The sequence below is a fragment of the Amphiura filiformis genome, chromosome 12, assembly GCF_039555335.1.
Source record: "Amphiura filiformis chromosome 12, Afil_fr2py, whole genome shotgun sequence".
NCBI lineage: Eukaryota > Metazoa > Echinodermata > Ophiuroidea > Amphilepidida > Amphiuridae > Amphiura > Amphiura filiformis.
Window position 1 is genome coordinate 53,423,590 of NC_092639.1, and position 71,426 is coordinate 53,495,015.

Below are 71,426 nucleotides of genomic sequence, written 5' to 3' on the forward strand. Positions count from 1 at the left end.
TGATCATTACCAACACAGATAACCATAGTAGATTTTACAACCAATTCACAACCATAGGCTTGAATTAAAGTTTTAACTTCAACACTACACTATTTTTCGCTCACCTGGAACGTTTTCACTAGTCCGACTATCGTCTTCAGCAGATGGTAATGCTGTGAAGATATCTTATCTACAATCGGGATATCTCTCATTGATGACGTCATATGATTGACAGAATGACGTCATAGGATGTTACGATGATATCCCGATTGTAGACGAGAGGTGAGCGAAAAATAGTGTAGCGTTGAAGTTAAAACTTTAATTCATTTTATCTACCACTACGTATGAATATCCACTCGTATAAGATAATAGGCTTGTTTGTACTCATTTTAATGCATTTTTCATGCTGATTCCAAATATTGTCATAAAAATTTACATTTCTGAATTTTTAGAATTTTTAAAGAAATTTGAAGCAACTTGTCGTTTGCAGTCGACGCCCGCGTGGAGATAGGTTAACATGATTATAATTTTCCAATTTCTATTTATCATTGCCGGCACAGATAACCTCAGTAGATGTCACAACCAATCTTTGGAGAAATCGTGATGAGCATCACACGTATGAATACGATTCACAAGAACTCATCTTACGAAGAGGACAGAGGATGATTTAAGCACTTCCCAGCAAGTCTTGCGGTTAGCACAGCTGTGTGAGTGAACACACACCACTGCCCGCCCACTGCATACACACGTGCATGGTTAAATTTGAATTTGGACAGATATATTTACAATAAAAACACCTTCTAAAGGTTGGTCGATTTCACATGTTATGTTATCTACAGAAGGTGTGGATTATCCTTCATGCATACATCACTTTAGATCTGAAATCGACCAACTAATAATGACACACGGGCAATTCTAAAACAACATCTTTTGCACAGAGTTCAATGGGATTTGAAAAGTCAAGTGGCAGTTGAAACTCTAGTGATAACACTTTTACAGTGCATGATGGGGCTTCCTTAAATCATCCTCTGCGAAGAGGACAACCATTCTTGTTTTCGTTTACATTGGAGCGTCCATACGATGGAGAAAAAGATGAGATTGCTCTTGAATTTAGCACAGGTATATTAATAATCTACCTTTGCTACATGTAGTTCTTTTTTTTTTTTTTTTACTCTTTGCTCCATAAGGGACACACCTTGGGACACGAAAAATCCACGGTCCAGACCAAATGCGTAAGCCAGGCTAGTCTAGCATATAAAAAGCATGATGATGTCTATCAAATATTGAAAGGATCAAAAGTATTAAAACATCTTAATGCATATAAGATATTCTGATGTGTTATTACATCAAATTGAATTGTGATGTAATTTGTACATGAGACTATTTTTATCCAAAGCAAATGTGTTTTTTTCCTGCCAATAGCGACGAGTTCAGCTTAAATACAAAGCTTAATTCTTGGGGAACGTCAGGGAAATATGACATGACATCGCACGGTTAGGCATACAGGCTGATTTGTTCCCAGCAAACACAAAAATGTTCTTAAAACCGAATTCAAAACGTTTTAATAACATTTAAATGTCGGGTTATATCATGAATTTGAATACGTTTTTAAAATGTTATTGTAAAACAATTTTGGCAAACTTTTTGGCAAAATTGTTTGTCAACAGTTAACGTTTTGCATCTCGTTTTCAAAAATGTTTTATGAATGACATAAATCGTTGTGGGATTTCTGGGGTACTTATACCATCATTGTTTTCTTACCTTACTTTCAGGAAAGAAACCATCACTTACAAAAGGAACTCGAATTATATTTACCATTACACAAGAAATGGAAGAAGGAAAGTGGTGTGCAACCATCGATAAAATCGAAGGAAATCAGGTCGTCCTGAAAGCGCAAACCTCACATAATTGTCCGGTTGGTCGCTACAGTATGTCTGTCATCATCAAATCAAAGGAATCGAAAGAAAAACAAACCCTCAATTGCGACAAGTCAATATACATGTTATTCAATCCATGGTTAGAAAAAGATACAGTATACATGGAGAAAGAAGACGAGAGAGAAGAGTTTGTCTTAGAGGACACTGGATACCTTTGGTACGGTAGCTATAAGCAGATAGGGAAACGACGATGGAATTTTGGACAGTTTGAAGATTCCGCGTTTGAGGCAGCAATATATCTGCTTCAAGATCATAACGAAGCTCTTTCAGATGCAGATCGCGGTAATCCAATCTTAGTGTCACGGTCAATGTCTGCTGCTATCAATGTCCAAGATGACGGTGGTGTTCTGGTTGGTAGATGGGATGGCGAGTATGGTGATGGAACAAGACCGACAGCTTGGAACGGTAGCGTTGCCATTCTTGAGCAGTACATGAAGGATAAAGACCCCGTTCATTACGGCCAATGTTGGGTATTTTCGGGTGTGCTTACAACCATCTTAAGAAGCCTTGGAATACCGGCAAGAAGTGTGACCAACTATGCCTCAGCTCATGATACAGACTCGAGTATGACAATAGACAAGCACTTTGACGAAAGAGGGAGTCAATTGAGTGGATGGATAGTGATTCAGTATGGAATTTCCACGTGTGGAATGACTGCTGGATGGCAAGACCGGATTTGCCTCCTGGATACGGTGGATGGCAAGCCGTTGATGCCACGCCACAGGAAACTAGTGAAGGTAAGCTTAAGAGAAAGAAGAGGTGGTATTTGGCATGGAGGAGTCTGGCCCAATCGCCAATGAAAGAGAGATGGGCACTCCGATCACTGTTATACAGGATCGTTTCCTTTATCTATTTGGCTTCTTTTGGGATTCAAATTTAGTGAGAATAAGGAAATTGATTCTTGTTGTGATCCTTGCAAAAACAGATTTGCCAAAATCAATGTTGTTCCTAACCTGCGCCTTCCATGCGCAATATTCACCCAAATCCGCTGATTCTTTTTGAGTGTTATTGTAAGAATCATATCCGATTCTCGAAAAGGTAGATGATTAGCCCTTGAATTTTCAACGTAAGCCTGCATTTATACTACGCGCTTTTCCCAACGCATCACAAAATGCGCTCTATTTTCTAAAAAGCTATCGCTCTTCACTTAAGCGATGTTGTATGAATTCAGCTTAAAATATCAAATATTTTGGATAATGAAATAAATGCATTATACTCTCGATTACGTCATGGTTATAGCTAATTACCAAACCATCAGATGCAAAATTTTAAACGTATATTATTTCCCATTTCCCAAAGGTATTTTCCAAGCGGGACCTGCTTCTCTTAACGCCATCAGACAAGGGCATGTGTACCTACCCTACGATACTCGTTTCATCTTTGCTGAGATTAATGGCGATATGGTTTACTGGGAAGCCTCCGATGGTGACTATAACCTGGATAAACTTCGCTGTGAGTCGTCTTCTGTTGGACGAGGTCTTTATACGAAATCTGTTCGACAGAATACAGGGGAAGACATCAAAACACAATATAAGCACGCAGAAGGTGAGAACTGGAATGCTTTGCCAATAAAAGCGCGCCAATTAGTTAATATGTAGGCCTACTAGTTCTGTCCATATTGATTAGGAGATTGAATAAGAGTATGAAAGTATGAAACTCTCCGTAATGTCAAATTAATGTCAGAATCGGAATCCCTGTAATCCCTGCACTCGACTAAGCCGAAAAATTGTCTTTGTACATAATATATAGGTGCTCTGGTTCCAAATTTAATTTTTCAAAATGGCGCCGGCGGCCATCTTGGATTTTGGCCTCTAGCGAAAAAATGCCGGGATCTGTGCGAGGGACATGGGGCTATTTTTTTTTCTAAATTGTCCATAGAAGTCAAATCAATTGTCAAACCTTACTAGCAAGAGAATGTCACAAAATTGATGTTTTGGACCTATCTAGAATGTAATTAGCCTCTCGCCAGCTTACGCAGCCTCGTGGCACATATGCGTGTTTTTTTTTGGTTATGTGCATGATATCAAGGATCTTTGATGATATTGAGATTGGGTGATGGAATGTAGGTACATATTGTTGTTTAACAAAAAGAAACAAAAACCGAGATAATAACACATTTTGAAGTAAAATGTCAATTGACCTTAAAGGATCCTAGCATCCTCTTTTGATGACATTTTTCAGTAGATATCCACGAAAAAAGCTTATTTCCAAAATTTGAGTTGATTCTGATTTTGCATTTGTGAGTTATGCATGATTATGTGTATTACACTGCTCCATAGGCCACTGTTGTAATTTCGTTCTGGTATGTATACCAGAACTGGTATGTATACCAGAACGAAATTTAAATTTGACGATATGTTTGTTAAACGAATTAATCTGTAAGAAATGTTTGGTACATAAACATTTATGTAGCCAGAGGTTTCTAGTGGTATAAAAATCTCAACATTGTTTTTGAAAAAAGTGGGGGATGAGGCTGTGGATCACGAAATGCCCTTTTAAATACCAACTTTATTATTATTTTGGTTGTACGATTATATTGTTTATGTTGCAGAATCTTTTCATTCTTTGCACTGACCCACGAGGATTGTTGTGATCCCTTTAAAGGAATAAACAGTTCTAAATTATGACCATTATACCGTAAATAATATATTATCATATCCATGTGATTTCAATTAGGTTCTAAAGAGGAACGTTTGGCCGTTGAGTGCGCTGTACAACACGGTACCAAACCAGATATCTATCGCCCTGATGGTCCCATATTTGACGATGTGATGTTTGAAATCGATACCGAAGATAGAGTCTACGTAGGGAGCGATTTTAATGTCAAAATCAAACTGACCAATCAGAGTAGGGAGGAAAGGAACGTTACGTTGTCTGTTATTGTGCAAGTCTGTTTTTATACTGGTAAGTCGGAATGCTCTGTGAACTTTATGAATATATTAAGGGAAATCAAGGGGAAATGAGCTGAAATGGAGGGGAGTTGTCAAAGATCCGAATATGATTGCAATTTACACAAATAGCACTAATTTGGTCGTAATCAAGCTGAAAAATTACGAAACCTTTTGTTCAAAAGTCCCGATTGTCGGTGTTATGTCAAGCCAATGCCTCAGAAAGCCGGAAATACCGAAAAGGCTTCACAAGGTAGACGCACAGAGGAAAGTAGCTGTATAGGCTACATGGTATAAGGGCTAATAGGATATAGGTCCTCGTTTACGCTGTTTTCAGACTGAACGTACGGTTTGAAGAACTCCAGGTCCTCGTCACCCGGGCCTCGTCGTCGTACACGATGCCCTCTTTGTGTCGATGTAACTCACACCACCCACACAGCCTCAGCTGCCCCACACCCCACCCATCCAGCAATTAACGTTAGCTATAGAGGGGCTGGTGTAGGACCCCCGTTTCGAAGAACCGTGTCTAGGTCTTTATCGCCCCGGGCCTCGTGGTGCATGTATAACGATATCATCCTCTTTGTGTTGTCATTATGCAAGTAATAGCAATGCGTCCGCACCCATGCATAGCAACACAGCCCACCCACACAGCCCCAGCTGCCGATCACACCCCATCCAGCCAGCCAATCAACGTAACTAATTACCCATCCGCAGATACACCAACACCCCACACAAAACAGTGTTCTATGATTATGTGAAGTAAGAAGAAACAGGCATCACGTATTCTAGAACAAACTGGACATTGAATTACAAACTCACATACCATGCTAACATGCAGAAGTTAATAGACTCTGAAAATATATCCTTTAGATATCCGGGACTTAAACCTGGGACCTTATATGTGCAGGGCACATGCTCTAACTGCCGAGCCACAGGATAACCCTGATCTCATACACTGGGATGTGCGTTGTGTGTTCTGTTAACCTGACCGTTCAATCATTTGGTTCGAAGCCATGTTTATCAGGGATCCCCCAGCTGTAGCTCAATGTTTCTTCCTCCACTTTAGTTCGTAGGATATTAAGAAATGTGAATGCCCAGAGTGTACTGTGTAAGTTTTCCAGTGTATACTGTAACTGTGAGTCTCTTACTCAGTGTTCTATTTTGTATTCTGTAAAAGGTGTTCTTGCTCAGAAAGTCAAGATCGAGAAAAAAGAAGTAACCCTTAAAGAAAACAGCACAGTAGAGAGCATTGTTCACGTCACAGTGGAGGAATATGTGGATAAACTGGTCGACCAATCCGCCATGAAGATATTCTTTATGGGCAAAGTCAAGGTAATCTCTAAACACACCATAAAAAGTAATTATTCCCCTTAATTTCGAGACAATATCTAAAAATCTATGCATCAAATTTTAAAATAGAAATTTGATAAATAAATAGAAACCCATTTTAGTTCTGCAAATTTTGATGATACCTCATTGTATGGATAGCTCGTAGCCATGATAACTTTTGGAAGTCGGAATTGAAAAATGGTGCAATCAAAACCGAAATTCTGACAAAATTATGACATATAGCCCGATATGATGTGCTTAAAGTTGGTAAATATCTTTCGTCAGCGAATTTGAAAAGCATGAAAAGCAAAAACGTTGACCCCCAAAATCTTACACTAGAAGCCTAAATGTCACACTTTAGTTTAACACCAGGGTTTGAAAAAAATACAGTACCAAGCATTACAGTTGACCGAGAAAATTAATTGTGAAGTGAAAAGGTGTAACTAAACATTTTGTTTATTTCAACACCTAATTCGATCGTTTCAAGCGCCTAATTAAGTGACTGCCCAGCAAACACAAAAACATTTTTAAAACCTTTTAAACAGGTTATATTTTGGGTTTTGGTTTAGATAAAAACGTTTTAATAACATTAAGGGGGTAATACACCCCTGCCCAATTTTGTGCATATTTTTGCATTTTTCTCAAATATTATAGCGCATTGGGGACAAATAAGATATGTATATTATAGGGGCAAGGACTACAACTAACAAATTTTATTTCAGCACAGACAACAGTTGTGGAGTTGCAGTCAAAAATGAGGGGAAACCAATTTTTGATCAATAAATCAATAACTACTTGCTTTGAGTTGCTGAATTTTCAGTACAGTAGTGCACTGTAATATACATATCTTACCTGTCACCAATGTGCTATAATTTTTGAGAAAAATTCAAAAATAGGCACAAAATTGGCCAAAATTGGTGTAGTACCCCCTTAAATGTTGGATAAAAGTTAAGAAAATGTTTTAAAACGTTTGTATGAAAAGACAATACAACAATATTTTTAAAATGTTTTCTAAATGTTATTGTAAAATATTTTTTACAAACATTTTTGCCAAATATTTTGTCAACACTTAAATAACGTTATGTTAGAATATTTGCAGTACGTTATCAACCGGGTTATCAACAAATGTTTTTGAATGTTATGAAAACATTTTATACCCTTTATATGCCCTTTATATAACCCGACATTTAAACGTTTTCTGGCAACCTTTTCTAACCTTTTGCGAATGATGTCCAAAATGTTTTGTGTTTGCTGGGTGAGTGGGTCTCGTTTAACAATAGGCATCGACTGACTAGCGTTCAGCCTGCAATGGGTTAGGGACAACTTTTCCATCGGCATCTTGTTTATTCAAAGGGTCACCATGGCAACACATTTTGGGCTATTAAGACACATGAGGCATCAACGTTTGCGGAACAAAAACTGGGTTTCTTTCTGCTATTTCAGTTCTAAAGTATAATGCATAGATTTTGATTTATTTTATGTGATGTGTTTATCTACGCATTCCTCGCCGGCGAAGTGACGTAATAATGGTTAACTACCATAGCAATAGGTTAAAACAATGTTTGAATATACCGCGCTGCACGTTCACGCGGTATCTCTGCATTGAACCATATCATACTGATCACTCGCACCTGTAAGTTTAGTATCTTTGAAAAGAGCGATATTATATTCAATACTATGATTGCAGACATACACAGGTGATGAGTGCAACCTGCTTGCAGTGCAGCGCGATATATTCAAAATTGTTTTCTCCTATTACTGTGGTAGTTAATCCGATTTATTACGTCACTTCGCCGGCGAATATAGATGAGTTGACATGTGTTTACATTTGATACGCCCTCGGTGTATGTTGGTCAGAAATTTAAAAACAAATACCAGGCAAAAACACTATAGTTTGCATGGAAAAGTTGAAATAATACTAAAAATTTTATCAAACTTCTTTAATACAACTAAGGTTTTAAAAGTTGGGTTTTGGAAAGATTGTGACATGTGACATCATAGGTCAACTCAACAACTCATCTATACAAATGGTGTCATTTCTATTGGCACAATTTAATATTGCTGAAAATTTGCCTCAATTTGTGGAATATGATATCTATACAATGTACAAGCATATTGGGGTTATTGTGTCCTGAACATGTTTGCTCTAAATTCCCAAGATTACAAAGTTTATCTAGGCTGACGAGGGTCAAATCCAAGGTCAGATTAAAAATTCTTAATTTAAAAGATTAAAATTGAGCTGTTTGAATTAGATTACCATTTTTAATCTTATAGATTGATTTTAATCTTATTAATTCAAATCCATAAGATTGACATTTAAAAGCTGAGCATGGATTAATCTGGGATTTAAATAAATACTAATCTAAGACTAAGGGGGCGGGAGAAGCAACTATCAGGGGGGGGCAAAAGTTGATGAAAGTGGTCAAAAATGGGCTAAAAGTACAAAAAAGGGCATAACCTAAATAGCACGGCGGCAAGCATCTCACACAGGGGGGACAAAACTTCTCACAGGGAGGGAGGAAACACCACTGTATCAACAAGAAGCCTGTTTAAAATAATTACTGATTACTGGTGCACTTATTTGTCATTAGGAAACTAAACAAGTTATGGCTAGCCAAGACGATTTCCGACTCCGTACTCCAGACGTTGATCTCACTGTATCAGAAACCAAGGTTACTATCGGTCAGGAATTCACTGCTAAAATGGCGCTGAAAAATCCACTCCCACGGACACTCACAAATTGCTCATTCAGCGTGGAAGGCGCTGGAGTTCAACGTGCGCGGACCATTTATCTCAAGTAAGTGCATGCAATCATACAATAAGCCCGTTTGAAATATGGCGGGCACAAAAGAAGAGGGCGTATTTTGATTTGGGCAATCTTTTGTCTGCTGAGAAGCATACAAAAGATTACCCAAACCAAAGTACGCCCTCTCCTTTTCTGCCCGCCATACTTCCAAAAAGAAGGTTTATTACTGACTTGATTTATGCCCGGTTCAAACTTCTTATTCGACGTGGAATATTCGATGCAATTCGTTATCATTTTATTTATATCATGAGTTCTATTTCCAGGTTTACCATTTTACTTGTAACAAAATGTTTTTTGACGTAAAATCGGTGATAGGTTTCGGAGAAGACATATGTGGACACGTTTTCACTAAAACCGCCACTGAAGTTGGATAATTTTGCAAAATTGGGGTCCAATTGAAGCCATTTGGTGTATCATTTTACACATTTATACCGGGGGCGCGCGCCTCCTCCGCCCCCTCCCCCTGGATCATACCGGGGGGCTCGCACCCCCCTTAGCCCCCCGGATCTGCCGGTGTCATTTGTTGAAATCGGTTGAGAAATAAAGAAACGGTGACCTAAAACCCAAAGAGGAACGAAATCAAAAATTTTTATTTTAAGGTTCTAATCAACTTTTAAATTTGTATCTTCCTTAGGATGGAATTCGGATCATCATATCTTTATTTCTTGACCGATTTCAATGAATAATGTCTTAATTCTGAGCTAAAGATGCAGCCATATTGGCTGCTACTTCTAAAATTGTAACACATCTGTCGTTGTGTAGGATTTTTTGCTGTCTGCATTCTTCTTGAATTGAAAATGTATTTTAGAATAGGAATGTTGGGGTGGTTGCAATTTTGATCGAATTTCCCATTAAAAGTTATTCTACGATGGCCAATTTATCATAAAAAAGGATACGGCAGTAACATACCTATGAGTAACCTACTATTAACTTTTAATGCAATTGTTTTCAGTGATGTTCCACCTAATGGTGAAGTGAAGGAAGAGGTGACCCTCAAGGCACGGAAACCAGGAAAGAGAACACTGGTGGTGGATTTCGATTCAGATCAACTCTCACAAGTCCATAGCGATATCCACTTTGAAGTTAGCAAAGGATAGAGGCGGTAGATACGGCCACGGTTTGAAAGAAATCAATTCGCTGTGAAGCATTTTATTTTTAAGTTAATAAATGCGAATCACTTGTTAGGAGTGAAATTGTACAAAATAATGCACGCATACTGAGATTTTGATGCGTCTAATGTACAAGCCCCGAAGAGGGGAGTGCATTACACGCATCAACATCTCAGTACAAGTGCATTAGACCCATCAACGTCTGAGTACAAGTGCATTATTTTGTACAATTTATCGAGCAACACGTAATGCACATTTATTAACCTATTTCATATACTAGAACATAGCACGTAATATTTGCTGCTTTTATAACAAAATTATCACTAAGTATGGTGGGATATAGAACCAAAATATAAATATAAATGCATCAACCCGCCCGAAAAATGAATTAATCCTACGCAACGTGAACGCCGGCAGGGAGCACTGCGCGTAGTACACAGAGTGCACATTATACACGATTCATACACTCCTAAATTACTAGCCGTGCATAAATATTGTACAATTGCACGGGCGCGCATTCTGCGTAGTACGCGCAGTGCTTTCGGACGCGTTTATTCTACTTGTGGGTTGTTGCATTTATATTTGCCTGCATTTTCCAAATTTTTAGTGACAATTTTGTTATAAATTTTTTCCTCGTGTATGAAATATGTTAATAAATGCGTATCACTTGTTGCTCGAGAAATTGTACAAAATAATGCACTTGTACTGAGATGTTGATGCGTCTAATGCACTTGCATTAAAACGTCTCAGTACAAGTGCATTATTTTGTACAATTTCACTCCCAGCAAGTGATACGCATGTATTAACCTATAATCAATGCACTCCGCCTACTTTTCTAACCGCATTTCTGATTGGCTGCTTTGATAAAGTAGTGTATGAGAGCACGGTGGCCGAGCGGAACGGGCTCCGAATCATAATCGGAAGGTTGCGGGTTCGAGCCCCGGCGACGCAATCGTCTCCTTTCCTTTACCTTTTTATGAAAATACTTGAATGCTGTCTTAGTTAACAACAAAAGAATACTTTTGTAACTACAGTGATATCTAACATGTCTAAGACCCACGGACTTGCTTTGAATATAAATAGTAACTTTTAAACGAAACTGTTGTTTTTAAAATCATGACCATGATGACATTTATTCTCTTCATTCAGTTTGCTATAAGATCATCAACCAAGACATTTATAGCTAAACGCTTATAAAATTTTAAACCCATATTAATCTAATTAAAAGGCCATTCATTTGCTATACAACGCCTCGTGGGCTATTCCATTTGAAATCCATACACATCCTTTGGATGACATGACCTTAATCTGCAATATAGGGAGTGTATATTTCAAATCGAGTCACCCACTCAGGTAGCCCGATAGGCCATGTCTGCCATCATATCCATAAGGGGTGTATGGATTTTAACTGGAATAGCCCATTGGCTCATCTGGAAATAAGGGAAAGGAATAGACAACATAATTAAAATTAAGCTGAAACATTATTGTTGGCATTAGCCCTGTTTATATTAATCTTGTGACAATTAGACCGATTGAACAAGCAAAGTGAATATTGCTTTGTGACACTACTGTGACATAGTCATTCTACTGATGGTTGGTTTCAGCGGATTCACCGATTAGTGCAAATTAGCTATTATAATACACATTTTATTGCTAATGATATGTCTGGTGTGCTCTCAGGTCCCACACAAAAATACTGTGCAAACGTTGTTATCCGAGCCCTTAAGATAATTTTGGAATGGTGCTACGATTTTAAAGCAAATAGAGGTTTATAGATTCTTTGACAACATTAGCGTACTAATTATCTCAAAATAATAGAGTTTTAAGTTGTAATATATAATTATTGGACGTTTTACAAAATTTCAACGTTGGCGCATGCATAGAACTGCTCTGGTGTGTCAGAGCATCCGTTCATACTGGTACCATTTGGACAGGTTCCCCAGTCGTTACCTGTTTTAGCAAAACAAGAAAATGTAAAAAAAAATGTGAAAAAAGGCTACATTTTTAATAAATCGAACAAAACACGTTATCATTTTGTCGTGTGTGTATTAAAAAAGATTTAATTGACGATTGAGACATAGTTTACCATGCAATTTACAAAATATTTAATCAAAATAAATCAAAATTGGTCAATAAATTTCCCTACAAGACAAATCTTTATGGAAACAAGTTGGAACTTTCAGTGTAGGAGCAAAATCAAATCAGTGCAATAAACCATTTCGGCATTTTACCGAAGACTACGTCATCACCGCGCCAATGCACACGCACGTTTTTACGTTACAATTCTCGAGTGTGCGCAATGAATATACATTTCGGTTTTGTTAACTATGAAATAAGAAACTCTTAAACACGAAATATTCTTCTTTAAAAGGGGAATTAAGATAAAACAACAAAGACCACACAGGAACGACTTCTGATTGGCTAAAATCAAGAGTAACAGTGTCATAGGTTTGGACCCTGAGGTCGTCACATTTTTGTACCATCGAACTGGCGTGTAGCCATGGCAACAGCTTCATAAACGCACCAGTTTAAATTCAACACATGTAAATCCACATAAAAATTAGCAAGGACACAAAATATGTAATCAAAATAATAAAATACAAATCAAATACAAATAGTCATACGTTTTATTAACTAAAAGCAATGATGTGTGATTTGCTCACAAGGACGCCCTTGATGTTTTTCGATTTTCTACTTCTGCATGATTGTAATACCCAATGTATTTAAATACCCTGTGAAAAATTAAGCCTGATGTGCTTTAATTACATAAATTTTGTTCGCAATTTCCCCCATAGTGCCAGCCCCCAATTGGTTTTCTTTCATTTACCTCATTGTTTCAGCTTGAAATGATAAAAAAAACTTCAACAGTTGTTACTAATAATATATTATGATTTTGTCAAAGTGAATAACTAATTAAAATTGGACAGAAATCACAAATTATGGCTTCAAATTGAAAAGATATTTTCATGGTATTAGGCTGATCAAAATTGCGTCATTAGTGTTGGGCGGTAGTTGTCCTCCGAATAGCAATTGGAGTATCGCGGGCCTACTCTCCATTCCAGAAAAATACAGCACTAATTTTTTGGGATTAAACATAATTATTGTCAACTTCTGCCAAATGAAACACAGCTCAATCCTAATCATTCACTTAGTTCTAACTGGCAATAAAAGTTGAATTTCACTATTTAGCCAAATTTATGAATAAGGGCCAAAACATTTTAGGGTTTTTTTACATGTTGTGTAAAGACCTGCACGAAGTCTAATTTCAATTTATGCATTCTAATTTTTGGAAAAGGCATGTTTCATTCTTATAATCAATCATTTAATTAGAAGTAACACAAAAAAGTGAAAATTAGAGCAAAATTACGACATATAATCAAGATTTTGAATGCGTAGACTTTGATTTTTGGGACTCGATTGTCAGAAAACATGCCGAAAATGCTTATTGTTGGCTCTTTTTTCAAGACATTAGTAAAATAGTGAACTTTTTCTTTTATCTTCAGTACTAAATGAATGATTGAGCTATATTTCACTTTGCAGAACTTGCTAATATTTTTTCATCCCCCAAAAATAATACTGTATTTTTCTGGAATGGAGAATCAGTATAACGATGTAGTTGCGCAGTAACGATGTATGCCCAACGTCGTGACTTGTACTGTTTAAGGGTTGAATCACAAAGGCTTTAGGAAATTTTCGTAATAAACTATTGCCAACAGGCCACCTACCTGTGTTATACTTCCATTGGATGACGCAATGTTTACACGTGACACCAGCTGGTAGCTGGATCTGGAATTTAATCTTTCCTTTTTGAGAGCCAATATTAAACCGGGTCTCTGACTTGATGTTCTTTAAGAGATGTTCATCTAAACATGCGTGAGTCAGTTTAGTGTCACGGCTGTCTCTGGCGCAGAGACGGAATTCAATCCAACCGTAGTGGTTGGCTGTAACTTCGGGCTGCAGAATTAGAAACATAGCATTTTCAATATGGCCAAAACGAAAATGATTTTTAACAACGATATCATTGCAGTAGAGCAAAGATCCTGGGGGAAGTATGCAATTATATGGGGGAAAAAGGTACATCAAAAGCAAACGGATTTTATAATTAATAAAAATTCCCTTTAAAAGGGAAAGCCAGCCTCAATGTAGAAGAGGTCTTGTAATTAGTTTTGGTCAATGTGAAAGGCATTTTTAGGATCACGCTTACATCTACATGACAGTCCACCAAACCATCAACGATGAGAACATGCACACTGAAACAGCAGAAAACATTAATTCCTAATCTCATGTCAACTCTTTTAATTCATTACATGTACTCCAAATTGTTCTGGTCTGTTTGTTTTGTTGTTGTTGTTGTTGTTGTTGTCGTTGGTTTTTTTGTCTTTTCAGCTTTTTACCCACGATATCTCAATTTCCAATTTTGTAATACCAGAACTTACGAACTCAATATCTTCGCTTAAGAATGTCCGATTTCACTGCTTTCGATATATACACTGCCGGTTTGAGTTAACTTACATGTACATTTTATTTTAAAATAACTTAATTAATTCGCAATGTATAGTTTAAGCCTACTATATTATAATAGATAGTGGCCAGCACATTTATAAAGGACTGGTTACTCACTACAATCTTCACTCTTAAACTGTGTTTTTCTGAATGTGCTGATCATGTTGATTGCTAGTCGGAAACTCCTGCGAAGCTATGGACATGGCATCTTACATACTCCATTCTATAACAGTCTGCCTAGTGCCTTGTGTGTTTTCTCTTCAATCATTTTGTTGAATGTAATTTTATGAATCAAATAGTTATGTGTCATTTTATTTATAATAAAGAAGTTATTAAATTAATGAAGTAAGACAATTTATTTATCTATAAGTGCATGTCAAATGGGGTACATTGTTCAATACTATATGCATAAATTATGCCCATATTATAGCTAGGCCCTAAAAACTTTATTTTGCATCGGATTTTTCCCGTTGAAAAGACAAAACTGATGTTTATGATAGCAACCATTTCATCAATAACATTTTGAGTCATTTTTATCCATAAAACGACACAGGATATGATAGATAACTACTTTCACATCAATATGGTCCATATGATCACAGATTGTTGAGAATCTGTGATATGATCCGGGGATATGATGAAGATTTTGATTCTATAGATCTGTTATCAACATGATATCACGCTGTTCAGTGGTCAAGGAGTAAGGACCCCCGGTCAAGGACACTGATATGACATCATAGGTGATGTCAGATTTTCTTCTGCTGACCATATGATGCTATATATATTAACTATTATTGTTACATTTAGGCCTTTAAACTTTTAAAGTCATAATTAATTAGTTCAAACATAACTTTGGTAATACTCACTCGTTTTCGTTCGTTGAAACGGCAAAACATACTTACTTTTCCTAACAAATCGAATTAAAATATTTAAAAAAAATTTAACCACAAAAGTTAAAAAAAAAATCATTCCAATACCACTAAAATATAATCTCTTGAGTAAACTGACCCCAAACCTGAAACAGGTACCAGCCCCGAATGGGCTGGCGAAAAGACTAGACTGTACACTTCATGATAAAACGACAGTGTCCATTTAGCCTCCTCGAGATAAAAACGTCCGCGTGTGATAGACGCGCGATTGAAAGGCGTTGTGGTTGTAGGGTGCAGTCGCTTCTCTTCACATCGCGATATTTTTCATTGCCTTTGATCACGGTAGTCTCACAGGAGGACGCTAGGGGAGACCGGGGATGGTTGTTACAAAATTTACATTTTATGCTACATCAACTAGCGAAATGCTTCGTTTTTTCTTATGTTGCATCTGATGATACACTAGTTTGTTATCTATAAACTTATGCTGTAAAAACTTGTAAATCTAGAACAGGTAATTAATTACAGATTAATTAATGAAGTCAAAAAAATGTAACAATTTACCCCATATACGGGTACATTGTTACACCATGCAGGGTAAGTCGTTACAGTATTATAAACATGTAATATATCCATAATGTAGAACACCCAACAGACACAATAATGTTTTTATAATGGAACAACATGAGCTGTAACAATTGTTAATAAACATGATGTATCCATTAAGTGACCTTTTACCTTTAACTTTAATTCTTAAACATGTACTAGCACAACTATTCTAATCACTGTCATATCATATGAAAAGGTTTGACTACAAAAACGATTCTCTTTAATGCATCTATACAGTTTCCAACTCGATACACCCAAATACACAGACATTTCCAAACACAGCGAGTCTAGCCTCTACGCAGTCTATGTTATACTACACGGTTGTGTGCATAGCATCATAAGAGCTATGTGAGATCTAGTGGAAAATAGGCATCTGTGATTGATTTTTGTCAAAACCTCAAATGTTCCCCTCATCCCATCAGATTTTTTCTATTACGAACGAAAGCTAACACTTTCCCCTAAAAACATCTTTTTTTCATTTAGTCTGATAAAAACTACCAATCCAAGCACAATATTTTGACCAAAATGTAGGTTTTAACAGTCAAAACATTAAGTGTTACTTATGTTGTCTATTATACTAGCTTAATTTTCAATGAGCAATGGCCAATTCTCTTTAAATTGCAAATCTTGTGCAAAAAGTTACTATTTTCGCTTGTTTTTTTATCATATGGTTGTAAATTCAATAAACTATAACTTTGCTAAAGAGCGGTTACAAATTGATATGGACCAATAAGTTTAATCAGAACCTGTGTCCATTTCGTCAAGTTGACACTCATCACAAAAGTATAGCTTGCTCCTCCCTCTGTCATGTCTGTGCAATGGGCTATTACAGAAATTAACGGCACCTACCCTATAGAAGACTTGGGATTCCCAAAATAAATTTTTTTTGATTTACGAGGTTAGATGTGTCAAATTTGTCTTCTATAGGGTATGTACCTTTTATTTCTGGAAAAGCCCATACAGAGCAGGGTCACGTGACACAAAACTTCGGACGCTGTGAGAGGTTGCATATCAATCTTCTGTCACAGTTCAATAACAGAGATGCAAGAGTGAAGCTAAAGCAGCAGGCAGAGTTGGGGGTATGAGGCTATTATTGAGTTAGTTTCCAATATTCTAATAAAGTTTGGTTATTTCTTCATCATGTAGGCCTTAATTTACACGAAATTAGGATTAGGGTTAGGGTAAGGGTTATTAGAAGGATAATGGTTACGTTTGGGTTCGGATTAGCGTATACGAAATCATTTACGTGGAGTATCAACTTAAGATTTTTTTTCGGTTTTTTTTTTTTTTTTTTTTTATTAAGCATATATAAAGATTTTAAAAAACGAGTTTGAAGAAAATTTATCTTCGAGTCCCAATTTTTTTTCTTGAGAAAAAGGCTGTTTTGTGATTTTTCTTCCATAGATGACAATGTTAAAACTATTTTTGTTTTTATCCGTTTGTCAAAATGGAGACTCGGATGGCTTTCAAAATAGAGTACCACGTGCCCACGGATATGATGATTGATATAAAAAAGTTTGAAATTGACAACCAAAATCCGAAATATTTTTCATTTTATACCAAGAGAGATTTTCCAATTCAGAACAAAATATTTGATGTGCATTTTACGAAAAATGTCAATTTTAAGCTGTTGAAATCCAAAACGGAAACAAATTTCGTTCCTTCAGGTTGCAAGAGATACGATGTGCATAGAAATGGTCAAAGAGTGTGCTTTTCTAGCACTTTGGAGAAAATCATATTTTCAAATTAATGCAGATATCCCGTTTTGTCGGTTGCGTAGGTCTATACATTTTTAAACATTGGATATTGATAAACTAATGATTGATGATCGATAATTGTTTATAGATAATTGATTATCGATAATCGATAATTGATTATCGATAATCGATAATTAATTAGCCATAATTAATTCCACGCACAACCCCCCCATACCCAGAAGGAAATCATCCTTAGCGATTCCCAGTTTTGTCGGTTGCGTAGGCCTATACATTGAATAATTGTTAAATGATTGATTATCGATTATTGATGATCTATAATCGATAATTGATTATCGATAATCAATACCCCTCCCCCCCCCCCCACCCCCAGTATCCACAAGGATATCATCCTTAGCCATTTGAACATGAGAGTCTGTTTCATCATTTGCGTGTTAGGATTTAGAATTTAACTGAACGTTGATAACTGATTGATCATTGATTATCGGTTATCGACTATCTATAATTATATCTCCTCCCCCACCCACACAAACTCAAACACTACTTAACTATGGCATCTACTAGCGTGGTCGGAAATGGTTCTGCATTATGAAATATTTTTTTTGGGGGGGGATAAATTTTGGGCTATTACAGAAATTAACGGCACCTACCCTATAGAAGACTTGGGATTCCCAAAATAAATTTTTTTTTATTTACGAGGTTAGATGTGTCAAATTTGTCTTCTATAGGGTATGTACCTTTTATTTCTGGAAAAGCCCAATGTATGTGAGACCACCCTTTGCAGTCCATGTATTGGACCTACTCTTCCCTTGGAGCAGAATTTGAGAACCGGGGGAAGTGTAACAACTTACCCACATGGCATTTTATGAATAAAAACACATGTACTTCGCCCGTAGGGTAGAACGACAAGTCATGACCTCAGGCTATTTTAGACACATGTTTACTCTATATTCACACAAATTTATATCTGATATGAAAATTTACTAGGATGATCGGAAAAAAGTTGTTGACTTAATTTTCTAGGGATAAAACATATCTAATTCTCGAAGTGCAGTATCAGCAGGATATCTGTAAGCTTTAATATGATGACAATGAGAGAGCCCCCCGTGTTCCATCTGAACAAACGGAGCACTTTCATAGGCGTAGATCCCGGGAGATGGGGGGATTTATCCCCCCAATATTTTACCAGGGGGGGATGCTCCATACAATCATCCCCCAATGTTGACGCCTGAATATGGGTTTCTGACCAAATTAACCTCATATTTACCCATTTTAGGCCCAAAAGTGCAAATTTTCGCGCCCATTTATTCCACTTTTGCACCTTATTTCATCAGTTTAGCTTCAAAATAGCAAAATTTTTATACCATGAACTTATTCTGTCTCCAAAAGGTGCTGCATTCACCATACTTGAAAGATTTTTTTCCAACCCCATCCCCCCAATGTCAAAAAGAAATCTACGCCACTGAGCACTTACCCGTGTAACAACTATCCCCGGTCTCCCCTACTGTATTCTGGATGAACCCACATGGACAATACATACAGTAGGTATGAACAGAGATTTTAATTATCTACCGCGGGGTTTCTTCTTCTCTTTTGTTTTCTTCTTCCTCTTCTTGTCCTTTTACTTTTCTTTACGTTATCGTATTTCTGCTTTTCGTCGTTTCATTTTCTTCCTTTCTTTTCCCATGTTTCGCTTGTTTCTTCTCTTCCTTTTCTGCATCTCCTTTTTTCTTCCACTTCTCATCTTCCTATTTCTTTTCAACTTCTCTTCTTTTCGGATGCTTCTTTTTCTTCTCCTTTGTCTTCTGTATTCAGCTCCTTTGTTGTCTGTTCACGGTTGTTTGATGTGACCCTTTATTGGTTTTTTTCAAACAAAATATCATGTACTACCTCAATAAAAGCGGTGTCATGCTAATGTGTACAGATGCTTTTGAGTCAACTTCAACTGTAATGTCCCGTTATTTACAACATTATTCACTTTCAAAGCATTTTTGAAGCTTTTTCGGATATAAAATATATCTATTTATGACAAGATTTAGTTACTGAAAATTACTCTTTCAAGCTTTTAATACAAATATTTCCTATCATTTTTTGATGAAATATGTTCATAAAATTTCTTTGTTCCTTGTTTCATCTATTCCATCTGTTTTAATAGCAGTAATGATTACCTACCCCTTGCAAATTACGAAATATTATTTAGGATAAATAGCGCCACCTATAGTTTGCATTTGCTTAATAATGAAGCCAATTCAATATACATCAAACAAACGTGTGTTACCAGCTACATATTTCATTCTCCTCCTTCTTTTACATCTTTAGGTTTATAATAATACAACCTTTTTTAATCACATCATACCTACCACTAATTCAACCACCTGACCAGCGAAGTAAGTCCGTGAGATAATTTCAGTATCATATCTGCCACCATCTTCATGTTCACGAGGTTCAGCATCGGCCCAGTTGTCACCACATACACCGCATTTACCACCGTTTGAACCCCATTGAACCTAAAAGAGAAGAGGAAGAGCATCATTCAACAGGCTTAAAACTGTAGTCTTACTCGTCCTATAGACGAATCCAACGAGCCAAGTCATGGTCAGGATTTGGTCGGCCATTATTGGGTCCCCGCAGCACCAAACTGGTGTTGTGACTGCCCAATTGGGTGGATTGAAGCCGCTTAAAATTCTTTTGTGTTGTAAACTGTCATCATTCTTTTAACTAACACGGGTGATAGAATGCAGTTTAAAATACCCTCCAAGGCCGCATCATTTCACATTTTAGGTGTGATGGAGCCGACGGGGACCCAGCTTTGGCTGCCATTGAGGTGTAGGAATGCGTGAAATTGGATTCGTCTATACTTTAGCCTGTAATATAGGCTATACATTACATAATGAGTTAAGGACGCTCAGTGATTCGCTTAATCCGAAATTCTAAAAAAAAAAAGTCAAAAATCAGATTTGTGCAGATGTTGTCCTGTCATGATGGGGCAGAATAGTTATAAAACAGTCATATTCATAAATCTACTATAATATGCTTACTCTGTCCTGCCAGGACATAAGGAAGTAATGACCAATTTAAAAAAAAGATAAATTTGTTTGATTTGTTAAATATAGAAGAAAATGTTAAGATTACTTGACGATTTATTAAGTTTATTAGTTGTAATTTATCAAATACAAGCAACTTTCTTTAAAGATGATGGCCAATTTGCCTGAAATTATCAAAACAATAGGCAATTATTTGGTCATTGCTTCCTTTTGTTATGGTTTTTCAGAGATTGTCCTATACTTTCTATGTACAAATTTAAGGAAGCAAGTATTCAACATGATATTTTTCAACTTTTTGGAGACATAACCAAGGTATACTTTTATTCAGGTGGAAGATACTTGTATATAGGTGTAATATAAGCAATAAAACACATTTTGAAAACAATGGTCATTAGTTCCTTTTGTCATCCAGCGCTAGCGTCATTATTCCTATATCTTCTTGTCAGAAATTGCCATTATAGCAATGTGAAGCCACTAGTTCTTCAACAGCATTATGGCGATATTGTTTCGCCGTGTTTAATAGTTTCGAGATAAAGGCCGAGCACTCAGGCTAAATATAGCATACCATCTACGATAGATGGATACGTTTCTTTAACACTACGCATACGCATGTGCCGCTGCCATTCATCAGCTGAAATGACTCATTTTACGATATGTGCATGCTCATTACACTCTTTAACGTTACCTACTCAAGAAAATTCGATTTTTTTTTTGGTTTTGTTTTCAATACGCAGGCTGGGTTTTCAATACGCAGACTGAAGCTTATCATATTCTTTCAGCACATATATTCAACTGCAAGTCTTACTAAAGTTGATTACAAATACACAAAATAACAAAATATTATTTCGAAATTATGTCATCATCTCGAAATTATCTCATAATCTCGAAATTATGTCGTCACTTATGTTGTCATTTATCTCATCATCTCGAAATTATGTTGTCATTTATGTCGTCATTTATCTCGTCATCTCGAAATTATGTCGTCGTCTCGAAATTATCTCATCGTCTTGAAATTATGGTTGTCACTTATGTTGTTATTTATCTCATCTCGAAATTATGTTGTCATTTATGTCGTCATTTATCTCGTCATCTCGAAATGATGTCGTCACCTCGAAATTATCTCATCATCTCGAAATTATGTCGTCACTTATGTTGTCATTTATCTCATCATCTCGAAATTATGTTGTCATTTATGTCGTCATTTATCTCGTCATCTCGAAATTATGTCATCTCGAAATTATCTCATCATCTCGAAATTATGTTGTCACTTATGTTGTCATTTATGTCGTCATCTCGTCATGTCCCTTCATCCCCTGCATAAGTGGCCATTTTGGATGAATGCAGATTAGGCACTGTTCCACTACTTGGATTTTCCGGGGATTTTGATATGTTTTGTGTGAGCTTTTGTTAATGGATTCCATTGCAATTAATGGTGCGTGATCTCATAATTTGACTGGGGCTATATGGTCAAAGATTGATGCCTATATTATTATTCTATAACTATGCATATTAAAGCAGAAGCCTTTGAACTCATCTTGTTAACGGGTTGAAATTTTCTGTAGAAAAAAATCTACCTAAAGTGTCACAACCGATTATCTAAACACAATAATGTTCTACGGTCAACGCTTGATGTCAGATGTCCTATATTATTGTTCAGAAGTGCGTGGGAAAATAACACGACATAACCAGGCGATACAAGTTAAGAATATCAATATGTAAATATCTTATCACATTAGAAACGAGTCCATATTGTATTGATGGATAAAGCAACAAACAGAAACAAAAACTTATATGAACTGCTCAACTTTGCAGTACCCGATAATATTTATGATATTGCACAAAATGGCCAAAATGGTGTTATTTTTAGCCCCTGTCGCCGAGGAACTATAGGCCCACTCATAACACGCGATTGCGGTAATATACAGGGTGCCCAGAATGATCTATACCGGGAAAGTTGAATTTGTAAGGTATGAAGAGCATTGCATGCTATTGGTCGTATTGTCATTACGTTTCACTACCTGGAGAGAATTGATCAAAAATTGAATTCCCTCCTGAGGTTGGTACATGTCAATGAGTTGACCAGATCACAAGGATATCATATAGCTATTGGCAGTATATATAACACAAATGGTCAATGAGTTACATTAAAATAACCTTGTGTGGTATTTAGTTCCCAGGAAGTGAATTTTGCATGAGGCAATTTGTGGTTAAATGTTGATCCCTCACTACAAGAGTTATTACCGTCGATTTGGTTGAAAAAGGAGGTGAGACATGATCAAACCTCTCCAGGTAGCAAAACGTAATGTTTCAGATTTTAAAATTGGCCATTTATAATAGAAGTTACAGAACTATGGGTAAAAATGGTGAATTCCAACTGTTGACAAAATATTTTGCCGAACTGTTTGCCCAAAATATTTGACAATAACGTTTAAAAAACGTATTCATGATCTTTATATAACCCGACATTTAAATGTTATTAAAAAGTTTTGAAAAAACATTTTAAGAACATTTTTGTGTTTGCTGGGATGAGGCATTTTTATTGTATTTGTTTGTTATTTTATTTCTTCTTTAAGGTGGTACTACACCCCTGGCCAATTTTGTGCCCATTTTTGCATTTTTCTCAAAAATTATAGCCCGTTGGAGACAAATAAGATGTGTATATTATATAGGGGCAAGGACTACAACTACTGCACTGGAAATTCAGCAACTCAAGGCAAGTAGTTATTGATTTATTGATCAAATATTGGTTTTCCTTATTTTTGACTGTAACTCCACAACTGTTGTCTGTGCTGAAATAAAATTTCCAGTGCAGTAGTTGTATTCCTTGCCCCCTATAATATATATATCTAGCTTGTCACCAATACGCTATAATTTTTGAGAAAAATGCAAAAATAGGCACAAAATTGGGCAGGTGTAGTACCACCTTGACCTGTTCTTACTTTCACAAAATAGTTGATATCTATCGATTATTTATGATTTTAGGAAGCAATTCTTGTAATGAATAAAGGATTTGTTACGCTTGAGTGACCTAATACTATTCTTCCTTTTACGGCACTTTTGAAGATAATTATTTAGGGCTGTTGTCGAGTAGAATTTTCATTCTTAAATCTTAAGATCCGACATCGGCAAGTTGTCGACAACTAATAATAAGTTCAGAGACCACGTTATGTGTCGTTTATTTACATCAAAATATAACTGTCAATTACTCGTAATTATATCGGTAACTTACCACTACGTAATGAAGTCTATTTATACACCCATCATTGTCATCTCTTGCTCAATTAACACTTTTTATAACTAGAAGTTATTTCATGATAAATAATTGTGATCTTAAGCTTAATCTGTAATATTTGTAATGACTAGTCTTTGTCGACAATTAGTCCGAACAACTGCTTTGTCGACAACAGCCCTATAAATTTGCGGTGTGTGAGTTTCATCATTTGAATTGCAGGCAGAGGTTGATCTGTCATAAAAGTATAGAGACGATTCGTCATGCAGTAGTGCCGCAGCATGTAGTTATATCCACAGTATTGGCAAACCCGAGCTACTTTATAAAGGTGAAGATTAAATTTGCAGCAAAACCTGTGAGAATAATTACATAAAAGTACGTTTTTAAACCGAAATATCTGAACTCGCCCCTTCCATATAATATCAATGTCATGCCAAAGCAAATCAAGCTATTTCAATGAAATTAACAGAATAAGTTGGTGACATATATTTCATTGCATTTCACGTATCAAAATTTGATACACTGTTAATGTTATATTTTCAATATTTTTTCAAACACCGTATAGATCACTCTGGGACACCCTGTACATGTACAAAGGCTACATAATTATCATGTTTAGGAAATGAACCGCATTTTGCGATGGTACAATACAGCGATATCATTTTCCAGATATTACTTAATAATATAAAGTATATTTATTCATCCTTCCTGTGATTTGGTGGTTTTTTTTAAGGGGGTACTACACCCTACTACAAGGACTATAACTACTGCATTAAAAATTCAGCAACTCAAGGCAAGTAGTTATTGATTTATTGATCAAATATTGGTTTTCCCTCTTTTTTGACTGTAACTCCACAACTGCTGTCTGTGCTGAAATAAAATTTCCAGTACAGTAGTTGTTGACCTTGCCCCTATAATATACATATCTTACTTGTCACCAATGCGCTTTAATTTTTGAGAAAAATGCAAAAATAGGCACAAAATTGGGGGCAGGGGTGTAGTACCCCCTTAATGTGTTTTGATGGAAAACAAATAAACTTTAAACTTTGAAGAAAGCTTCAAATACGTATTTTAAAAACAAGTTTTAAGTTAAAACTTATGACAAGTTTTAAAAGGGCATTTGGTGATCCACAGCCTCATCCCCCAACTTTCTCCAAAAAAATGAGATTTTTATACCATCGGAAGCCTCTGGCTACATAATGTTTATGTACCAGCAATTTCTTGCAGATTAATTCGTTTATCAAAAATATCATCAAATTTGAATTTCGTTCTGGTATACCAGAACGAAATTACAACAGTGGCCTATGGAGCAGTGCTCATGCATAACTCGCAAACGCAAAACCGATATCAACTGAAATTTTGGGAATAAGCTTTTTTCGTGGATATCTACTGACAAATGTCATGAAACGAGGATGTTAGGATCACGAAATCCTCCTTTAAGTTAAAAATTATGAGCACAAGACGTCAGGGGTGTCAAAAGTGATATTGTTGAACCTATTGCACAAAAGAGACAAATTGATAAAAAAAAAAGTAAAGGAGTCGATCCTGTATAAACAGTGATCGGAGTGCCCATCTCTCTTTCATTGGCGATTGGGCCAGACTCCTCCATGTAATGTTGCTATAGGGGATCGCTACACCTCCTCTACAGCGAGTCTGTTACCTTCCCAGCATTTAAGAATGCCGGTACCCATTTAAACACCTGGGTGGAGAGGAGTAATCGAAATAAAGTGTCTTACTCAAGGGCACAACACGATGGCGTCGCCGGGGCTCGAACCCGCAACCTTTCGATTATGAGTCAGTGCCCGTTCCGCTAGGCCACCGTGCTCCCAAATTGATAAATTCAGTATTAAATAAGCTGAAAACGTTTCAGTCTCTGTTTAACAGAATAAAATACTGTGTCTGACATGATATGGATGGGCCTACTCAAATGCCCCGCCAAATGCAAGATGGTAATGAACCTCGCCCTTATTGCATTATGTCAAGTAAACATGGAAGATGGGCTAAGTATATGCAAGTTGTGAACTTGACATTCACAGGAGTATTATCAGGGCGTGACACTCGTATTCAATCCATGTATAAAAAGAAAAATCACTTCACTGGCGATTAACGATACGATGCGCCTCTAGCGGTTTCTGGAAAAAGGCCAAAATACACAGTGCATCGTGTGAAAAAGTTGACACATCTAAAGCCAGCGTAATGCAAATGCTACACATCATGTCATGGTGTCCGCAACGCAAACTAAAACAGCAATTTAAGTAGGTGATCCATTTATATTTATCACAACAGAATCCTTCGCTGTTTTCAACATTATAATTATAACACTCGCTTGAAATCCAATGGTGGTTAGAACGGTCGATGTCGACCCTGTAGGTCAAGTACTGGCAACAGCAACCGCTGGCGACGCATCGTATTGTGAATCGCGAGAATTGACGCGTAATGTTTTAATTGACGTACCCTGTTTATCCCTTGATTTTTGATTGATAGTTGCTGTGCATTAAGGGATGGGGTATGGACGTTTGGACAGTATTTTTGTGGGACATGAGAGCACATCAGGCATATCGAATTGCATTCTGAATACGAAGATAAATAATTTTGATTTTTTGAAATTCGCAATGTAATAACACATTTTCTGGCAAATGATTAAAAATTGACATTTTTGATATTTAACAGTACTAAAATTACACTTTATAAATCTGATGATTTATACTTAAAGTGAAAAGCCGACGATCAATTGAAAATTTTGACCTCTCAAAATTGAAGATATAGAATTTTTTCCCAAAAGCACCAATAAAAATTAGATTTTTTTAAGGAAAAAAATGCATATCTATAATATGAAAGGTCAAAATTTCATTTGATTGTCGGCTTTTCATCCCACCTACATACACTTTCAGTACATATCATTAGATTTATAAAGTTTACTTCGAGGACTGTTAAATATCAAAAATTTAACAAATATCAATTTGTCATAAAATTTGTATTATATCGCGAATTTATTTGATATCAGAAGGACATTCCTCGTATTCAGAATTCCATTCGATAGGTCTGGTGTACTCTCAGCTCCCACAAAAAATGCTTGAAAACGTCGCTAAACGTTGATATCCCATTCCTTAATATTAGCAGTCTTAGTTGTACTTAAAGTGTAGGTAGCTGGGATGAACAGCCAACGTCAATTGAAAATTTTGATCTTTCATATTGAAGATATGCAACAAAATTGATCGTCGGCTTTTCATCCTTGCTACGTACACTTTAAGTACATTATCATTAGATTTATAAAGTTTACTTCGATGACTGTTATATATCAAAAATAAAAATTTATAATCATTTGCAGTAAAATGTTTATTACATCACGAATGTCAAAAAATCGAAATTATTTGATATCAGAAGGATATTCTTCTTATTCAGCAGTGTACTTCGGTTATATTTATAAAATAATGCGCTTTTATAAATACGCACGTGACCACCTCCGCGCTGCCATAACAGTTAGTAGACGGTAAATCTCGAAGTGACCTTCTACATAGCGGTTGGTCTTTCTATGGTCTCTTCTACTTTGTTCAACTTTTGTAAACGTTTCCGTCGTTGAATATTTTTTTCCGTCGTCAAATACTTTCAAAATGTTGTATTTGATAACATATTACAAATTCAGAACCCCCCCAATGTGTAATAATTTTGCTATTCAATTAATACTTAAATCTTAGTTCCTATCCTTTTCTGTATAGACGAATCTCATTTCACGCATTCCTACACCTCAATAGCAGCCATAGCTCGGTCCCCGTCGGATATTTTCCACCTAAAATATGAAATGATGCGTCCTTGGCGGGGATTTTAAACTGCATTTCATCACCCGTGATACGATTAGACAATAGAATGACGAAAGTTTACAACACAATACAACATAAACATCGATTTTAAGCCGCTGTAATCCACCCAATTGTGCAGACACAACACCGGTTTGGTGCGCCGGGGAAAGTCATGGCCGACTAAATTCTGACCATCACTTGGCTCGTGAGATTCGTCTATAAAGGCCCCGCATGCTTTTATCGATAGGCTCCAAACAAAGGATTTGAACCGTTGTCCTACACCGTAATCATGGCGCAGTGCAGTCCATTCAATCAAATGTTGTCATCAAGTGAACCTATTTGATCGTAATGCATTTGTTATGTGTGTGAGACGAGCTGTCGCGGTAGATTGCAATTATGCTTTTGTTGAATGCATTTGAGAAGTACACTTTCAGGATGCAATTCGATACGTCTGATGTGCTCTCATGTCCCACAAAAAATACTGTCCAAACGTTGCTACCAGAAAAAAGCGCCTCGACCCACCGACCGACCGATCCTTTTTTTTCAAACCAAGTGAGGCCAAACATACACTTTTTTGGAATAAAATTTTAGGACATCAAAAGATATTTGAACGAAAAACTTTCCTACTTACCCCCTTTCCTCCGCAATAAGTCTCCATATCATTGTAGTCTTTCTGCTCCTCTGGGACATCGTATCCTTGTCTCCATTCAGTGCCTCTACCTGGTGGATCCCAGAAACGACCGTGGGCATCCACATACACCGCAACCAACACTAACAATATCACACACTTCGCCATGACTCAGTTTTAGCGCGGAAGATGATCGATGAAACAGTAAAAGTTTTCTCACCTAACTGATTCTTATATACACATTACAAAGTGCGTTGATAAACTTTGATAACGTATTGAGTGATAACGCGTATAAGAGGGGCGTGGTTTGTTTGGTACTTGCTTGGACTCTGTCAAATTGACAAGTGTCTACTAGTCTCGAGCCCAGACTGCATGTGGTTGTTAGGAACGACGAGTGTTAAAAACCCGCTGTGAAGGATACTATGTTTATACATGTATGTCTAAACTGTTTTTGTGTAAACATCTCTTAAGGGATCCGGAATGAGCATTTTGAGCGCTTCGGCAGTATTTTTGTGGGACATGAGAGCACATCAGACATATCGAATTGCATTCTAAATACGAAGAATGTCTTTCTGATATCAAATAATTTTCATTTTTTGAAATTCACGATATGATTCAAATTTTATTACAAATTATTTAAACTTGATATTTTTCCCATTTTTGATATATAACAGTCCTCGAAGTAAATTTTATAAATCTAATGATATATTCTTAAAGTGTACGTAGCTGGGAGGAAAAGCCGACGATCAATTGAAAATTTTTGACCTTTCATATTGAAGATATGGATTTTTACCCAAAAGGAGTTTTTTTTTTGGTGTTTTTTTTGAAAAAATCCATATCTGCAATACGAAAGGTCAAAATTTTCAATTGATCGTCGGATTTTCATCCTACCTACATACACTTTAAGTATAAATCATCAGATTTATAAAGTTTACTTCAAGTACTGCTAAATATCAAAAATATCAATTTTTAATCATTTGCCATAAAATGTGTATTACATTGCGAATTTCAAAAAATCAAAATCATTTGATATCAGAAGGACATTCTTCGTATTCAGAATGCAATTCGATATGTCAGATGTGCTCTTATGTCCCACAATAAATACAGTTCCAAATTGAACATAATTAAATTGGTGCTGAACATATCAGTTGTGTCGAGATTGACAATTTAAATCATCCTGCTGTAGAGACATGAACTTCAGGAATTTAAAGCTATTTTATATATCTAGCATGTGGGAATGTTGAAACTGTCAAATTTCAATCATTTTTATCGAATATTTCTGAATGATGTTGAAAAAAAAACCCCAAAAAACGGATCCTAGATTTTCATACCTAGTTTTTGAAAATCAATAAGATTTTTTTTACTGAAAAAATAATTAGTTATGGTTTACGTAATTTTTTGGGTCAAAATCACGGTTTTTGACGACTTTCTCCAAAAGTGAGCATTTTTAAATCTGACGTCACCATTGGATTCGTATGGTAATTTCCATTCGAGATATGTATACTTTTATACACTTTAGATCAACAATTTAAAAAGTTAAAAGGATTAGGCCCCTATAATATATATATCTTACTTGTCACCAATGTGCTATAATTTTTGAGAAAAATGCAAAAATGGGCACAAATTGGCCAACAAGTTTCTACGACCTATATTCATTCTACAGATGGCCGGTTTTAACAGAATCACCGTCGGACAAGTGCAAACATATCAAGCTTTCGTCAGGATTAGCCCTGATGCATCAGGTCAAAACTATTAGGAATTTTGAGTGTATATCACAGTGGACTGCCCCTCCCTTTCCACTTCTCTACAAAGACCCATTCAGTGATCCCAGCGCAAGTGTAAAAAAATTAAAATTGTTTATAAATTGCTTAAAAGTGAAGGATAAGTCATTCAAATTGTCATTTGGTATTTTTGAAATGACGAATTTGGCAAAAAATGAAGAAAACGGCAGTACTGAAGCCCCATTCAAATACATGTAACTAATTTAGATACTGTGAGTATCTAAATTACAGATTCGTGTAAAATGTCTTATTTTCTCTGAAATACATGGCTTTCGGCTGAACCACTAGCAGGCTATGTTAGCACATCTATGACAATGACAAAGGTACCAAAACCTCAATTTTGATGATTTGATCATCAAAATTTGATTTGATGATGAGCAAATCACTGAATGGGCCTTTTATAGATGACAATCTACACCAGGCACAAAGAGAAACTCGTCAGTTATATTCATCCTTACTGTTCAACAACTTGATAGTTTTAGATTATTCTGAAATATACATTTTGTTAATTGGACATTGCTTTCTCATTTGACACCCTGTTCGTGAAAAACGAACATGAATTGACCAAGATATGCGCCTCCAAAGCCTCAAACCCCAAAATCAAAAGTTGCATTTTCAACGATTTTCAATGGGAACGTATCGTTGTATTGCACACAAGCACCACGGGCCAATCAATAAAGCACACAGTGTAACAGGCACAATTGAATCGTTAAAATTGCAACTTTTCATTTTGGGGTTTGAGAGTTTGGAGGCGCATATCTTGGTCAATTCTTGCTCAATGTTCACGAACAGGGTGTCAAATAAGAAAGAAAAGTCCAATTAACAAAATGTATATTTCAGAATAATCCAAAATTATCAAGTTATTGAACAGCAAGAGTGAATATAACTGACGAGTTTCTTTTTGTGCCTGGTGTACTCTCATATCGTATTCATATCTTGTCAGTCGGCGAACCATTTGAAACCCTCAGTAACCCTCAAGCTGGGTCTGAATCTGGATAATGTCTTTATATAGTTTAGATTATCAATAAATATTGATAAAATAATTTATTAATATTGCTACACTGCAAAAAATATTTTACTCAATATAATATTGAGTAAAAAGGTCACAACTCAACAAATGAGTAAAAATTACTCAACATTGAGCTCATATAGGTCACAACACAACAAATGAGCGGATGAGTAAAAAATTACTCAACATTGAGCTCATATTGATAAATAGTACCCAACATTGAGGGTAATATCTATTAAAATGAGCTCAATGTTGGGCATTATTTACTCAATTTGAGTAATTAATGTTTTACTCATTTTGTTGAGTTGTGACCTTTGTACTCAAGTTGAGTAAAATAATTCTTAGAGTGTACGTTTTTCAGTTAAAATAGGCTATAATTTTTATTTCAACATTTTCATTTCAACATTGGGTAAACTGACGTTTTACAAAATTTCAACGCTGGCACATGAGTAGAACTGCTCTGGTTGGTCTGAACATCCGACCATACCGGTGCCATTTGGACAGATTCCCCAGTCGTTACCTGTTTGAACAAAAGAAGAAATGAAGATTTTTTAACAACTGGTTTTGTGTTAATAAAATTATGTACAAGGCTACATTTTAATATATTTAACAAAAACACGTTACTGTCTTGATAGGTGTGTGGGGGTGGGGTGTGTGGGGGGTTTGTGGGTGTGTTGGAGACGATTTAATTGACGGCTGAGACGAACTTAACCATCAGAGAAGGATGCAGTTAAAGTGGGTCGGAGGGGGCATTATCTAGCGGTGTTTGCACTCAAATATTCAGACCAATAAACCTGACGCACAGGCATGACAGAAGGAATGGTATGGGCTCTATAAAAAGAAATCTAGGCTTGATATAAGGGTGTCATTTCCATTCCTAGTTCATATGTTTTAACTTGGGACGGAGAAAACGACTAAAGCTTTCGTTCGTTTTAATATATTGGTTTTAACTCAAGAACCACAAAACCTATGGAAATATAATACAATTATTGGTTTCCATGACATATTTCATATAACATATCCGTAATGGCCTATTCGCTACTTGCATGGTTCAGCCATTATGCACTATGTGCGGGGAGAGCCTCGAACTGGCAGCATTCGCTACTTGCACGGTTCCGCCATTATGCACTATGTGCGGGGAGAGCCTCGAACTGGTTGCATACATGAATGGGAATTGAACGAGTCATAACGTTCTGTGTAAGGTTAAATCATTCTTCCTTTCATGTTTGCTACCAGTTCGTTGCACTCCCCGCACATAGTGCATAATGGCGGAACCGTGCAAGTAGCGAATGGGAATTGAACCAGTCATATAACATTCTGTGTAAGGTTACTTAAGGTTACACGAAGAAACGTATAAAAAACGTATAAAAGACGTATAAAGTTGTTCTCTAAAACCGCGTTTTCTCAGCAATCAAATATCGCAGTGAGTCAAATGTTGGTGCATGGATGTATCTTTACATTATTTTTGTGTGTTTATAAAAAAATTTAGAATCCGTTTGAAAATCCTTCGTTTAAATCATTTGTTCACAAGATCAAAAACACGTTCCATGCAGTTTTTTTTCAAATGTTCGCTCCGTATAAAACCACGCCGAGTGATTGTTTTCTCCTTTTTTGTATTGTACTACAAATCGATTAAAGAAATAATGACAAAAAATGAAAGAAAAAAGTGCCCCTCTGACCAAAGGGCAAAGGAAAAGAAAAAGGGCAAGGAGCCCCTTTTTCATCAAAATTGACCCCGATCATGGGCCAAAATAGTGTAAAATACAAAAATTTGTCACAATAAAGCAATTTTCGTCTCGATTATGGGCAAAAATAGTGTCAAATTCAAATTTTTTTGCGCGCTACGCGCGCATATCGCCCCAATTAAGCATTTTTAGAAGCTCGAAAACATGTACAGTCTCTCTAAAAACAAAAATTTCATGTTGCAACTGCAATTTCTTTCAGCTGTGCCTCTGAAACGTTTTTTGCCCCCCCTGACCAAGAAAGCTGGCTACGCCCCTGCTTGTACCCCTCCCCCGGCATCCGACCCGGCATGTCGCCCCTCACCCCCCGCCCGCCCCGACTCACGAGCTCCGGGCACGAGCTAAGCCAAGTTTCATGTCTTGACCGTGGATCAATACTAGTATTCTATTGTAAGTAGGCCTACGTCCCAGTACGCTTGTTCATTTTCTGCATGGCTGTTTCTGTTATGAACTTACGCCCCTCTGAAATCAAGCGCATGAAAAACTCTCGGCTAACCTTAAGGTTATTAATTATTTTAAACTGTTGTGATTTGGTAGTTCACAGCATCTTACGAATGGTAGTGAGCTTTGGCAAAACTGCATTGCTCAATTCATAGCGAGCGTGTAGAAGAATTAAAATATCACAGATATACTTTTATAGGTGCTGCGGTTCTCGAATTGTAAAGAGGGCTGAAACAACAACACTTTTGTAAAACGTACATAACTCATAAACAACAATAAATTAAGCAAATTTGCAAAGTATACGATTTGTAGAATGAACTTTTGCAAAACATCAATGTGTTAATGTTCAATAATATATTGATCTAGATAATGAAAATCGATTTTTAGGTTGCTTCGACCAACAATACCTCGTCTACCCTTAATTCTTCCTTTTATGTATGCTGGCAGTTAGAGTTGGCACAAATCCAAGTAGCCAATTATTGCCCACCTACCTGTGTTATACTTCCATTGAATGACGCATTCTTTACACGTGACTCTAGCTGGTAGCTGGATCTGGAATTTTATCTGTCCTTTTTGAGCGCCAATATTAAATCGGGTCTCTCCCTTGACGTTCTTTAAGACATGTTGATCGAAACACTCTTGGGTCAGTTTAGTGCCACGGCTGTCTCTGGCGCAGAGACGGAATTCAATCCAACCGTAGTGGTTGGCGGTAACATCGGGCTGTAGAATAAGAAATAGCATTTATAGATATGGCACAAATGGAACTGCAGATATGTAGCAGCAATATTATTGCAGTGGAAGCAGGGGCGTAGCTAGCTTTCATGATCAGGGGAGCGGCAAAGACGAAAAATATTCCCAGTTGCATCATTTTGACCTGTTATTATTGGTGTGATAGGTCTATATACATAATATACAGAAACTGTTACATGTAAAGTATTTGAGCGTCCCAGAAAGGGCCTCATGTGCGCCATGTGCGCGTAGCACGCAAACATTTGATATTTCACTATTTTAGCCTATGGTCGGCATGAATTTTGGTAGGAAAGGTGTTCCTTTGCCATTTCCTTTTCCTTTGCATTCTCGATTTTCTCTTCCATTTTTGTCGGAGGGGGGGGGGGCACTTTTCTCTTTCATTTTTTGTCAGGGGCGGGTACTCTGCCCCCGGGCTGCGCCGAGTGGATGTACACGATTATGTAAAAATCTGCATCAAAAGCGAATATGAGTAGATTTTATAATTATTGCACAATATTATTGTTAAAAAATAACGAAAAGACTAGTAGGCGCGGCTGCTACTTGTCTTTCCATGGGCGCCCTTCTACTGTTCCATTCAATTTTTTACAACTTGTGAATCACAAGATCATATCTTAAAATACTGTCAATCAAAATGAACCAAAATTACACACAGGATTACCTTAATACTCTACTCAAAACACATGTCAGTAACCAAGCAGTTGTCCAACTGACACAACAGCAAAATGCACTGTCATGGGACAGCTTCCTGGACTTCCGTCACTTTCACAGACCAACATTTGGCACCCAGGACAAAAAATCTGTAAGAATGCACACAAGATCCTTGCACAGATGATAAAACGGTGCTGCTTTCTGCTTTTCATACACTTTTTTCATGAAACAGGGCTGGGCTGTGAATGTGGTCCAGGAAGCTGTCCCATGTCAGTGCATTTTGCTGTTGTGTCAGTTGGATAACTGCTTGGTTACTGACATGTTAAAGTAGAGTATTGAAGTAAATCTGTGTGTAATTTTGGTTCAATTGATGGACAGGATTTCAAGATATGACCTTGTGAAAAATTATAAGTTTCTTTTTGAGCTCAGTTTAGTCTTAAGTATGAAAATAGTTCATGAAACAAACGATTGATTGAGTCAAACAACTTATTGTTTCTCTTGTTGACATTATACTCTTTTTTTCGAGTTGGAAATACGTGGATCTTAAGGCAGTTGTTGCAACTTAACCTCTTTTGAATTTTCTCAAAACATGACAACTTCCTCCACAAAATTCAGCATATTGTCGTTTATGTTTGTAATCGGCATAAAAACTTCACACGGGGACCACTTTCTGATGCTACAATATGCCACACTCATCACCCAGCAAACACAAAACGTTTTCAAAACGTTTTATACAGGTTATATTTTGGGTTTTTGGTTTTGGTTAAACCGTTTTAATAACATTAAAATGTCGGGTTATATAAAGGTCATGGAAACATTTTAAAACGTTTTATATGAAAACACACTACAAAAATATACAAAAATATTTGTAAAATGTTTTTAAAATGTTATTGTAAAATATATTTTGCAAACATTTTTTGCGAAATACTTAAGTAGCATTATGTTAGCATATTTGCAGTAAGTTATCATAAAATATTTTTGAATGTTATGAAAACATTTTATGCCCTTTATATACCCTTTGTATAACCCGACATTTAAACGTTTTCTGACAACCTTTTCTAACCTATTGCGAATTAGTTCGAAAACGTTTTGTGTTTGCTGGGCAGTTGTAATAACCCTATTCAATAATACCGTTAACTGACAGTTATATAGCATATACTTTATATTCTTTGGCATAATCAGAAAGGTTGAGGCAGCAGGTCATCTCAAAACTCTAAATAAACCCAACAAGTGATTTCGTATATAAGAACACACCCTTTAATGACATCATACCTACCACTAATTCAGCCACCTGACCAGCGAAGTAGGTCTGTGTGATAATTTGGTTATCAAAGATGCCACCATCTTCGTGTTCACGTGGCTCAGGATCGGCCCAGTTATCACCACATACACCGCATCTACCACCGTTCTGTTGCCATTGCACCTGGAAAAGAGTATCATAAATGGACGAATTAAAGGGGTGTGAACAGATCAACAGTCTCATCCTCCACCCGACTTACCTCATCGTTAATCATATTCTGGTATCATATGAAAGAACCCTTTTTTTCTCATTAGCATTTTGAAATTTGGCGTTCAGAATTGCTGAAGAAATCGCAATAGTTTTGTGGTTACCACAACTCACCTTTTCGGAAAATCCCATAAGCCTTTGCGAGTACACCTGAGAACTCGTCATTTGACGTCACGCCGACTTGTAATGCGCAGTAACTATGTCCGATAAACGATGTGCGCATCGGTGCAGATCGGCGTGACGTCAAATGATGAGTTCTCAGGTGTACTCGTAAAGGCTTATGGGATTTACCGAAAAGGTGAATATCGATGGTTTCCGTGCGCATTGCTTTGTGGGTAATGTCCTACCAATTTCATTTTAGCTTCTCCGAAGTTAACCGCATGGACGAAAACAGACCATTACCAGAAATGATCAATTATTCAATTTTGTAGGCCTATTTTTAAGAGCAAACTAATTTGTATTATTCAATAGAGGTGTTCTTGGTGTCATTCATTATATATCCGTATTGTTTACGATCTTCATTTAGATATAGTATGCATAAAACGATGCACAAAATTTAGTTTAGCGCTGATGGTGTAAAACACATTAGTCTAAATTAGAGTTGTCTATAATTTGATCGTTACATCCAAATAATTAGGCACTATAATATGAATGATGTACTTTTGATGCATTTTACGTTTATTGAAATGTCTAAAAAGTCGGATAATGTGGCCAGTGTTTCTATATAAATACGAACATGTATTTCTCTTGTCCAAGATTATCTTGAGCTGACCAAGATTATCTTGACTTGACCACAATTATTATCTTGCCCTGTTCACATTACTTAATATAATCGACAGTTGATCAGACTTTGAACAAAATAAATTTAATGGATAATGGAACAACAGACGATGGTTAGACGCAAGGAGGATTGATATAACAAGGAGAAGCAAAAGATTACATAACGCATTGTTCTTTTGTGCCAATTTGATTTGCCGACAAGCTATTTATCGAGCGGTACCTTTTGTTCAGGACAAAAAGGTTCCGCCATTAAATTGGTAACTGACCTGACAGCATATTAACGCTTTACCAGGCAGGCTACTGTCAAAACGTGATCAAAAGAATGTACATGAAAGCGAGCGAGAGCGAGAGGTACCTTTTGTTCTCATCCAGCCCATGGGTGTGATTGAGTCTTCGCCAGCACACAAAAAAGCACACTTTTCCGTCGTTGTACGATTATTTACGGCCCATCTTAATTTAAGTGCCTCATTTAAATAAATTCAATAGAGTTGTTGATCGATTACCCGTAACAACGTGGCGTGCCTGCCAGGTATATAGGTCTTTGATGTCTATCTGTATCACTTTCTCTTAACTAAGTATTTCGCAGTATATGTTGTCATTGTGTGGAAAATGCAAGCAAATATAAATGCATCAACCAGCAAGAAAAATTAACCCGCCCGAAAGCACTGCGAGTACTACGCGGAGTGCGCACCCATGCTCGCCTCGTATTTTACTAACGTTTGCTCTGATTGGTTCTCACTATCTAGGAGTGTATGAATGTACAATAAATGTGCGAAAATTAAATACTTCTTATCTAAACACAATCGGTCCTACCGCCTGATGTCAATTGTCCTATATTATTATTCAGAAGTGCTTGGGAAAACAACATGATTTAGCCCTCGAACCAAGTCAAATATATATCACTATGTAAATATTGTATTGGCAGATAAAACAAGAAACACAACTGATGAACTGTGCTGCCCGATAATATCCATGATATTGTACAAAATTGCCAATGACAACTTGTTATTTTTAGCTTTTATCACTGAGCATCTTAAAGGCTTACTCATAACACGCGATACCAATAATTTCATTAGACATAAAGAGGATCTCAGCTTGTAATCTCAATGTTGGTATCACCAGTCTTATTATACACACATCAAAAAAAGTAATTACTCCCCCCCCCCTTTAATGAATGACCATTATTCCCAAAATCGTATGCTGAATTTGTAACACGCATTGGAAGCAGAATTTATTTCTCACACCTCACATCACACCTCATTTGTTGCAATGGTCCCAATATGGATATCACAGCGAACATTTAAATTTTTTAGATTCGAAAGTTGCAGTAAAATCCAATTGCCTTGTGTCCAGCGTCCATGTTTGGAAGGAAATGTGTTTGGCGCTCATTAGATTATTCTTTTTGTTTCCGAATTTTGAGGAGGTCAAAACATATGATAATCAATAACAATTGTCATTATTCACATCAGTGGTTATTGCTTACTAATTCCATATTGAAACATAACAAGTTCAATATTTTCTGTGAGCAACAAGTTTACAAGAAGTAGAAGACCAAGGGTCAAAATATTATGTTGGTACGAGGGGCGCCAAGAAGTTCGTAGAACATAGCCAAATTCATTCTCACTTTTGGAGATGGTAACTGCATACCTTAATGCACCCGTTGCATTTTTTCTTGAAACCTTCTATGACAACAAAATGTTTATCCTGGGCTCAAAACTATTAAACAGGTCGGAACAAAATGATCTGAACAAAATGGCCATACGTGGCTGTGGATTCAATCTACCATGGCGATTTCTCAATTGACGTGTGTCAATTTTTAACATCAAAAGATATTTGAACAAATAACTTGCCAACTTACTGTCTTTCCTCCGCAATAGCCCTCCATATCATTGTAGTCTTTCCCCGACTCTGGGACATCGAATCCACGTCTCCATTCTGTGCCTCTGCCTGCTGGTTCCCACATACGACCGTGGGCATCCACATACACCGCACTCACCGCAACCAACACTAACAAGATAGCACTCTTAGCCATGACTTAGTTTTAGTGAAAGATGGTCGATGAAACAAGTAAAAAACATTTCACCTCACTGATTCTTATATTCAAGTGTGTTGGTAAACTTTGATAGCGTATTAAATGATAATGCATAAAGCAGTATACAGACTTTTTATTGTACGTACAATATTGTATGTACAATATGTCCGTTATTTAATCTATTGCCATTCTATTTCCAGTAATGTTTAAGTTCTAACGAATGTTTGATGACGTAAAATCGATAATATATTTCTGCTAGATATTGTATGTAACATATTATCGATTTTTCGTCATCAAACATTCGTTAGAACTTAAACATTACTGTAAATAGAATGGCAATAGATTAAATAACGTACATATTGTACATACAATATTGTACGTACAATACTCGGAGTCTGAAGCGTGCTTAAGTGGGGCGTGGCTGCGAGTGGTTTGTGTGGTACTTGGACACTGTCAAACTGACCATTGTTTACACTAGTCTAGGGCCCAGACGGGGTGTGGTTGTCATGAACGACGACTGGTAGGAACAACAAAAACTGGCTCTGAAGGAGACTATGTTTGTACATGTACACACATCGGTTTTTTTGGTAAACATCTCTTAATGAATGTTAAATTTGACACTTAATTCTGGATGATAACACTCCTGTCAATCTAGACATAAAACTGACCATCAACACTGACTATCTAAAATAAGCTGAAATTTTATTTCACATCTGATTTGATAGTGAATGTAATGAGAAACTAGCACATTTTGGTTAGAATACAATTCAAAAACAGCAGAGCAACACTTAATAAACATTCATACAAGTTATTGGCCAAGGCTTATAAAGTCAGTAGCGTATCGTGGGTCATCCGATGGGGGTGGGGGGGGCACCGACCATGATGGGGCACCGGGTATGGAGATTTTTTAAATTTTGCAATCGATGGGGGGGCACGTGACCCGTGCCCCTATGACGCTACGCCACTGTATAAGGTATAGGTGTGTTAATTATTTATTAGCACTAAAACGTGTGAATTGTACAAAGATATTAATGTTAATTACTAACTATTACTACGTATACTTTTAACATTATCTTATGTTAATAATAACATATGTACATTTGTCTCACATCATATTTTCACACGTTTTAGTGTTAATAAATTAGCACTCCCTATACCTTCACTGTACAAGCCTTAGCCATGAATGTGTATAAATTTTTTAGTGCTGCTCTGCTGTAGTTGCAGTGTAGACGATTTTCTCTAATTGTTTCCAGCAAAGCATACAGATTAAACTCTCATAAATCGTGTATATGACTAGACTCTTTTTAAATTTGAAAAAAAAACACGTTTTCCACCGATTTTCATATTTTAGTTGCTCATTTTGCAGTTGCTGTCGGTGCTTCCGCGGTACGTACCAGCTCGTCATGGCTGTAATTAAATAAAATACCCCCACACAAAAGCAACGACAAACAAGCAAACAAAACAACAACAACAACAACAAAATGAGCTGATCTTAAAAAGTGGTCTTCAACCAGGTCACTGGACATGGAACCAATTAGCCCAAAATGAACTTGAAAAAGGCACAATAGAACAGACGATTTTTTATACCTCTAGAAACCACAAGAGGACCCCCCAAAAAAAAAAAAAAAACAGGTCCCTAATGAATGTGTGCTAATTCATTTCATGCAACTCATAAAGCGTCGCAACGAACACAGTCTTTCACCACCCTTTTTGAGGCGCCCGCTACGGCGGGACCCCTTATTTGAGTTGACTTTACAAAAAGCTTCTAATTTCGGTGTTGCTAGATTTACTTCGCAACTGTTTTCCTTAAAAGTACGCCCAGCTTAGAAATAAGAACACAACTTGCTTGGTTGTGATTTGATTATTGTTTACTAACATGCACGGGATGAAATCTTATAGGCCGGTTTTCCTTTGTTTAAAATACAAAATTAATGGACTCATAAAAACACCAAATAAACCGATGGCGCTGTGCAGCTTTGGCGGCTGGTGCAGCGAGTGGAGACAGGCGCTTGGTGTGCTTTCATGGTTTAGTTTTGCGGATTGGGAGATGTTTATAATTTTGGGTTGTTTAGTATAATGTATTTTTTTATAAACATTGTCAGGGCAATAATACATCTGTTTAAATGAATGAAATGAAAGGTACTTTGTAAAAGCAAAATACTTATTCTTGTCTTCTATACTATCAATCATAACAGTCTTACCCCTGCTTAACAAAATTCAAAGATATTCAGTATCCAATGCAATATCCTCACTACAACAAAACTCCCCCACCCCACATGAGCACAAATTGACACGGAAGCTTCAATTCAATCCAAAACGGTCCTGTCATACACCTCCCCCACTCAAACACATATATTTTGCATTTACTCATCTTCCCCTCGTCCCTATAAAAAATAATTCTAATGCCAAATCTAAACACCATGGAATACACCACCATCACGACCAAGCTGACATTGGGCGTCCCATTCCTTTTTAAAGGAATTTTTTATTTCAGTTGGCTCTCTCGTGCAAGCTATCCATGTGAAAACTACAGATGTTGTAAGTTGACATATCAGTTGTTGACCTTTGTTAATCTGATTTGAATTTTCAGTTACTTGTATGTTTTATCTGATAAAAAATTAAAATTGTATGTGTTCTTATCATGGATCTGTCTAGTACGTCGAGAAGTACCCTGGGCAATGCGCCCAACCGAACTAAGTGCCAAATCGACCTCATCTTCTTCGTCTTATGTCGTGGAAGATGGGTTGGGAGGGCTGACAAGTGTGCTCCTGGGTGGACTAAGACCTGTCCATCTTTCAATTCCGGGATCTGCATGGTATAAAGTCATGCCACACATGAAGTTTGAAAACAGAAGTAGTCACAAAACGGTAACACGTTCTGTAATAGGCTATGTCATCTCATATTGTCTATGTAGGATCGTTCTCCATATTTTTGGATACAAAATTACTTTTACCTTTGACATTTTCTTGATTATACCAGACAATAGCAGATGCTTGGGAGTTTCCTCCACCATACCCACATTGGATTAAATTTGATTTGATTTAGCTATTAGGCACATAAACGTAAAGGTATAGGGCTTAGTTTGTTTTGTTTATAGCTCCCTCTTCAGAAGTATTTAATTATATTTGTACTTGCTCAAGGAGCACTCGGTGCGAATTTTGTTCCACAATTATTTTATGGGGTTCTTTTTTATGCCATTAGAGAATGAATTTGGAGACAACCATCTGATAATTGAATATATGAATACAAAAGCCACCTAAGTCCATACTTTGGCCAAATTGAGTTAAGCATGGGACATTGTTGCTATACATAGGCCTGTCATATGCATGAAAGAACAACTCAAATTCATTCTCTGTGTCTATTGGGCATGTGAAAAATAGCATGTATGAAAGAATCACCCAATTCCATGATTTGAGTCTTGTAACACATTGATTGAAATCCAGTATGTATAAAAGTCCACTTGTAACACATTCATTGCTAGAGAATGACTTTTGAACAAAAATGGGTTTAATAAAGGAAAGTGTGTGGTTTATATTACATGGCAGAATGTTTATCAACATTATACATACCTGTGTGCTTTATTTTGTTTTATCTTACTAGTGGTAATCTCATTCTAACATTGTTGTCTTTGTACATGATTCAAAAAAAGTCCAAAATTTAAAATGAACCCCACGAAGTCCCTGAAATGCTAATCGTCATACCTAATACAGGTTAATCCACTCATTTGCACGTAAAACTTACCATATTGACCAGGTAAATCTAACTGATGGAATTAAAATGATACACGGGTTTTTCTCTCAAAATAACTTCGCATGGACTTAGGTGGCTTTTGTATTCATGTATTCAATTACAAACACTCGCTGAGCAGCAAGACCTTCCATCTAAGCTTTTAATCCGATAAGCTGATTATCTATTTGTTTTCATGATTTGGAAGACATTCTTTGATGTATTACTGAGCTCAATCATCTGAAATTACTGGAGCGTGAGCCACCCAGGCTGATGGCTCAGCATATTATTTTATTGTCAGAAGGTTTTCTCCAAATTCATTTCCTAATGCACCTTTAAGTACCTAAAATGGCCTAAAATAGGGCTATACAGTGCGCTAGTTTTTGAGAAAGGACATACAAATTATTGTATACCACTGATATGTTTGGTCTTTTCAAAAATAAAAAACAGCTGCCTAGTCTCTTACAATAATCAAGATCGCCTAGAAAGACACTAGAATCCTGTTGACAAAAATAGGACGTGTATGGTTACGAACGGAAATCCACACACCCACTAAGCAAGAGAAGAGCTTAATCTTCCAGACAGGGGGGGTAGATTTCAAATGGGGTTACCTGAATGAATGACTCCATCTGAAAGGGGGTGTTTGGATTTCAATTGGAATGGCCTGTTATGCTACAAATCCCTCTTTTTCAGTAATTCTTTTTGACAGTTTCATTCCCAAAGAAATGTATTCCCTGTCCCTGAATGTACCACTTTAATCATAGATCCTGTTCCAGGCTATGGTTTAAAGAAAGTCTCCGGCAATCACAACATTATGCCTTATTATGTTAGAAAAATAAATATCAAACTCATATTGACCTTGAACAAATAAAAACAACCGTCTGTCACCACGCGATATGCAAATTTCCCGGGCACCGAAATTTCCTGTGGCAATGACGTCCCAGTAACACAATGAAGGCAGACGACAATAATTGAGCACAAATAACCATGACGTCATTGCCCAAGACAATTTCGGCGCAGGAGTTTTGAATAACGCGTGTTGAGAGCCGGCTGTTTTTATTCGTTTTTATGGTCAACATGAGTTTGTTTTAAATAAAATCATGCGATTCGTGCTTGATAATTGTTTTTCTAACATATAAGGCAGAATGTTGTGATTGTCGGAGTGTTCCTTTAATCACACTTTAGTGAGTGTATCAGTTTTTCGTACAGCCAAAGGTCCAAAGGCAATGACCCAGGCGATCAGTTACATAAGGTGATCTTTTTCAGCCCAGCTTTCCAGGAAGTGACCCTCTCCCGGGGCAATAAGTTGTCAAATGTTGACAATTGACAATGATCGGTAACAGGTGTTGTCATGTTGGAAGCAGTGGCATAGATTTCTTCCTGACATGTGGGAAAGGGGGTTGGACAAAATTCTTGATGTATAGTGAAACCAGACCCTATTTACTACAGAATATTAAGTTATGGTACAAATGCGCGATAAAGTTTGCCATATTAAAGCTAAAATGGTGAAATATTGCGCATTAGTGGACATTTTGTAATTGTAATTTTTATGCTAAAATTGCCAAATATGAGGTTAATTTGGTCAAAATATTGGGAAGATTTATCGACCTATCCCCGGATTTACCCTATGGGTAGAAGCATTTTGTGGCCATGTGGTGTTGAATGAGTAAAACGAGGCCCGTGATTCTACTAAAAATAAAAGCTGTCTGCTAGAAACACCTACATTTATTCATAAGATAAGACTACTCCCTATATTGCCCGAATATGATAAAGTTACTTTCTACGTAAAGAAGTAAGTTATTATTTTTCTTCAACAAGTTTCCATATACGTTTGAAACAAAATACTTATTAATTTTAAATTTACGACGATTCGCGGCATCTTTTTTTGTTTGCTTCAACTTTTGATGTTATTACTTAGCTGTTGTGAATTGGTCGAATAGTGGTGTCCTGTGAATAGTAATGACCTCTGGCGAAAAAAATTTGAAGCTGGCTTTACGAAGAATTCAAATATCCCAGTTAAGCTTTTGTAGGTCTTCTGGGTCTAGAGTTATGATGTAAAAGTGTCTAGACGAAATATCTTCATAAAACGACACTTATCTCAAGAACCGCAATAAATTTTTACAAGATTTCAACATCTGCACACCCATAGAACTGCTCTGGTGTGTCCGAACAGCCATTCATTCCCGTGCCATTTGGACAAATGCCCCACTCGTTACCTGCCAAATGAATCATGACATAAATTGATTGAAGTATTTCAATTTTTAAGAGCATAAGGTTTTAGAATACGATCAACGTTTTGCCTTAACTTTTATTGACACTGACATCAAATTGTTAGGGCTTGCCTGCATTTATTTAACCACCCTGTATATTTACCTGTGCTGTATTTCCATTGAATGGTACATGCATTGCCTTTTACTCCAGCAGGAAGCTGAATCTGGAATTTGATGTAGCCTTTCTGGTGTCCGATATTAAACCTTGTCTCTCCTTTTACATTTTGCAATAGATGCTTATCTAGACACTCATGAGTCAGTAGTGTGTCACGGGTGTCTCTGGCACAGAGGCGGAACTCAATCCAGCCAAGGTGATTGGTCGTTAACTCTGGCTGGAATGGGTAAAGTAAAGTTGGTAAATTTGAGGTTACAAAAAGCTTGATCGTTGGTTAGAATGATTATGTAGAGATTAATGACTGCGCCATGATGCAGTCATGTCTACAGTAGAATTTATCTCGACCTTTGCAGGACTTAACCCCATTAAAAGCTATTAAACCAAGATAACACTCATTGAAACAGCTCAACTGATTAAATCGGATCTTTTCTGGTTGTGCACAAGTGTCTGTTTTCATGTGCGATATCGCAATAAAGCTGGTATTATAGCTTCAGTTGGGTAACCGATTATAAAGGAAACGAAAGGAAACAATGGTATGTGTACCTTTGTTCACGAAATGAGACAATGGTCTGCTTTTTGTAAACCAGCATTCTTGAAAATGAGCAACATAATGATTGTTGACTTAACACGGTTTGGAAATAATTTCTTCATATTTTTGGTGTTATCTGTCGTTTACATATCCTTCCTAAAACACAAAAGTGCGACCCTCTCCAAACACCTAAATTAGCTAAAAATTTAGGACATGTTACAAAACTATATTGTCTAGAATTTTAGAGGAGTACTTTTAATATTGGCCGGTTATTTTTCACACAGCGACGTTAACTAGGCAATGTACTATTACCTATAACATTAACTAAAACACCAAAGTACGAATATTTCCAAACATCTAAATTAGCTAAAAATTTAGGACATGTTAAAAACTATATTTTCTAGAACTTTAGAAGAGTACTTTTAATATTGGCCGGTTATTTTTCACACAGCGACGTTAACTAGTCATATCCCCATACTTTTAACGTAGGGCTATTTGTAGAGGTCACGCGTCAATGGGAAAGAGCACTGTGTATTGTGTATAGGAAAACGGACAGTAACTGCAGTATGCAACAGTTGTTTTGAGAGTATTGTGAAAAATAACTGATACAAAGTCATTAACCTCTTTCAATACCTTTATTTTTGCTATTAATTTTATCATTATTTTTTCCTTTTTTTGTTCCAAAGATTTGGTCACGACACATTAGCATTGTTCTTCTTCTATAATATCCCTACAAAGATGCACTTTATATTAACTTAAAACACTTCATCAAATGTAGAAACCCCATTAGCTCAATCGGTAGAGCATCAGACTCATAAGGTCGAGGTCCCTGGTTCGAAGCCCGGTAGATACCCTAAGGTAAGTGACAAGTATATATAAAGCTAGGAAATGTGTGAATTAATTCGAGACTCAATCCAAGCATAGTATTCACTGCTAACTAATATTTTTGATTTTTGTTTCATAGTTTTTGTCTCATTTTGCTTATTTTCCAATGGTTGGATCAACGTTGGCAAATGGTTGGCTATAAAGGTCGAATAACCCTCATCATGACAATGTTGGGCCGACGGACAAAATTACGTTGGCCCATCGTTCACCTACCAACATTGTGCCAACATCCAGCAATATGTTGTGTCAACGTAGGGCCAACTATGCTTTGCTATATATCTGGGATGTTCTATGTTACCAAAAATGTCCAATTGCGGGCGATCAAGCAAAACGAGGTTATTTTCTACCAAATTCTTAATGTTAATTCTTTATTGTGTAAGTACGCAACATTTCAAATATAAGTTATTTTTTTATTTTTCTTATGACATATATTTTGATAATATACATTAAACTAACGCCAATTAAAAGGACTTACAACCATGATGCTAAAATCTGAAATATATATTTTTCAGGACAATGTTCAAAACTAGCTTGATTAGGTGAATATTTCTACTCACCACTAATTCAACCACTTGTCCTGACATATAAGTCTGTACAATGATATTATTATCATATTTGCCGCCATCTTCATGATCACGTGGCTCTTTATCTGACCAGTTATCTCCACACACACCACATTTACCGCCATTCGTATTCCATTGTATCTGTATTGAAACAAACAAAGCTGATAAACGAGCGAATGTTATCCAAAGGCTTGGTGTGTCATTTCCGCCCTTTGTGCACGATTTTCCCCTGAAGGGAAAACGCTCAAAGTATGTTATAGACGAATCCAACGAGCCAAGTCATGGTCAGGATTTGGTCGGCCATCTTTGGGTCCCCGCAACACCAAAAAGCCGCTTAAAAATCGATGTTAGATTATTTTGTGTTGTAAACTGTCATCATTCTTTTGTCTACGTGTAACATGGGTGTTAGAATGCAGTTTAAAATACCCCCCACGGCCGCATTATTTCACATTTTAGGTGAGATTGAGCCGACGGGGACCCAACTTTGGCAGCCATTGAGGTATATGAATGCGTGAAATTGGATTCGTCTATACGCCTTAACTCAAGAACCGAAAGAACCGATATGGAAATATATACATATATTTGACTCATGTCCCATTGAATAGATGAGTTGACTTCTGACGTCATTTTTTTTTTTTTGGCAGTATGCGCGCGCATCATATTTTGTTCCGGGTCCGTGGTTTTAAAACTCCCGCCACATCACAATAAGGCAATTGAACAGTGTAGTGGTTGTATGCAGTTCGCTCAAGTATATCGAAATAGCAGTCCCTTGCTTTTTTTGATAAACATTGAGGTCAACTCATCTATTCGCCGTAGAAGTGACGTAATTAATCGGATTAACTACCATAGCAATAGATTAATACAATTTTGAATATGTCGCCCTGCACTACAACGTTCACATGGTACCTATGCATTGGACCATAGATGTCAAAGAAAGGCTGATCAATCGCACCTGTAAGATTAATATCTTTGAAAAGAGCGATATTGTATTCAATATATATTTGCTGACATACACAGGTGATTAGTGCAATCTGGATGTAGTGCAGGGCGATCTATTCAAAAATTTGTTGCTATAGTAGTTAATCCGATTATTACATTACTTCTACGGCGAATAGATTAATGTATTAATATTTAAAAAAAAGTACACTACGGTTTTTTTAGATAAATGGCTTAAACCAGAAAGATGTAATTTTGTCATCCTATATATTTGCCTTAACCCCTATTTTGGGACCGAAAAACCCCTTTCCCACGACATTTAGAACAATTTATGGTTACCCACTTTTGGGTTGAGTGGAGAGAGAGGAGGCGCCAACACACAAGGGTGGATTAATTAAGTCCAGTAATTATTGTAATTGGTTCGAAACCCAAACACCTGCAGCTCTATCTTCTCATTCGGACAGGCAACAAAGGCGCTATATGATAATGTTGAATATGTTATAAACTTTACTCACACCCCTGCCTCCACAGAATGCCTCGTTGTCATTGTAATCCTTCTTGGCCTCAGGAACCTGGTGGCCACGTCTCCATTCTGTTCCTCTGCCAGGTGGCTCCCAGAATCTACCGTGCCCACTCACATACACAGCACATGCCACCAATAAAACAGCCAAGCACAGTGAACGCACCATGGTGAACGATTGAGAGTAAAAAGGCTGACACCTTGATGAGCTGTCTTTCTTATACTCAATTAACCATGTTAACGTCAAAGTATTTGTGTGTGTCAATCAAATGCCTTGCAATTGATAATATTGCAAACACACGGATAACTTTTTCAAATTTGGCGAATATATATTCATGTTTTATCTCCCAACGTCATGACTGTAGATTTGTAAAGATTACAGCTATTCTGAAGTATTCATTATTTGTGTAGCCTATATATAACTAATAACTATAGTTGATACGCGATATTCATAACAGTATTTTATGGGAATATTTGTCTAACCCATTATTATGTTTATGAACCTCATATGTCGTCACATTGCGGGTATAATTCAGTACTGGATAAGAATACGAATAAAATACGAATTTCAGTGTAATGATAGTACTGATTATTTTAAACACAGTTCTCTATATATTATTTTAAACACAGTTCTCTATATATTAAAGGAAAAGAGTAGGATAATTAATAACTGAATAAACGGTATATTCGAAAACAAATGTCGAATACTCACTGTGACGTAGAAAATTTAACGACATTGAAACAAGTATAACCACGTACTAATTAAGAGAGTTTTTCTTTTGTCAAAACCAATATGAAGAAAACTTACTAGTTTTTCTTGCTGACAGTTTCGTCAGTGAGCCACTGACTTTATCAAAGCTTGGTGTTGTTGTGATGATCCAACAGCTGATGACTGGCGGGAAAATATGTCACTTCCGGTAGCGATGTTAGTCTTGCTAGCAGTCTTCAGAAGTGGATCATACACGTGACTAAGATTGTAGACCCCCTCGTCTCTGTTCATTACTCCTCTCTTCCTGATCTGGAACGATTCCTTAATCCATCTCGCTTTCCTATCACTCTCTCTAAGATTTTAGACTCCCCCAATTGATAATATGATTAGCCCTGGCTACGTGATCACTTATGGCTGAGTTCTTAAAATGGCTCTCGGATTCTTTTCTCTTTGACGTTGTGTATTTTTGTTGACTCGATTTCTCCGCCTCCCTCCTGTGATCGTCCAGTCGCGTGCCGAAAGTTCTTTTGGTTTCACTGTATTTCACCGTATTGGTCTCCCTATTTACTAATGTGCCAATCGACGAATGCCTTGCCATAATCCGTGACAGATTCGAAAAAGATCCGGATCTTTAAAAACGCACGCTGCTAGAGGTAGAAGACATTATGATTTTAATGAAGTTTGTTCTGACAACCACTTACTTCACCTTCCGGGGCACCATTTACAAACAAAAATTTGGTGCAGCGATGGGTTCACCGGTCAGTCCCCTCACAGCAAACATTTTCATGGAATGGTTAGAACAGCACGCCATCCTTACTGCCCCCTTACAGTGTAAACCCCGCCTCTGGAAACGCTATGTAGACGACATTCTAGAAATAGTTTTTTGGACACCCTCATAATCCGTAAATCCGACAATTCAATCAAGCTTATGGTCTACAGAAAAAAGACCCATACAGACCAATATATGTCTTTCACGTTCCATCACCCTCTTCATCAGAAAATGGGAGTTGTGCGCACGTTACTAGATAGAAAAGACAGAATAGTTACGGAAGCGGATGATAAGGTCAAAGAGGAAGAACACATAAGACAGGCTCTAGCTAAGTGTGGTTATCCCAAATGGACAATTGATAAAGTCAAGAAACAAATGGAAGCCAAACATCAAGGAAAGACAAAGACAAATAAGAGCACAACATCTGAGCAAAAAAGTAAAGGTTTGGTGGTGATACCTTACGTAGCGGGTGTGTCGGAAAGAATCAGTAGAACTTTCAAAAAACACGACATAGCGACCGCTATGAGACCTTACGATCCGGAAAATGGTGGTCCACCCGAAAGATAAACAAGATCCTGTCAAAACCCCCAACTGTGTTTATGAAGTTCATTGTGGAAGTTGTGAGCTAACCTACGTCGGTGAAACCAAAAGAACTTTCGGCACGCGACTGGACGAACACAGGAGAGAGGCGGAGAAAGCGAGTCAACAAAAATACACAAGGTCAAAGAGAAAAGAATCCGAGAGCCATTTTAAGAACTCAGCCATAAGTGATTACGTAGCCAGGGCTAATCATATTATCAATTGGGGAGTCTAAAATCTTAGAGAGAGAGAGTGATAGGAAAGCGAGATGGATTAAGGAATCGATCCAGATCAGGAAGAGAGGGCGAGGAGTAATGAACAGAGACGAGGGGGTCTACAATCTTAGTCACGTGTATGATCCACTTCTGAAGACTGCTAGCAAGACTAACATCGCTACCGGAAGTGACATAACTTCCCGCCAGTCATCAGCGTTTGGATCATCACAACAACACCAAGTTTTGATAAAGTCAGTGGCTCACTGACGAAACTATCAGCAAGAAAACTAGTAAGTTTTCTTCAAATTGGTTTTGACAAAAGAAAAACTCTCTTAATTCGTTTATTACCAAACCTGATGAATTTGTTTCAATAACCCCGTACTGACGAAAAATTTAGACCGTTCACCTCTTTGTGTTATATCAACTATAGAGGGCGACACTATCGGATTGGTAAAACGCAAAGTGCTAAGCCTAAGGTGCCCAATAAATCATACGGGCAGTTTATCCGCATGTGGTATTTATGACGACGTGAAGCGAGATTTCAGGATTATACCGCGTGATTCAATCTATTTGAACTCGCCGTGTCAGTATATGTTTTGCGCTGTCGAATATTGTTTGACGGCACAAAAAGAGCATTCGATATATACCAATATAGGGAATACCTTTATATAAAACGATCTAATCATCTCCGAAAAGGGGGAAAGTTGCAAGTATGTTGGTGTCGCAGAATGCTTGTGAACAAAATGCTAGAGAAAAGTTCTAACCATACATGTTTATCTATCATGGCTATTATAGGCCGTCCTCTCCCATCAGCAAGAAATAATGTAGTTATTGTGTAAATTTGTCAGTATTCACTATTCTGTCAATCTACATGTCAATGTTTATCAATATGCACTCACTTATTCAACTTATCAATGATTGACTACTTAAACCATTTCCGAATCACTTCTACCATGTCTGTCACTCACTTTTATTATTATCCTTGTTATGTAGCTGCAATTAAAGTATTACCTTTTATCACTTTAATCACAAAAATATCGTCAATGCATCATATAATTATAATGACGTCATGATTGACAGTGTTATTACGTAAAACATTTCTCTTTGGGTATCTTAAAAAGTATGTTTGTTATGTATTACCTTCTTTCTTGCGACTTTTCTCTGAGTGGATGGTTATACATTCGAACATAATGTTCAAAGTACTACTGTTGGTCTTTTTGGTGGCTATTGCCACAGTGTATGTTGATTCCCATGGACGATTGTGGGAGCCACCAGGCAGAGGTACCGAGTGGAAAAGAGGCTATGATGTGCCCGAGGAGAAGAAAGATTACAATGATATCGAATTGTTCTGTGGTGGCAGAGGGGTAAGTTGCGGACGGTTCGATATCGATGTGGTAGCCGTTGCCCGTTGGGCAATATTAAAAAGGGTACTGCGTTAAGAATCTAAGCAGCCAAGTTAGCTCAATCGGCATATGCGGTAGATTCCGACGCAATGGTGTTTGATGATGTTTAAAGTTAAGCTAAATATATAGAAATCCCGATGGGCAAAGAACCTTCCGCTTTATATTTTCTCTGTTACCCATACGAGGAATTGGGGAGTTGATCCTGGCTGTGATCGTTTATTGTAGGCTTCTCATCTGCAAATCCGTGATTGTTACGTAATGATTAATGGTATGTCGTGGGCCACAGTGGTCAGCAAAAAGTGTGTTGAGGCTTGTGGGATAGATAATGCATGTCCGTAGTGCACTTTAAATCATTGCCCTTATTATGTTTTTACCCAAGATAATAGCTTTATGTGCATTTGTGAGCATTTTAAAGCTTTATGTCGCAGTTTGATAACCAGGGCAACATGAGTATTTCGGCAGGATCGGAAATTCGATGACAAAGGTTGTCGTCATTAAGTTAAAGGAGGAGATATTGTAGACTTTCTAGAGTTATCCAAACACCCCCGCAAACACCATTATGCGGAGGTATACACGATAGCGCTACTTCGATGATCCCGGAGGTATATTCACCAGTTCACATGGAGAGTCAGACAAGTGGTGCTGCTGGTCAATTCTCTTCCACGGCAATTACCATGATTACCCTCTCCTGCGGCATATGTGCGCGAATGTTAAGTTCCCCCTCGCCCGGACGCCTCCTCGCACGGATGCACCGGTTTTCCCCGTGTCGAGGCAAGGAAGCTGAGCCTCGATCGCAAACTAGCTCAACTCGTCATCTTGATTACTGAACCGTCGTCCTATAATGAGGGGAGGTGTACCACCCAAATAAGGGTTTTCATCAGGTACTAACGCTCATATTTAAACTTAATTGACTTAGATCTTAGATTACTTAGATCTATCATATCATTTGCGCTCGTTTTAGTTATAACAATTCGAAGCCACCATTTTACCTGTGGGAAAGGTCGGCCGTCAAAAATAGGGTTGAAATGGGGTTGGTGAAATCCATGATTTTACTGTGTTTAGGTTGTTAAAATATTGTGGTTGTTAAAATTGATATTACCTTTCATAGCAGAAAATCCGATGAAAATCGCATGTTCGTGGGATTTTCAGACGATAATCAACTTCGGACTTTACTTTTGCGAGGGCGCGCTAATATTATGACGCCGTAGCCAGTCGGCATAGGAAGCGCAACACGTGACGTACGAGGCTGGCGAAGATACAGGGCTGACAGCCCCATTCAAAATACACGGTTAACAATTACAAATGGAAAATTAACATACATGCAGTGGGGTACTTTGTAGAACCCCGACGGTTTTAGAGTAAGATAATTTTGCTTTGACACCACATAACAAATTTGGAATTGTTTGTGAAGATTTCATGATTATGTGTTAATCCAATGGCGTCCTCAAAATTGGCGATATCGCTTCTATCACCGCCTGGCCGTAGCGACATTACATAGGAAATGTTTGCACTTATTTTGGTATCACCGGATTATCTTATAAACGCATCTATGCATAGTTTCCACCTCAATACACCTGTATGTGAGCACACAATTTCACCCAATAGCATCCAAGCAAGCAGTGAATTGTCTCTATACAGCCTTTGTTTACACTACACGGTTGAGTGCATAGCATTATAAGAGCTGTGTGAGCTTCTACCTGGTGACTAGTGGAAAATACGGCATCTGTGATTGGTTTTTGTCAAAACCCCGAATGTTCCCTTCATGTTCAGTAAAACACATTTTTCATTACGTTAAGGGTGTATTACACCCCTGGCCAATTTTGTGCCTATTTTGTATTTTCTAAAAATTATAGCGCATTGGTGACAAGTAAGATATGTATATTATAGGGCAAGGACTACAACTACTGCACTGAAAATTCAGCAACTCAAGGCAAGTATCAAATATTGGTTTCCCTCATTTTTGACTGTAACTCCACAACTGTTGTCTGTGCTGAAATAACATTTCCAGTGCAGTAGTTGTACTCTTTGCCCCTATAATATACATATCTTACTTGTCACCAATGCGCTATAATTTTGAGAAAATGCAAAATAGGCACAAAATTGGGCAGGTGTATTACCCCTTAACAGATAACGCAATTCAATGTTTGTAGCAAGACGAATGTGGTAAATCGGTTGAAAACGACTTCAAGCACAATTTTTGATCAAAATGCAGGTATTAAAAGTCGAAACCCTGAGTAATCCTTACAATATTTTTCAAGATTTTATGTCATTAAATGAAAGAGCACACCTATATTGTCCATACTAGCTTCATTCCAATGAGCAATGACCAATTCTCTTAAAATTGCAAATCTTATGCGAAAAGTTACTAGTTTCGCCTGTTTGTCATACGGTTGTTAATTCAATGAACAATGACTTTGCTTAAGGGGGTACTACACCCCTGGCCAATTTTGTGCCTATTTTTTCATTTTTCTCAAAAATTATAGTGTATTGGTGACAAGTAAAGATATGTATATTATAGGGGCAAGGACTACAACTACTGCACTGAATATTCAGCAACTCAAGACAAGTAGTTATTGATTTATTGATCAAATATTGGTTTTCCCTCATTTTTGACTGTAACTCCACAACTGTTGTGTGTGCTGAAATAAAATTTCCAGTGCAGTAGTTGTAGTCCTTGCCCCTATAATAAACATATCTTACTTGTCACCAATGCGCTATAGTTTTTGAGAAAAATGCAAAAATAAGCACAAAATTGAGCAGGGGTGTATTACCCCCTTAAAGAGCGCTTACAAATTGATTTGTGAGATATTGAAACAAAAATCACACTGCACTGGACAATACTGGAACTGCAGAATAACGTTAAAAATTACACAATAGATAATACCACTGAAATAGCACTGAACAGATTTCTTTTTGTTGTTAGATTAATGTCAATAAATCACACTGAAAAATGTACCGCAACACTTCTGAAAATGAGTAGCCATTCATTAAACCTACTGAAATGGTCCTGATCACACTCAGATGTATGTGTTGTAAAAGTTGGCTCAATAGGAGGAGAGATTTTGTTACCACCTAAAACATAACTTTCTTGTAGGTTCACTGGGAATTGAATGACGGCAAGTGTGGTGTCTGCGGAGACAACTGGGCTGATCCTGAACCAAGAAATCACGATGATTATGGCCTATATGATAACGGTTATATCGTACAAAACTATAATGAAGGACAGTTGGTTGAGATACAAGTAAGTGTGGGGTTGGGATGTGAGTGTCAGGGCGGTGTGCGCAGACCTGTAACACATCGAAATAGTAGACTTTACAGAAAACGGATCTCCGCTGTGTGTGGAGATGAGAGTGGGGTGGGTGAGGTGTGCGTCCATTTTCACCTTCAATCGTGGACTTTCATAATACACTCTTAATACGGTATATGGTTACACGGGAACTGTGGACATCCACGATTGTAAGACAGTTCATCATTTCATTTAGCCTATCGCTCCCCATAACATGAGTGGGTGTAATTTCAGAACCACGGTATTTGCCTGCACTGTAAAAGCAGAGGTCCACAGTGGCGTAGCGTGGGGGGGGCAAGTCCATGTCCAGGACTTGGTCCTCAGAAACTGACAAGAAAAACAACAAAAAAAGCTTTAAAACTTCATGGACCGGCAGGTGTCCAAATGCCCAAATGTCGTCGAGGTGTAATGAATTTGCATGACATGGTTTGCATATTAGTAGTTTTTTTTAAATAAAATGCCCGATGAAAAGTAGGCCTATAATCAGCATCTAATGCTTAAATTATCTATTATTTTCAAATTTTTCACAACCTTTCACAAGCAATGAAGTGTAACAAATTAATTTTCCTAATATTCCGACGGACTTTACGATTTGACCCTGATGACGTAATATCAATGTGCACACCTGCACACGTTGAAATTCGCAGTGAAGATTTTCAAACAAGTTTTTAAAGAAGTTTGAAAGAATGGGGCACGATGGCCTTGCGGTACGGGCTCTGACTCATAATCGGAGGGTTGTGGATTCGAGTCCCGACGGTGCCATCATGTTATGCCTTTAGACAAGCTCTTAACCTCTATTGTCACTCTCCACCCACGTGTATAAATGAGTACTGGCTTATGCTGACAAGGTAAACTCGTTGTGCGGGAGGAGTGGCGGCCCCCTCTCCCACAACAACATTATTCACGAGCCTGGTCCCAAGCCGAAAGATACAGACATGAACCGTTACCTTACTTGCAAGAGTAGAGTTATGCCTTTTTGTCTAATTTAATTATGTAGGTTGAGCTAACCACCAACCACCTAGAATGGGTAGAATTCCGCTTGTGCGCCAGAGACGACAAAGCCAAGGAGCCTCTCACGCATGCGTGTTTAGATACACACATTTTGCTGAATCATAAAGGAGAGTCAAGAATCAACATCGGAAGTGCTAAAGGGTTCCTGAAATACCAGCTTCAACTTCCTGCTGGGGTCACATGTAAACAGTGTGTTCTTCAGTGGAAATATAGCACAGGTAAATAAGCAGTAGTTCGTTGAACTATATTCGTTGATAGTTGCCTATATCGTTGTATTTTAAGAAATGTGCAGCACAAATAAACCACAGTCTCAAATTGTCACTTGCTTTTATACAAGTTTTTATTTTTATAAGATGAGAAATGGAAAGCTATATGGGATCATTAGATTTTACTTTGAGGACTGTTAAATGTCAAAAATATCCACTATTGCCATAAAATTTGTATTATATCGCGAATTTCAAAAAGTCTAATTTAGATATCAGAAGGACATTCTCCGTATTCAGAATGCAATGTGCTCTCAAGCCCCACACAAATACATAAAGGAGCAGGATTGGTAATTGCACAAATTTCATAAAATTGCAATTTGTACAAGTAGCACAAATTTCATAAATAGCCAGGTGCCTCAGCTAAATTTACAAATTGCATAAATAGCCACAGATAGTGGCAATTGATGCAATATTTATGTCCGACAAATTGTATAATAGCCACATGTCGTCGGCCGCATCACATACTGACGTATTTGCAAAATACGCATTTCGAGAAAATCGAACTTGAAAATTTAGCGATTTTCATTTGCCTTATAATCTTGATTAAAATATTATTGTCGATTAAAACCAGGTTAACAGTAATGCAAATATACCATATTTTCAATATAATTCACTTATCACTATCAGAGCATAACTCATTCTGCAAAAAATCAATATTAAATAAAATACGTCACTATGTGAAAAGGACTAATGTCAATTTCGTCGTTTAAATGACAAATACGTCGCGCAAATACGTCAGTATGTGAAACAGTTGCGCAAATACGTCAGTATGTGAAAAGGATAAAACAGCAATTTTGCCGTGAAAAGACAGAGTCGCGCAAATACGTTGCGCAAATACGTCAGTATGTGAAACGGCAAAATCTTCAAATTGCAGATACGATATACTGGGCTTGCGCAGTATAGGTGATCGGCAAATACGTCGTTATGTGATGCGGACATTTCAAGGTTTTGTAAATACGACATAATTAAATTAATTAATATCTTACTAATTAAGCCACTTTGAGGCATGGTTTTTGGTGAATATATAGATTTGAACATAACAAATTAATATACCAATTTTCTCAAAAATGTTAAAAATGTCGAATACGTCAGTATGTGATACGGCCGACGATGTGTTGCAATTTAAATTGTGTTATCTATGTCAGTCATTGTACGAATAACCTACAGTTGCAAGAAAGTGTGCAATTTGTACAAATAGCCACGTATGTAAGCAATTTTTACAAATTGTATAAATAGCCACAGGTGTTGCAATTTGTGCCATTTATATCAGTCAATTGCACGCATAGCCTATATTTGCTAAGAAAGTGTGCAATTTGTACAAATAGCACAAATATAGCCACGTACAGCCTGTCTCAAAAACATTGTGCAAGTGAAAAGCGCCCTCTTTGGCAATTTGAAAATACTGCTGTGACATGATGCTCACATCATCGTCAAGGGCGTAGTCTTATCTCTCAAATACTGTTTGTTCTGTTCAATTTTCTTCACTCAAAGTCAAAAACTGTCCTCATTTCATTAAGCACAGGAATAGGCGCACGAATTCAATAATTGCGAATAAGTCAACACTTTTTGTTAAAAATTTTATTTTCTTGACTTTTTACTTTTGTACCAGGTAACGACTGGGGAATGTGTCCAAATGGCACCGGTATGGTCGGATGCTCAGACACACCAGAGCAATTCTGGGCATGTGCAGACATCTCTATTCAGTAATTGATTAACATTGATCTCATATTAGTTGAAAGATTTGTTTCTTTTTAGTTTATGTTTTAAACACTTTAAAGAGGAGTATGGAAATAAAAAAAGGCTATTTCAAGAACATAATATATTATAATATTATACAGGGTGTTTCAAAAGTCTCTTTACCATTTTGAACCATCATATAATCTGACAAGTATAATATTATCGTATTAGGAAAATCCAAACACAAAGTAGGTAATGTTATCTCCAACGGACGAAGTACAAATACACAGTGAGTAAACTGGAACAGTTATTCTGATACAACTTGACATAATTTCTCTTTTTTCTTTGAAAGCATTGACACCATTTCAAAATCACCCTAATATTGGATATTTCATTGAGTTCATTTGCAGCCCTTTTTACACCACGGATATAAACTTATATATATCCAAGTCAGGAATGTTTGCTGATAAGTAACTTGATATTGATTTTGGACTTCCGAAGTTTCCATGTTGGACCTTCATCCTACATACACTTCGAAGTTACGATACTGCAGTTAGCATTATATTTTTAAGAAATTTCCTTTGAGACTAATAAAAAGTCATCTAATAATCATCAAAGTAAATGATATCATTTCACTTAGTATATGATATGTTTTTAAGCTGTTTTCTGCCAATTCATGCAATCTTGCGATATTATTAATAGAAATCCTAACATCAAATTAAGAAACTGTTTAACCTGGTGCCATTCACATTGTTAATAATATAATTTGTTCAAGAGATGTCGCATTTTACAATTATGGTAAAAGAACTTTTGGTACACCGACACCCTGTACTATGAACGTATGTGATGAATAAATTGAAAATGTTACTTAACGATCGTGAAATAAAACTGACGATTTAAATCAATATGATCTTTAGGAGTTTTATTATTGAGTTTAATGAAATACATAGGTTATCAAACAAACAGACAGATTGAAATCAGCCATGGCCGTCAACAAATACACCTTTACAATTCTTATCCCACTTTATCAGTGTCTGTAAGGTCTGATGTGTACAGTCGCGTGCAGTGGCGTAGCGTCATAGGGGCACGGGGGACAAGTTCGCCCCCCCCAATTGATCTGAAAATTTAGAAAATCCCATATGAAAATGGCCTGTGCCCCCAATCAGACCCGGTGCCCACCATCATGGTCCGCCCCACCCACCCCATCCCCATATGATGACCCACGCTACCCCACTGGTCGCGTACATCAAGGTTCAGTCCTCATGCAGGGAGGGGCAAAGATAACAATTTTCCTCTGGCACCAGTTCTACCAGGACAATTGCGCGCGAACAGTTTCAATTTCACACTACTTTAGCCCCGAAAATCAAAGTAAAATTTGGTGTTTACTGGGCCAAAAAAATATATATACTGCGCCAAGAAAGTATCCTTACACTTGGAAAAATAATCACAAATTCAAAACTGAACTATATTGGGGTAACTTTGTTTTTTTAATAGATGCACTATCTAATCCGGCACATTTTGACACCCCATTGAATCCAATGTGACTTCAAGAAGCAAAGTTACAAGCATTTGATTAGACGAAGGTCCGGTTTTAAAAGTGACACACTGGCCTATTCAAAACTGCACGGACTAGACATCTGGTTTGAGAGTGGTAAATGGGTAATTTGTGTGTGAATTCAATTTAAAACAAAAAGAAACAAAAGAAAACTGAAACAAAAGAGCTGACAAATAAAATGCAAGTTAAGAAAAGTACAGAGAAGTAAAAACTGAAATAGGCTTCATTGAAGAAACTGTGCAGTCTCTTTGTTGCGCTTGTTGGAATCTTTTTGCCCCTTGTATAGGCCAATTTGTCACTTTTAAAACTGGACTTTTGCCTATTCAATTGCTTCTAACTTTACTTCTTGAGGTCATATTGAATTCAATGTAGTGTCATAATGTGCAGGATTAGATAGTGCACCTATTACAAAAACAAATTTACCCCAATATGGTTCAGTTTGGAAATTGTGATTATTTTTCCAAGTGTAAGGATACTTTCTTGGCGCAGTATATATCCCCAGTCGATAGGTTTGAAAAATGACATAACAAATTGTGTACTATAAATTGTGTAACGTCTTCGGTTAATCAGTGAAAGTAAGTAACGTTCCCGTTTGCATAGTCAGCGTCCTCGTGAATGGGAATAACCTGTCAAACGTGGACAATTCCTATTACATTCCGGACAACAAGCCGTCGACATCCATGCTCTCTCAGCTACCTCAAGAGGGCGCAAATAGCGTAAAATGGATTCAAAAGACGAGTTCTCTATTGTTAGATAATTTGATAGCAAATTTCTGTCCTTTTCTCCGGGTTTCATGTTTCAGTCCATTGTTGACAGGTTATCCCAGTATGGAGTATCATGGGGTAGGGGTGAGGTGAGTGTGGAGGGATGTGTTGATGTCAACAGTAAATAGCAGTAGTTTTTGTGGCTTTTTTTTTAGCCACATGGAAAAAATCAGGTAGTCTAATAAGGAGCCATTTAAAACTTACAGTACAGTAGACAAAATACAATTGTTCACGAAAACCGGTTACACACTACCATGAATACCCTTTTGTTATCCATCTATTCATTGTAACGACAGATAATGGTACCAACAAAGGAAGTCTTTGGATATCTTGTTTATTAATTGGATATTCAAGTTGAAATCCATACACGGAAGCCATGGCTTTAAAGCCTTAATGTACGATCTTTTTAAATTTTTAGATTTTTCTTTTTTTCTTCCAAAATGATAATATGCAATCATTATGAAAGTTCCCAATACATTTGGACGTGAAAAACATTAGGAAAAGAAACAACATCATAAACTTCACCTCTATCACTCGAAATATCTCGAACTATTTGGATTAGGACGGCGAGTGCGGCCTCAGAGTTAGTCTCCTAATTGGCAGCCAGTTTGGTTACGCTCCCTCCACATGTGGTGGGAGCGCAACACGATTTCCGATCGTTCTGACATATTATCATAATCTAAAAAGTATGATAATAATAGTCGGACCAACAGAAAATCATCCCGTTTTAATACAAATAGGGCGAATTTGACAGTTTGCTCATAGATTTAAGTTGGAACATGTGTAAGTATTACAAGTATGCCAAAAAAAATCGGTTTTGAAAAAAAATTGTGTTGAATTCAAATGGGGTTACTTCAATGGGAGACTCCATTTGAAATCATCACCACCTGTGCCACTTGTGTTGTAGATTAAGGTCATTTATTCCTGAAAGAAAGAGGGATTTTGTACTCAGAATTGGTAAATCCATAAATGAACCTTTGAAGGTATTCATACACTTCAAAAATATCCAACAAACAAAACATGACGTCACTGATCCCAACCATCAAAGCATATGGAAATACCGTAAACGTTCGCCTAATGGCGCTTTTGGATTCTTGGAAATGTGAGAGCGCCATCCTTGTAAAATCTCAACAGCATTAAGGATACGTGTATGTTAAATTGAGCAACCTGGACATAATGCCTCAGAAAAAAATATCGTGACATGACCCAATACTTTAGGTCACTAGGTTAGTTGCTAGAGCAGCAGATGTTTTGGGGTTTCTTCAGGTATTTTTTCTCAAAGTGCCATTTGACTTAATTTATAAATCGATTCATACGTTATACCTAACTCATTTTGGTAAATCTTTTTATATCATTGTAATTTCTTCATATTTTTTAAATATTCTTCAGTTGAAAATTACACCCTGCTATTGTCTGACCCGTTAGCTCAGTCGGTAGAGGGTGCGCCTTGAATGGTGAATGGTACTTGTTCGAATCTTGATTTCTGCTCCCACTTTTATGTGAAGAAGGGTCAAGAAATGTTTTTGGATTTTGTCCCCATTTTACGAATGAATATTGTGAATTTTTTTAAATTTAATTTTCTTATTTTTTTTAGATAAATAGGCACTGCGAACAAACGGCAACAAAAACCGCTGACAAAATTTGCTGCACTTGCTACCTATCAATGCGTGATATATTCCACTACATTTAACAGTTAAATGACCTTTGAAAAATAGAACGGCCTCAATGTTTCAAATTGTGTAACTACATTACTATGCATTATAAATGATCAGCTATTTTTTCTTTTATTAAAAGGATGAACCCAAGTAGATCAGACCATTGATCATATAACTATCAGACCACGAAGTAGTTACGTAACTCCGTGATGGTATCGGAACCAAGCACTGTTTGTATGGCGATCATTACGATCACGCTATTTTGGTATGCCTTTTTGTGTACTGATTGTTTCGATCGTGGTTCATTACTTAAGCGCGTGATCCCGTTGACATAGTAACATTACGTAACTTCGATACCGGGCTTCGATACTGAATAGTTGTTGAGTGCACATAATATGGAAAGCCATTGGGGTATTGTGTGCCTTCCAAAGCGCCTTATAACATGTTCTCATTGTGTTGTGGAATCCTAGCCAGTATTCAATGATAGCTATAGAGGCCTTGCGTTTATCGATTGGCTCCAAACAAAGGATTTGAACCGGTTTCTTCCCCGTAATCATGCCACAGTGCAGTCCATTCAATCAAATGTTGTCATCAACCGTAGTGCATTTTGTTATGTGTGTGAGACAAACTGTCGCGGTAGATGCAATCAGGCTTTTGTTGAATGCATTTGAGTAGTCCGCCATATTCACGGGACGATACGTCATATGCACAGCCTCTATTCAGTTGGTCGTTGTATGATTTTGTTCGTTCACTCATTCAAATTTTATTTATATCATTTGAAGACTGAGCCTATTTATGATACATCCTCCGTGGAACAGTTTCAAACAAATATAGCTAGGGATTATTGGGGCAGAGGTTATCTTTTGAATCCTCTTAGAGGGCTATCATTTTTTTCGGAAGGGGGGTCCCAAATTTACAAAAAGTCTGCGTCAATAAAATTGCGCACCCCCTATTTCGGCAACAAAAATTGTATGACCCCAAATCCCAAAATTGTATTGAAATCAGTCTTTTTGAATAAAATAACACACTTTCTGTGGTCATCGTGTGACTCCCTACATTTTAGTCATAAAACATTTTATGACCCCCTCCTATTATTCTTTCCAAGACTTTATGACCCCCGTATATTTGGGACCCCCCCCCCCCTTTTTTTAATAAAATGATATACCTCTTATGACCACTGATGTATAGGCAAGGACACTCGCGCGAATTGAAAGACTTGTCGCACACGACAGTTCGTCTCACACACATAACAAATGCTTTTACAATCAAATAGGTTCATTACAACATTTGATTAAAATGAAACGATAAAAACAAAGCATGAAAAAAGACACATACAAGATAAAATAATAAAATTATATAAACAATGTTAAAGTAATAATAGAGAATAAAATTTCCTCAAATCAGAAAAAAACATTGACAGACATCATAAATCACTGCATGAGATTCGAACCATCAATCTTCTCCACAAGTTCTCTTTATCCTCGCACTATAGTCTAATGCTCTGCTCACTGGGCCACAATGTATCAGGTGAATGATTACCGCATTATCATGATCAAGTTTGTTCGATCTTGTTCATAATTGAATACCTGAGTGGAAGAAGGGCCCAACTCCAATTTTTTAAAAAAATGAGTTAGACCCAGCATTTTATTGCCAACAGATTGTTCTTCCTTGTGTGTGAAAGATGAGCCAAAATCAACTCTCCAAATAGTCTTTCAAGTACACTTAATCATGGTTTTCATGGAAGAAAGGCCCAACTCCATGGAGTTGGGCCCTTTTATCACAAATATTGGGTTAAAGAGGAATTTTGTTCATCCATGAAATCTGCTTTTCACTACAATAAACTTTCTTGACATGCTTCTACTTGTGCAATTAATGGATAATTGCCAAATTTCTGTAGCTATTTATAACACATCTGCTTACGGAACTGGCACTTGCAGTATATTAGTGGAAGAAGGGCCCAACTCCAGTTCGTATTAAGACCTGTACCATTGCCATGGAAACATCATATTTAATTTTGAATGTATGAAATATTGTATATTCATGTATTAAAGGTCCCCTGAAGAGGAAAACATTCTGCCTATAAAACTTTTCAAAATATTAAGTTTTTTCCTAATATCTCAAAAACAGTTCTGATGGAGTTGGGCCCTTCTTCCACTCAGGTATTCAATTGTATGTGTCGATAGGTTTCACCCTTTTAACTACACGTACCCTTAATGATCAGTGATAATAGTCGGCTTTTACAGGGATGGCGCTCTCTCATTTCCATGCACTCCATAGCGCCATTAGGCGAACGTTTACGGTATAACAGTTTTATGATTTGATTCTAGAATGAAAGTTATGCCTAAAAAATTGTTTGATTGGCGTAACCCGACCGACCCTAAAAGTAGGTCTTTTTTCTTACTTTTTTGCAAAACAGAAAAAGAATAAATGAAATAACAATAAATAAATAAATAAATAAATAAATAAATAAATAAATAAATAAATAAATAAATAAATAAATAAATAAATAAATAAATAAAAAGTTCCAAGGCCTTTATCATGTGCAATTTACAGCTTAAAAAGCGTGTGTAAAAACAAAACAAAAAACAATCCTATCGATCTACCCTATTTTTTATGTCACGCCAATCAAACATTTTTAGGCCTTATTCCATATACATGTACACATCATTTATATCGGTATGAGTTCAGCTGACGGCCGAATCCGTATTTGTCTTTTGGTAAATTCATGTTACGGATGAACGCTTTAGCTACAAAAGGCAGCATATCTATTTTACGGTGATCTGCGTGGTATCTAAGCAAAAGAGGGTGACATACGGTGCATCTAACGGTGCAGCGTAGTACGGTCGACAATGATCACCGATATGCAGCCCTCTATTGTTAAAGCGTTGATCCCTTGTTCGCTCATTCAAAAATAACGCATGCGTAACACAAATTTACTCAAAGACGAATACAGATTCGGCTGTCTGCCGAACTCATAACAATATAAAGTATAGTACTGAAGTTATTATTTTTCTTAAATAAGTTTCCGCATACGTTTGAAACAAAACCCTTTGCTTTTAAATTTGCGTCGAATTACGTCATAATTCTTGTTGCCGGTATTAGTTCAGCTTTTATTGCCGTCATTTCACTCTTTCATCTCCCACTTATAAGATTTCAACATCTGCACAAGCATAGAATTGCTCTGGAGTTGTTGAGCAACCAATCATTCCCGTGCCATTTGGACACACGCCCCAGTCGTTACCTGCAAAATAAAACAGTAGGAAATTTGTCATCTTAGCTTCAAGTTCTGAAAAATAATATTAAAGCTCATTAGTTATACATGTTGATTTACATAATATATTCACATTATCTTTTATTTTCAACACTAGTAGGTCTCCAATCGTCGTAAGGTCTGCTAATGCTAAGGTGTGTTAGTCCTAATTAGGTGCGCTAGTCCGCAGACTAAAGCTAACCCTGACCCCAATACTAACCCTTACCCTAATCGTAACCATAACCATAATTCTTACCCTAACCCTAACCCCAAACCTAGCCCTAATTCCTACCATATTCCCTACCCCAACATTTGAAATAGTGAACTCCTTTATATTTCGGACTGGCGAACCGTTTATATTTTCGGACTAGTGAACCTTTGGACCAGCGAACCTTAGAGACTGGCTCCTACATATAAATGATAGAATGACTCTAATTCTAATCCTATTCCTAAATTAATCGCAAAAGTTTGGTTTGGCGAGAAAATTCTTTACACATTTCCTTTTTAATGAACCGGGAATGGTTAAGGATGACGTCCTATAAACGAAACTAGACTAAGTTTCGTTTCGGGGGAGGGGGTAAAAATACTCGATTCCGTTTGTACAAAAACATCGGTCTGAAGAATGTGTCATTATTATTATTATGTCAAAATTTGCAACATTTCTTTATTACGTTTCTGGCAGGGAGAGAGGGGGTCGGCTGAGAAACGAAACTAGTTAGGTTTATAGGATGTCATCGGTCTTTTGGTTTGCTCCCGTAAAGGCTGCCTTTATTGAACTACCCTGTACACGTATTTACCTGCGCTATATTTCCACTGGAGAACGCATGCGTGGCATTTTACTCCTGCAGGAAGCTGAATTTGGAATTTGATGTAGCCTTTCTGATCTCCGATATTAAACCTCGTCTCTCCCTTGACATTTTGCAATAGATGTTGATCAAGACATTCGTGAGTTAATGGTGTTTCACGGGTGTCTCTGGCGCAGAGACGGAACTCTATAAACCCAAGGTGATTGGCTGTTACTTCGGGCTGCAATGAGTCGCGTAAATATGATAAATAAAATAATTATTAGAAACATTTTTGTTTGATTGGGTAGAAATGATAAGTTTATGATTATACTTTAAATGAAACACATTTAAAGTAGAATTCATAAAGAATAATGATTTAGCTAGATTAATGCGAATTTTTAACACAACCCTAAAATTCAAAAACTGCTGAACGATGGTAATTATGGTCATGCGCGTATTTTTTGGGGAGGGGCTTTTGGGGCGCCAGCCCCAGGGTCAAAGTAGGGGCGGCAAAAACGAAGGGCGGCGGAAGAAGAAGGGCGGCAAAAAGAAGGGCGGCAAAAAGAAGAAGGGCGGCAAAAAGAATTAGTAACGAAAAAAGGGCGAACAAATTAGAAAAACTGTGAAAAAATGGTACTATACATTGCTTTTAGGGCGCTAGCGCCATAAAATCCTTTTCTTTTTTTTTTTTTTGCTCTTCACTTTTTCAAAACACCTGAAAAAAAAATTTGGTCAACCCTTTTTTTTTTTTTTTTAAGGGGCGGCAAAATGTGATATTCTTCAGCCCCCGGGATAGGAGCGGCCACTGTTGCCACTGATGGTATCGTCATAAGTCGTCGCATGAAATCGTCACCGGTCAGTTACAAAAGAAATTTATCTTAAAATTCTACTTGCCACTAGTTCGACCACTTGTCCTGACATATAACTTTGCACAATGACGTTGTTATCATAAATGCCACCATCTTCATGTTCACGTGGCTCTTTATCCGACCAGTTATCTCCACACACACCGCATTTACCACCGTTTGAGCTCCATTGCACCTGTAATGTGATGCGTTCAAAGTAAAATTTTAACTTTTAAAATAAGGATTTTGCAGAAAACCCTATTGAAATTAAACAACCATTTCCCAAAATATCAGCAATTAAAGGGTTTCCAAAACAGGAAACAACAGGAAATATTTTCTTTGTTTGGCTATATCTCAAAATCAATGTTTCCGATTTCCGACTAATTTTGCTTGATCGCATCACATATTTGAGTATGTTATTTGTTAAACACTTTAAAATGATAAAAACACCGTTACTGCATGGCAACTGAAAATTAAAGGCAATAACAATAATTTTCAAAAAGTTTGAAAATGTGGGTTATCAGTTCATGTACGGGGCCGCAGAATGTACTTAAAACAGTGGTTTGTATCGAAAACTCTAGAATACATGACCTTCACTGCATCTGTTTAACCCTAATTTTATTCGGCACCTTTGTTCAAAAGTGCAGAACAACAAAAAGCTGATCACATTATGGACTACCGCCATGATCATGACCGAAAGCCCTTTCTATACCCTATCCAACTGGGGCAAACGGACTTGCTGAAGTCGATAAATCACTTCGCGATCTGACTATCTCTTGGGTTATAGGTCTCACACACAAGAAGAAGTCATAAGCCGACTAAAATAAAAAACACATTCACAAAACCTTAACCCAAACCGTTGACACTAAAGCTAATATTTTATTTCTTCCGTGGTCGAGGTATACGCTGATGATCGGCGATCGCGTAGAAGTGGCGAGGTCTCCTCCCCTTATACGCGCCGACGACCAATGGGTAAACCCTCTTGTTGTCAAGACTGTTGATCAGCTAATCAATGTGATTGTTTATCGCACGTGTGTTTACTCTCGTGTACACGATACGCACAGCTCCGACAACGGAAGAAATAAAATATTAACTTTAATGATGGTTCATATCTGTATTTTGAGATCGGAGTTTCCATCTCTCTTTCGAATTAACTTGGACCAGACTCTTCCGTGCATAATATTGTTATGGGGGCTCCGCCACACCCTTCGCACAACCAGTCAAAAAGCCGAAGCCCATTTATACACCAATGACACCTGGTAGAGAGAGACAATACAAGTTGAGAACCTTGTCTTAAAGGAGTATTTCGTGATCCTAGCATCCTCTTTTTATGACATTTTTTAGTATATAGATATCCACGAAAAAAGCCTATTCCCAAAATTTCAGTTGATTCCGATTTTGCGTTTGCGAGTTATGCATGATTTAGTGTATTACACTGCTCCATAGACAAGTTGTTGTAATTTCGTTCTGGTGCACCAGAACGAAATTCAAATTTCACGATATCTTTGCAAAACGAATTAATCTGCAAGAAATATTTTGTACATAAACATTATGTAGCCAGAGGTTTCCAGTGATATAAAATCTCAACTTTTTTGAGAAAAGTGGGGATGAGGCTGTGGATCACGAAATGCCCCTTTGTCTTAAGGCACAACATACCGAGGTTCTAACCCAGAACCTTCCGATTATCAGCGCCAGAGTTCGCACCGCTAGCAATGGATCCCGAACTGACACTGGACACCAAGTTCAATACTATACTGGTGTAAAAGCATTAGCCCGGGGTCATCAGCTATCGTTTTTGCCGAAAACGGGTCCAGAAACCTAGAACCTTTCGTAATTATTTTGATACGCCTTCAAATTGCCTCTGATTCTGGTTGAAAGCCTAGAAAAGGGTGTTAGTTTTGTATAATAAGCTTTACTCACATCACATCTCTGCCTCCACAGAATGCTTCATTGTCATTGTAATCTTTCTTTTCATCAGGAACATCGAATCCACGTCTCCATTCTGTTCCTCTACCAGGTGGCTCCCAGAATCTACCGTGCCCACTCACATACACAGCACATACCACCAATAAAACAGCCAAGCACAGTAAACGTACCATAGTGAACGATTGAGAGCAAAACAGCGACACCCGGGTGAGCTGTCTTTCTTATATTCGATTGACGTCAAAGAAGTGTTAGGGTGCCAATCAAATAATATACTTGACAATATTGCAAACATACTGATAACCCTTCACTTTTCTTGTTTTATCTTTTAACTTTATCTGTGTTTGTTGAATTCGGTATATTTTTGAATTGCAGCTATTAATTATTGTTTAAATTGGGTTGAATGCGCGATATTTATTTCTTCTTTTGCCTGGGTTACTCATTTAGTGGATGATTTAAAGTATCCTCTGTTCTTCCAATTTGTCATTAAGTCGAAAAGCTGCAAATACCCGTCTTTATTGCTATACACCAATCCGACTTCGCCATTACTGCGGTGTCCCCGATGTAAAACTGCGGTGTCCCGAGGTCGGGGGTTCCACCTTCCACCCATTATTAATTGCGTGCTACACAGAATTGTATCCGGGAATTGTACACAACAGTGATATTCAATACACGATCATAAGTATTGAATTACGAATTAAATCTCCCGCTCTGGTACATCTGTGTTACCGTCAATAGAGGGCCAAATACAGTAAACGCTTCTCGGATTGGTGTATATCAATTGTTTTAAAACACAAAAGTATTGTAAATAAATACTGCACATTCCTTCTATAATATACATTGATTGATCATAAATGTCCTACTGATATATGGTACCAAATTGTTCAAACGACCTTTACTCAGAACAGGGATTTTGCGTATTTGTAACTCTGCAGAGTTCATAACTATACAGGTTGTAAAAAAATATACAATTTATAAAATAGTATTATAATAAAAGCTCAAAAGGAAGACCGTAAAAGGAAGGCCGATTCATCTGGTGCCGATCGGAGAAAAGGAATAGCAGAAAATGGCGAAAAATTACGTACTTTTACAAGGCAAACACAACTTTTCTAGGCATTGTTGACATGGTGCCTTCGGGAAAGACAGTTTCCTACTATAGGCCTAGAGACCTAACTTTTGAGATGGTTTGTGTGTTTGAAGGTGCAAAATGAACAATAAGGCGCCCGGTTATACCGCCGCGTTCAGCAAGTCATCATCACGACACTTGTAAACAAACCCTGCTCGAATTTAATTGACAAATGAAGTCAGACGCGATTTAGTCTTTTTATCTCTGTCTTTTATTTTAGGCAAACATGTCATTTTTTGATTGTATTGAGTTTTACTTACTCGTCAAGATAATTTCTTAAGCCTTGTTTCAATAAAGTAGGTGGTCTACAAACAAAGATATGGCCAATTGTGTAAAGTAGTCCGAAACATCTTGGGCCACTTTCGTGCCTTTGTGTAGCAAAATCGACTGAGTTGAGTTGAATCATGAACCATCTGGTCGGTCAATGGAGGATTTGAAGTGGTATTTTTATTTATAAATTTATTTAAATAAATATCATATTATTTATATTACTAAAGTGAAAGAAAAACAGGAAAAAAATATTTGATAAGAATGAACATTCAATTTACGCGGTACAAACTTGATACGTGCGGACATGGTAAAAAGTAGCCCAACTCGGGCGATTAAGTACAATCGGGCATAACGTTTGAGCCTGACCTAGGAAAGGAACCGAGTAACGTTTTTCTGTTAGCCAAGATGTTACTGATTCCACTGCAAATCACATTTACACCATGACCACCTTTAATTTTTTATGAAAAGCTAAAATGCAATTACTAATCATGAAAGTCAATATTACGCGATGCGAGTTTGATTTTTGCCATGATTTTCTAAAAAGCAAAATTGCAAATGTATAATTTGTATTGCCTGTGTGTCCTCTGCTTCATGTTCTTCAACTTATCAATGATTGACTACTAAAACCTCTAAACATATCAGATATCACTTCTACCAGCTATGCC

At 37.1% G+C, this 71,426-nt stretch overlaps 5 protein-coding genes across 7 annotated transcripts in view; 2 read left to right on the forward strand and 3 right to left on the reverse strand.

Annotated features, from left to right (window-relative positions):
• LOC140166402 (protein-glutamine gamma-glutamyltransferase K-like) overlaps positions 1 to 10,517 on the forward strand; it is a 13,211-nt gene extending 2,694 nt beyond the window's left edge. Inside the window, 9 exon segments of the mRNA XM_072189857.1 lie at positions 540 to 626; positions 1,011 to 1,098; positions 1,752 to 2,525; positions 2,528 to 2,653; positions 3,216 to 3,461; positions 4,593 to 4,820; positions 5,982 to 6,136; positions 8,725 to 8,930; positions 9,892 to 10,517. Coding sequence (XP_072045958.1) covers positions 540 to 626; positions 1,011 to 1,098; positions 1,752 to 2,525; positions 2,528 to 2,653; positions 3,216 to 3,461; positions 4,593 to 4,820; positions 5,982 to 6,136; positions 8,725 to 8,930; positions 9,892 to 10,036 — 2,055 coding nt within the window. The 3' untranslated portion in view covers positions 10,037 to 10,517.
• A 743-nt stretch (positions 10,518 to 11,260) lies between these two features.
• On the reverse strand, positions 11,261 to 28,614 carry LOC140166404 (uncharacterized). The gene is made up of 4 exons (XM_072189861.1): positions 28,443 to 28,614; positions 20,102 to 20,248; positions 13,774 to 14,002; positions 11,261 to 11,998 (listed from the first exon to the last, which is right to left on the reverse strand). Exons 1-4 carry the CDS (start codon positions 28,605 to 28,607, stop codon positions 11,901 to 11,903), a joined length of 639 nt encoding a protein of 212 aa, XP_072045962.1. The 5' UTR covers positions 28,608 to 28,614; the 3' UTR covers positions 11,261 to 11,900.
• Positions 28,615 to 31,606: 2,992 nt separating this feature from the next.
• Positions 31,607 to 48,989, reverse strand: LOC140166403 (uncharacterized). 3 transcript variants are annotated; one of them, XM_072189859.1, is made up of 4 exons: positions 38,956 to 39,130; positions 36,087 to 36,233; positions 33,904 to 34,132; positions 31,607 to 31,749 (listed from the first exon to the last, which is right to left on the reverse strand). In XM_072189859.1, exons 1-4 carry the CDS (start codon positions 39,127 to 39,129, stop codon positions 31,652 to 31,654), a joined length of 648 nt encoding a protein of 215 aa, XP_072045960.1. In that variant the 5' UTR covers position 39,130; the 3' UTR covers positions 31,607 to 31,651. The 3 variants fall into 3 exon arrangements, with proteins under 3 accessions (XP_072045960.1, XP_072045961.1, XP_072045959.1); XM_072189860.1 differs by lacking the exons at positions 31,607 to 31,749; positions 33,904 to 34,132; positions 38,956 to 39,130 and adding exons at positions 45,229 to 45,457; positions 47,212 to 47,358; positions 48,669 to 48,989 and having other exon boundaries at positions 36,097 to 36,233; XM_072189858.1 differs by lacking the exons at positions 31,607 to 31,749; positions 33,904 to 34,132; positions 36,087 to 36,233; positions 38,956 to 39,130 and adding exons at positions 43,016 to 45,071; positions 45,229 to 45,457; positions 47,212 to 47,358; positions 48,669 to 48,985.
• A 3,051-nt stretch (positions 48,990 to 52,040) lies between these two features.
• On the forward strand, positions 52,041 to 59,376 carry LOC140165419 (uncharacterized). Its single transcript, XM_072188724.1, has 4 exons — positions 52,041 to 52,309; positions 55,443 to 55,589; positions 56,632 to 56,863; positions 58,521 to 59,376. Exons 1-4 carry the CDS (start codon positions 52,115 to 52,117, stop codon positions 58,616 to 58,618), a joined length of 672 nt encoding a protein of 223 aa, XP_072044825.1. The 5' UTR covers positions 52,041 to 52,114; the 3' UTR covers positions 58,619 to 59,376.
• A 5,870-nt stretch (positions 59,377 to 65,246) lies between these two features.
• Positions 65,247 to 69,541, reverse strand: LOC140166907 (uncharacterized). Its single transcript, XM_072190393.1, has 4 exons — positions 69,368 to 69,541; positions 67,492 to 67,638; positions 66,610 to 66,844; positions 65,247 to 65,803 (listed from the first exon to the last, which is right to left on the reverse strand). Exons 1-4 carry the CDS (start codon positions 69,539 to 69,541, stop codon positions 65,706 to 65,708), a joined length of 654 nt encoding a protein of 217 aa, XP_072046494.1. The 3' UTR covers positions 65,247 to 65,705.
• Between the last annotated feature and the right edge of the window lie 1,885 nt (positions 69,542 to 71,426).

Excerpts from the sequence above, each read along its gene's own strand:
- LOC140166404 (XM_072189861.1), bottom strand. The coding sequence starts at position 28,607 with ATGGCGAAGTGTGTGATATTGTTAGTGTTGGTTGCGGTGTATGTGGAT. Across the intron at positions 14,003-20,101 it reads GTCAGGTGGTTGAATTAGTG|CCCGAAGTTACAGCCAACCA; the intron begins GTAGGTATGATG and ends CTAATTCTGCAG. Across the intron at positions 11,999-13,773 it reads CCAATGGAAGTATAACACAG|GTAACGACTGGGGAACCTGT; the intron begins GTAGGTGGCCTG and ends TTGCTAAAACAG.
- LOC140166403 (XM_072189859.1), bottom strand. The coding sequence starts at position 39,129 with ATGGCTAAGAGTGCTATCTTGTTAGTGTTGGTTGCGGTGAGTGCGGTG. Across the intron at positions 36,234-38,955 it reads GCTATTGCGGAGGAAAGACA|GTGCAATGGCAACAGAACGG; the intron begins GTAAGTTGGCAA and ends ACTCTTTTCCAG. Across the intron at positions 34,133-36,086 it reads GTCAGGTGGCTGAATTAGTG|CCCGATGTTACCGCCAACCA; the intron begins GTAGGTATGATG and ends CTTATTCTACAG.
- LOC140165419 (XM_072188724.1), top strand. The coding sequence starts at position 52,115 with ATGGTTATACATTCGAACATAATGTTCAAAGTACTACTGTTGGTCTTT. Across the intron at positions 55,590-56,631 it reads GACAGTTGGTTGAGATACAA|GTTGAGCTAACCACCAACCA; the intron begins GTAAGTGTGGGG and ends TTAATTATGTAG. Across the intron at positions 56,864-58,520 it reads TCAGTGGAAATATAGCACAG|GTAACGACTGGGGAATGTGT; the intron begins GTAAATAAGCAG and ends CTTTTGTACCAG.
- LOC140166907 (XM_072190393.1), bottom strand. The coding sequence starts at position 69,541 with ATGGTACGTTTACTGTGCTTGGCTGTTTTATTGGTGGTATGTGCTGTG. Across the intron at positions 67,639-69,367 it reads CATTCTGTGGAGGCAGAGAT|GTGCAATGGAGCTCAAACGG; the intron begins GTGATGTGAGTA and ends ATCACATTACAG. Across the intron at positions 65,804-66,609 it reads CCAGTGGAAATATAGCGCAG|GTAACGACTGGGGCGTGTGT; the intron begins GTAAATACGTGT and ends TTTATTTTGCAG.